Source organism: Castor canadensis, chromosome 5 (genome assembly GCF_047511655.1).
Source record: "Castor canadensis chromosome 5, mCasCan1.hap1v2, whole genome shotgun sequence".
Classification (NCBI taxonomy): domain Eukaryota; kingdom Metazoa; phylum Chordata; class Mammalia; order Rodentia; family Castoridae; genus Castor; species Castor canadensis.
In genome coordinates, this window is record NC_133390.1 from 127059003 (window position 1) to 127131091 (window position 72089).

Sequence of the window (72089 nt, forward strand, 5' to 3'; positions counted from 1 at the left end):
GTTGCTGATGATGGCTATTCTAACAGGGATGAGGTGGAATCTTAGCGTGGTTTTAATTTGCATTTCCTTTATTGCTAGAGATGGTGAGCATTTTTTCATGTGTTTTCTGGCCATTTGAATTTGTTCTTTTGAGAAAGTTCTGTTTAGTTCACGTGCCCATTTCTTTATTGGTTCATTAGTTTTGGGAGAATTTAGTTTTTTACGTTCCCTGTATATTCTGGTTATCAGTCCTTTGTCTGATGTATAGTTGGCAAATATTTTCTCCCACTCTGTGGGTGTTCTCTTCAGTTTAGAGACCATTTCTTTTGAGGAACAGAAGCTTTTTAGTTTTATGAGGTCCCATTTATCTATGCTATCTCTTAGTTGCTGTGCTGCTGGGGTTTCATTGAGAAAGTTCTTACCTATACCTACTAACTCCAGAGTATTTCCTACTCTTTCTTGTATCAACTTTAAAGTTTGGGGTCTGATATTAAGATCCTTGATCCATTTTGAGTTAATCTTGGTATAGGGTGATATACATGGATCTAGTTTCAGTTTTTTGCAGACTGCTAACCAGTTTTCCCAGCAGTTTTTGTTGAAGAGGCTGCTATTTCTCCATCGTATATTTTTAGCTCCTTTGTCAAAGATAAGTTGCTTATAGTTGTGTGGCTTCATATCTGGATCCTCTATTCTGTTCCACTGGTCTTCATGTCTGTTTTTGTGCCAGTACCATGCTGTTTTTGTTGTTATTGCTTTGTAATATAGTTTGAAGTCAGGTATTGTGATACCTCCTGCATTGTTCTTTTGACTGAGTATTGCCTTGGCTATTCGTGGCCTCTTGTGTTTCCATATAAATTTCACGGTAGATTGTTCAATCTCTTTAATGAATGTCATTGGAATTTTGATGGGAATTGCATTAAACATGTAGATTACTTTGGGGAGTATCGACATTTTTACTATGTTGATTCTACCAATCCATGAGCATTGGAGATCTCTCCACTTTCTATAGTCTTCCTCAATCTCTTTCTTTGGAAGTTTATAGTTTTCCTTGTAAATGTCGTTCACATCCTTTGTTAGGTTTACACCTAGGTACTTGATTTTTTTGAGGCTATTGTAAGTGGAATTGTTTTCATATATTCTTTTTCAGTTTGTTCATTATTAGTGTATAGAAATGCTAATGATTTTTCTATGCTGATTTTATATCCTGCTACCTTGCTATAGCTATTGATGATGTCTAGAAGCTTCTGAGTAGAGTTTTTTGGGTCTTTAAGGTATAGGATCATGTCGTCTGCAAATAGGGATATTTTGACAGTTTCTTTACCTATTTGTATTCCTTTATTCCTTCTTCTTGCCTAATTGGTCTGGCTAGGAATTCCAGTACTATGTTGAATAGGAGTGGAGATAGTGGGCATCCTTGTCTAGTTCCTGATTTTAGAGGGAATGGTTTCAGTTTTTCTCCATTAAGTATAATGCTGGCTGTAGGTTTGTCATGTATAGCTTTTATAATGTTGAGGAACTTTCCTTCTATTCCTAGTTTTCTTGGAGCATTTATCATGAAATGGTGTTGGATCTTATCAAAGGCTTTTTCTGCATCTATTGAGATGATCAAGTGGTTTTTGTCTTTGCCTCTGTTAATGTGGTTTATTACATTTATTGATTTTCATATGTTGAACCACCCCTGCATCCCTGGGATGAAGCCTACTTGGTCGTGGTGAATAATCTTTTTGATGTGTTGTTGAATTTGGTTTGCCATTATTTTCTTGAGGATTTTTGCATCAATGTTCATTAAGGAGATTGGCCTATAGTTCCCCTTTTTGGAGGTGTCTTTGCCTGGTTTTGGGATAAGTATAATACTGGCTTCATAAAATGTGTTAGGCAGTTTTCCTTCCCTTTCTATTTTGTGGAACAGTTTAAGGAGTGTTGGTGTCAGTTCTTCTTTAAAGGACTGATAGAATTCAGCAGAGACTCCATCAAGTCCTGGACTTTTCTTTTTGGGGAGACTCTTGATTGCAGCTTCAATTTCATTTTGTGTTTTAGGTCTATTCAGGTGATTAATTTCCTCTTGGTTCAGTTTTGGATGATCATATGTATCTAGAAATCTGTCCATTTCTTTAAGATTTTCAAATTTCTTTGAATATAGGTTCTCGAAGTAGTCTCTGATGATTTCCTAGACTTCCATGGTGTTTGTTGTTATTTCCACTTTTGCATTCCTGATTGTATTAATTTGGGTTTTTTCTCTCCTCATTTTAGTCAGGTTTGCCAGGGGTCTATCGATCTTGTTTTTTTTTTCAAAGAGCTAACTTTTTGTTTCATTAATTCTTTGTATGGTTTTTTTGGTTTCTATTTCATTGATTTCAGCGTATTTTTCTCCTTCTATTTGTTTTGGGATTTGCTTGTTCTTGTTTTTCTAGGAGCTTGAGATGTATCATTAGGTCATTGATTTGGGATCTTTCAGTCTTTTTAATATATGCACTCATGGCTATAAACGTTCCTCTCAGGACTGCCTTTGCTGTGTCCCATAGGTTCCGGTAGGTTCATTTTCATTGACTTCCAGGAACTTTTTAATTTCCTCTTTTATTTCATCAATGACCCATTGTTCATTAAGCAATGAATAGGGAGAGACAGTGTACTAATCAACCATAAGCTGAAAAGGCATTAGAGAGACAGAGAGAGGATAGAAAATAATAATTAATAAATAAATAAAAATAAAAATAAATAAATGAAAAAAAAATATATATATAGAAAAATCTCCAAGTTCAAATGCAATAAAGTTTCAGTCTTAATAATTTTGGTGTTCATCCCTCAGCCTCCAATCCTGGAGATGGTGCCTCAGATGTTGTTCTGTAGTTGTCTCATCAAAGGGGAAAAATAAAATAAAACAAAACTTCACAAAACAAAAAAAACCCCACAAAGTGTCCCAAGTTCAAATGCAGTAAGTTTTTCAGCATGCAGGTGTAATTCGGTTGTTCTCTCATCAAAGGTAGGGAGAAAAAGAGAGAAAAAAAAAAGAGTCTGGAGACAGTTCTGAGAATGGTATCTGCAGCTGTGGCTTGCCTGCCCGCTGCTGTCAGCCTGCTGTTGCTGGTGGTTTTATTTATGCAGATCTCTGGGGTGAGCTTAACACTCACCTGGCCCAGCAGGCTTTGCTTACTCAGAGTTCTCCTGTGCGGGAGCTGCTGCTACAAGCTTTCCCCTTTCCAAGCACACTGGGGGAAGTAACACTGCACCCACTTTCTCTGGCCTGCTCACGTGGGAAGTGGGTCTTCCCCCCTCTCCTGTGGAGTTTTCCTCCCACCCCTGCTTTTACAAGCTTTCCCGCTCCTGATTGCTGGGTGTGTGCTGCTGCTCCTGCGTTCTCTGGCCCGGCTTGTTTATTTACAGTTCTGTGAGGGATTTCTCCTCCCCCTCTTCAGTGCTCAGGGCACCCCGCCCTCTTTGCTACGTGTCTTTATTGTTATTATTGCTTATTACTCAGTTTTTCTTTTATCCCTGGGTGGGGGTCGGTCTGTCCAGGGGGCTATGCTGATCTGGCCCAGGGTTGTCTGTGGGAGAACCATGTGCCACTTAGCTCACCTTGTGGTCTGCGTCTTCCCAAGCCGTCTGGTGCTGCCATCTGGCGGTGGCGTAGGACCCTCCTGATTTCTCCATTTAATGTGAAGTGGAGATGCTCTGCGCAGGCTGGAGGTGTGGAATGGTCAAAGTTTTGCCTCTTCTCGGTGGTTTTGCCTGTAAGGTGTATCTCCAGCGTCTCTCCACGATTTTACTTTAGAAGGCACACTTTCTGCTTCCTCCCTCTAGCCGCCATCTTGGAATCTCTTATCGCCTGTTATTTTCATGTGGTCATTGCTGGTCCCCAGGATTCCCCATTTGAGGGAGGGAGTTTTAAACTTGAACTATGAAGGATTCCAAGATGGCGGCTGGAGGTAGGAAGCAGAAAGCAACCCTCCTATAGTGAAATCTATTTGCTCTCCTGGCCAAGGCACCATGCAGTTGGGATGATGGACCTGCAACCTCAGCCTCTTATGAGCACAGGCTGGAAAAACCAACAACAGAATTTTAATTTTCTATCTAAAATGCCCCATGTATTTAAAATTAAAATCTCAGTTTTCTAGGTTATGGCATAAACTAAAAGACAAAAGGGCAGCCTTCCTGAATTCTGCTACAGATTCAATAAGGCATTTGGATTTTTTTCATTAGGCCCCTTACCTAAATTTTAACTTTTGAGGGGCTAATTCATTCTACCTTTTCCATGCTTACTATCACCAGTTTCAATGGAGATGTAATCCTTTTTCCTTGTACTCTGCCCTTTTCCCAGGCTGTCATACAAATTCTAATTTAAAAACAAATTTTTTAGTATAAAATAAGAGGATGGACTTGTACATCCCCTCGTGCCCCCTGTATCCTTTGTCCTGACAAGGATATGGGATGCCACCACTATACCAAGACTAGGCTCCCTAAATTTATTTTAAAGATTTGGCTTATAAATTACTATAGCCCAAGGTAAACTATTATTAAAATTTTTTTAAATACCCTCTAGAGGTAAATCTAAAGCCTTCAATATCTAAGAGTGCACTTGAAATTAATGTAATTGTTTTGTGTTTCATTGTGTAAATTTTGTGTATGGCTATTGTATGATTAGCTTATTAGAGATAAAAATCTTATAGGAGACTGAGATGACTCAAAACACTTTCCTATAATTAACTCTTGCCTCAGCTGTTAAGCTGCCCAAAATGAGTCCTAAAAGAATTGAATGGGACACTTCTCAATCTGCTCCTAAAAATTTTAAAAAGTAACTAATCAATGCAGTTGTGGCCACTTAGTTAATTTTTACATCTTCTTTAGGTCTTAAATCTATGCACGCCTAAATTGACATTTATGACATGCCTAATTTAAACCTTTTTTACATATGCATGTAAAAAATCTTTAGGATGATTCTTATTATAGAGTTAATGTAAAAAAATAAAAGGCTTGTGTTCTCTTCTCTCCCCTACCTCTTCTTCTTCTACTTTGAAGAAAAACCAGTTTTCCAAGGGTTATGTCAACCAGGTCTAACTAAATTATAGGCATTGTTATGGACAGTAACCTTCATTTATTTCATTTTGTCATAAGTAATTTGCATTCAATTCTTTTATTATTAGATTATTGAATGATCTGCTCTGGAAGCCATTCATTGTCCTTCCAGTCCGCTATCTGTAGGGCATCTCTCTTTTTCCTGTTTCCCCTTTCCTTATATATGGAGACCCCTAATTTTTCACCTTGTCTGAGGGAGGAGCAAGAAGAAAGAAGGCCTGATGGTGCCCAAAAAAAGGATCTGAACCAGTCATTGGGAAGGATTCTGTAAGCTCGTTTCCCACAGATCCAATATAGCTCCTTAGGCACCTGCCGCTCTATGCCTACCTTAGATTATTCCAGGCTATTGTAAGTTTAGGGAAGTTAGCCAGAGGGTGCGGCTGGGGCTGTGTGTGATTGGGAGCCCTGCCTCCACTAAGTCTCCTGAGCAGTATTATTGTAAAACTTTTGTCCCAAGCAGATCATGTCCCCTACTGGGGTGAATTGGCCTTTTGGATGGGAGATAACAGTAATTCCCAATGATAGAGGTTTTTAGGAGCCAAATACTGTTTCTGAGGCTAGGGAAGGTGGCTTCATTAAAGGACTCTTGTAAATTTAGCTCTTTTGCCTCCCATGGCCAATGGTCTCCCATAGCCATTCCCCCAAAAACATAACATGAGGTTACATTCAGAGTTTGTGTTATGGACTCAGCTAGTAAGAGGAATAGGAGAGATGGGAAACTCACTTTGTATCTCCTTTAGTGCAAGACCTGGTATGAAGAGCTCTCATGGGTGGCAGTTACTAATTTGAGGTGCAGTATAGTCCCAGGGTCAAGCCCTTTCTACTTATCATTATACCAGTCTTAAGTCCCCATTCCCAATCTGAGGGTTTAAGTATAGTAAAATTTATGGGGTCACAGGTGCCAAGGGAGCAGTTAGAGGCTGCTACTCCTTTTTGAAGGAGGGCAGAGGGTTCTGCCTTTTGCCAGGTAGCCCATGAAACACAACTCCAGTATGGGCAGTAGTTTCAGCTTGTTACAGAACACGGCCAAGAGTTGTCTCCCTGGTATACATACTTATCATTTGATATATAAGTTCTCTCCCAGGCGAGGCCTTCCCAGGTGTTACCAATACCATGAGGTCGATAGACAGTGTTTTTAGCTATTACAGCACACACATCAAAGTATTCAGATACTGGCCTTTTGAGGTTGTAAACCTGTGTCTGGCTAATGATCTCCCCATTGCTGATGAAGTTTCGAACCTCTAGTTATTGCTCCCGAGGGTGATAGATGGGATTAAAACAGATATACTGACCATCCTGAGAGCACACTGAGTAGGTGACATGGTTGTGGGTGCATGACCCAACAACTGTGCCTGCACAAGAATAGTAAGTATGGAAAACCAGACTTTTGGTAACAGCACTCCCTGCTTGGGTAGCGCACATACATGAGTCACAGTGCAAAGCCTGGGAGTCCCCAGGTAGAGAGCTGACCAAGATTAGCAAGAAGAATACACAGAATGGACTCATCCTCAAAGGTGAGATAGGCGATTCCTAAATCTTCCACTGTGCATCGATTAGTCAGCTTCCAGAGTGACTAGAGCGGGGCTGACGTCTCATTTTCCATGGTCTCCTGTTGTCTCTGGGAAGTGGGGTTCTGCTGGGGAAGGGTGTGAGCATTCCAGAGGGTGATCTTGCCCAGTGAAGCTGGGTCATGGATGCACTCCCACTTGAGAGAAGCTGGCTTCATTCAGCTGTGGTGGATCCAGGGAACAACCTCTGCTACTTTAACTGTGGTGGGGGAGGATAAAACAACAACAAAAGGGCCCTTCCAGTGGGGCATTAACGGTTTAACCTTCCATTCTTTTATCCAAACAGCATCCCCTGGTTTATAAGGGTGTGTGGTAGTTGTCAGGCTAACAGGGAGTCTCTTTCTTACCTAGTCATTGATTTTTGAGAGAGTCAACCCGAGGGCCTGCATCTGCTGTCTCAGGGTGAGGTTACCTATTTCCTTAAGGTCCCCTTGCAGGCCCTTGATTAAAGGGGATGGATGCCCAAAAAGAATTTCAAAAAGAGAGAGGCCTGTCCATTTGGCGAGGCCAGACCTAATCCTGAGCAAGGCTACGGATAGTAACTGACCCCACTGTAGGTGGGTCTCCTGGCATAGTTTTCCCAATTGCAACTTTAGAGTCCTGTTCATGTGTTCTTTCTTTGGGGGGCAGTAGGTTGTGTGCAGCTTCCAGATTATTCCTAAGGCCTTAGCCACACTGCACCACCTCAGCCACAAAGGCCAGCCCATTGTCCTATCCAATAGACACAGGTATTCTGAACTGAGGGATGATTTCCCTTAACAGACACCTGGCCACTTCCCAGGCTATGTCAGTCCAAGTAGGGAAGGCTTTCACCCATCCTGAGAAGTTACAGAAAAACACCAGCAAATATTTACATCCTCTGCCCTGTGGCATCTCAGTAAAGTCCACAATCAGGTTTTCAAAAGGAGCTCCTCCAACACTTTGCGCTTGGGGTGGTGCTCTTGGCCCTTTTCGGGGATTGTTTTTGGCACAAAAAGTGGACCTCTCACATATGCTGGAGATTTGAGACATAAAACACTGGGTCATGGTGGTCTTGAGAGCTATCTGCTCTGAGTGAGTTCCTTCATGGAACTGTTTGACAAATGTGGGAGCTAGTGATTCTCGAATTGCAATACAATCATCAGCAAGCTTCCACCATTCTTTTGGTAGAAAATTTCCTCCTTCAGTCTCAAAGCAAGCCTGTTCTTGTGAAGTATACCATGGGTCCCATTGAGATAAAGAGTATGGAAACAAGACGGCTGTCAGTGAAGTTGAAATTTGTCCTCCTGTGAGAACTGCTTGTTTGACTTCCCTATCAGCTTTTCAGTTTCCCCAAACAGATGTTGTCTCCCCTTCTGGTGGCCTCAGCAGTGTATGACTGCTACTCATTAGGGGCCATACAGCTTCTAGCAAATCCAGAATTTCTTGTTCATACTTCAAAACAGAGTAGTAAACTCAGACTGTGAGTTCTTGTCCCAACGTAAGTTTGCCTGCTTCAGCCACCAAGACGTCAGTGGCCACCAGGGCACTCAGGCAGGGGATCCAGTCCCACAAAACTGCATCGAGTTGCTTTGATAAATAGGCAACCAGGCAGTGCCAGGAACCTAGTAGCAGGGTCAAGACTCCCACAGCTGTCCCCAGTCTCTTACATATAGTAAGAAGGCCTTCATCACATCTGGCAGGCATAGAGTAGGGGTGTTTGTGAGTTCCCTTTTAATTTCTGAAAAGGCCTTTTCTTGCTCCTCTCCTGATATCATGGGTTCTTGTCCTCCCCACTTTGTGGCTTCATAAAGGGGTTTTGTCAAGAGAGAGTAATTGGGGATCCAGATCCAGCAGAAAACTGCAGTCCCTTGATATTCTCTAATCAGTTGATAGGTCTTGGGGGCTGGAATGGAACAGTAGGCCTGTTTCCTCTCAGGGACCAGTCTATGTTGTCCTTGTGACAGGTGAAACCCGAGGTATTTGACAATATCCTAGCAAATCTGGGCTTTCTTTCAGGAAATCTTACACCCTGTCTTCCACAAAAGGGAGAGGAGGAGGCGAGTTCCTTCCATACAGTCCTCCTGAGTTGGTCCAGCCAACAGAAGGTCATCTACATACTGCAGGAGTATGTAGCCATGCTGGTCAGCTGGAAAAACCTTTAGGTCAGATGCCAGGGCAGTCCCAAAGATAGTGGAAGTTTTGAAGTCTTGTGGAAACTGAGTCCAAGTCAATTGTCCCTATTTTCCAGTACTAGGACTTTCTCATTGGTAGGCAAAGATGGGTTGGCTCTGTGGGGCCAGGCAGATGCAGAAAAACGCATCCTTAAGGTCCAAGCAGGTAAAGAAGTTTGCCTCAGCTGGGATAAAAGGCCCAAAAGTGTGTGGGTTTGGGACCACAGGGTGTAAAGTGACAGTTGCTGAGTTGACTGCATGGAGGTAGATGCTTTTGGATCCCAATTTGGGCCTTGAAAGGAATGTAGTATTGCTTCTGGCTAACAGGAATAGCTCCTGGTTTTAATTGTATCACCACCGGAGGTATTTGTCCTCAGCCCATACTCCTGGAATCTTAAAGGGAAGCTCAGGAATCTCTTTTTTAGAGGAACAGAGTTGCCATTCCTCTTCCTGTGCAACCGTGAAAGTTGGGTCTTGGCTTCAGGTCTTCTCAGCTTTAAGGCTGCCATGCTGTCAAAAGTTATCTGTGCCCTTAGTTTGCACAACAAGTCTCTGCCCATCAAGGCCACAGGGCAATCAGGAAGGTAGAGATCTCATGCCTTACTTCATGATTTCCAAGACTGCATTTTCTAGATACAAGGAAGGGACACCAAGTCTGATCCCCATGACCCCAACAATGGTTGCATGTCTCTGTGAGAGAGGGCCCACTGGTTGGGTTATAACTAAATGGTTAGTGCCAGTGTCCACCATTAGAGGTCAACAGGACAGCACCCTACCTTCATTCAGACCATAGACTTCTAGGGACCCAGTAGAATGGAGTTGGTCTGTCCTAATCCTCCTCACAATCCTCAAAAGTGGCCAGTCCAATGATGACTTCCTCCCAGCGGCCACTTCTCCCCTAAGCAGGTCAATACTTTCCTTCAATAACCTGGCCTCTGCCTCTGGTCTGGGGAAGCCTTCTGGGGTTCCCTGGGCCATTGGGGACATTCATTTTTCCAGTGTCCTTTCTGACAATTGTAGGCACACTGTCTCACCTTAGTTCACTCTAGGTGAGCCCATTCAGGGGGTGCTGACCACCACCCACAGGGATTGCCTTTCCTCTGCCACAGCTGGCCTGTCCAGCTAGAGCTGTAGCAAGGAGGTCCATCTTCCTTTTCATCTTTATATTGGCCTCTCGTTTGGCCTCCTGATCTCGATTGACAAAGACTTTTGTGGCAACTCCAGAAGCTGGCTGGCATTCATACCCACAAACCCCTCAAGCTTTTGCAATTTTTGCCTTACATCCATCCCCCAGGCCTGGCTGACAAAAGTTGCATTAATCATCCTCTGGTTTTTGGCCGCCTCTGGGTTGAAAGGGGTGTACAGGTGGAAGGCCTCACATAGTCACTTATAAAACTGGCTAGGGCTTCATCTGGCCCTTGGTGGACTTCTGTTGTCTTACTCATGTTCATAGCCTTTTCCCCTCTTTCCTTCATACTCCTAATAATGCCTCCTGACACCGCTCAAGCCACTGGTAATCTTGGTCATCATTAGGGTCCCAGTGGGGGTCCTCCTTGGGGAACTGGCCCTGAGCATAGGTTTGGACATTTAGAATGTCCACAGGGGCATGACTTTCCAGCCACTTTAGAGCCACCAAGGTGGCTCCTCAGCATTGCTCCTCAGTATTGGAGTCAGAAGAAGCTGTCAGCAGTCTGTCCAGGTGGGCTTATGAGTTTGGATGATGGGCTGCATTAGATCAATCGGGGTCTGAGGCTTCTCCATGAAGGAGGGGGTGTGGTGCTTCCAGTTAAGGAGGTCTGTGGTGGTGAAGGGCTGGTAGACGAATGTTCACCTTCCTCCTTGTATCTGACCATGATGGTCATAATATATTGGGCCCTGGACCTCTCTCAGGGGCATCTGCAGAGTGGTGGGTCCTGGGGGAAAGGCTAGGCCCATAGTGGGACTGTTCAAGTGTTCCTGGTTGAACCTAGCAATCAATCTTACAGGGAGCTGTGGAGTGAGAACAGTGGGCTTGGAGTGAGCATGAGGTTCCTGGGGCCTGAGGAAGGCGGGGTTGCTGCAATCTCAAGGACTCCTGGGCCTAGCCTTGTAGGCATAATTGCTGCTGGGGCTTTGCCATTGGATGCTGCTTCCCCTTTGAAGGGTGGAGGCAAAGGGGCGGAAGGCAGTGGCAAAGGGGGTACAGTGGCACATAAGTGGGTGGGGTCTCCTCAGGGACCCCACTAATATGGGTTTCTGTGCCTTTTACATTTTTCCCTGCTCTTGAAAATTGTGGCCACTCTGGCTACCATGACCCTACATGCTTCCTCTAGGTGGAGCTTTAGCCATGTGGGCCAACTGAGGACTGCATCCTGCCAGCAATCAAAATAAGGGAATTGATCTGGGTGTCCAGGTTCCCCTACAACCACTTCAAAAACTCTATTGACTAGGACCTTATCTAATGACCCCTCCGAGGGCCATTGTACACCAGAAGTAGGCCAGTATATTTCACAGAAGGCCCTATATCTGCCAGGAGTCAGCTTGACCCTGTAATCTCCATTAAATCCCCTTAAAGTTCTTGAGCATTGTTACTCTGACCTCCTCCCATTCCTCCCATCTGTCAGACATCAAGACAGAGACAGAGATGAAAGGGATAAGGGCTGTAGAGAGGAGGTAAGGGGTCCTCCTCTCTGGCACACAGGAAAACAAATAATACCACTCACTTTGTTTGTCTCTGGCTGCTCCCCTCACAGGGATTTAGGTGTCTCTTGGCCATAGTGAGTTAACATAAGCCCTGGACTAAAGGCCCTGTCAGGGCTATCAGTGGACCATATGAGTTTGCAATGGCCCTGCAGATCAGGACTCCACATTCACTTCGCAGGTGGACTGCATCTCAGGCTCACACTTTTACACTCTCACACAGCAGAGGACTTCCACCCTGTTCCCTGAACCCAAGAGACACAGTTTCACCACAAAAGGCAGTTACTTAAGTGTCTCTGTTTCTGGGAGTTGATCAGAGTCCCCTGCTGCCTCCTGAGACAGGTCTGAATTTGAACCTGGTTTCTTACCAGTCTGATGAGCAGGTTTCCCAGTTTGGTTCCCAAGCCTTTCTGGGTTCCTTTGTGCAAATGAAACTCACCTCCTTGGTTCACTGGGAGAAAGGCTTCCTAAGATCAAGGCTTCTGGTGGCACCTGGTAAGGTTGGCCTCTTGGCAGGCTGGAGATGCTGAGCTGGCAACAAGGTGAAAACACTGCCCTCCAAATCCCAGACGAGTGCCCCAGAAATGTAGCAGGATGGCTCAGACAGAGACAGGGCACTAAAGCTTTTGGGAAGCAAGTTTATTAAGCATGCCAGCAGCAACTCAGTGTACTCAAGTCCAAAGGCTGAGCCCCAAGAACAAAAGGGGTTTTCCTTATACCATTTAGAGCAATTTACAGAAATGGGAGGTAAAAGCTTGTTCCATACATGGTCACATATTATTTCATTGGCTATTTTAACCTCTGGGGTGAGGTGATCCTTCTCTAGTGTTGCCCCAGGTGACATACTCAAATCTGTTTTTTGTTTCACTGTAGCACTCATTATTCTCTCATTATCACCCATCCTTGCCTTCCTGCTACAGGAAACTGATACACAGCCACTGGTAGTGTAAAGGACAAATTATAGCATATTTGTACAATTGAAGTATTATGCTATAATGAGAATAATGATCACTGCATGCAACAAAATGAAAGAACCATCCATGTGATAGCAGAAGATGCCTGGTGCAGAAGAATATGAAGCCTAAGTAAGATTCCACTGATAGAAGGCTTAAAAGTAAGCAAAACCTACCTCTGGGTTTTGAGATTAGGCATGGTTTCTTGGCAGTGGGAGTAACTGAAGGGCACTGGAAGTTTCTGAGGATGCTGGAAATACTTTCTTATCTTGGTGCTTGGTTATGAGATTACTTTGTGATATTTCAAATCATACATTCATAATTTTTCTGTATTTGTGCACTCCAATAAAAAGTATGCTTAATAACAAAAAAGTTAGTTAAAAAACACAAATACCCAGCTGGGCGCCTGAGGCTCACATCTGTAATACTATTTGGGAGACTGAGATAGGCAGGATTGTAGTTTGAAGCCATCCCAGGCAAATAATTTTGTGAGCCCCATGTCCAAAAGGAGCACAGCAAAATGGGCTAGAGGTGTGACTCAAGCAGTAGGGCACCTGCTTTGCAAGCACAAAGCCCTGAGTTCAAACTCCAGTCCAAAAAAGAAAATTCCCTTGCAAAAATAGGCTTAAGGTATAGATACAGTAAATGCAAGGCTCTACATCCCACACAGAGCAATTTCTGAGGATTTTACAGTAAAGTCCAATGTCACATGTACACAAAAGTGAACTGGTGTGTGCATGACCACAACAGAAAGAGATACATCAAAGTACACCATGATGTACACTTGGTATCTTTTTTCATGAGTGCCACTTATTTCATTAAGTGCTACTTTAGAAAAAACTACATTACCAAAACTGCAGAATGCTTTTTGAACTAGATCTCTCAAAAGGCATTTTTTTTTCATGGTACTGGAGACTGAACTCAGATACTGAACACATGCTCAGCAAGCACTCTACCACTGAACAGACTCCCAGATCCTTTTATCTTGAGGCAGGATTACTACATTACCCAGGCTGGCCTCAATCATCAAATCCTCCTTCCTTAGCCTCCAGAGAAGTTGGGATTACAGTTGAGTTTTGGTTTTTTTTTTGCAGTACTGGGGTTTGAACTTAAGACCTTACACTTGCTAGGAAGGTACTCAACTGCTTGAGACACACACCAGCCCTTCCTTCAATGGCATGTTTTTCTCATTTTATGAGATTAACATGTCTTCATAAGGGCTGGAAGTGTGACTTTGAGGCAGGCTAGAAGGGAAAGCTTGAGACTCATATGTAGGTTGCCCAGGGATGGCCCAGGACTCCGTCACCTAGCTGGGTACCACCCATGCCCCTCCCCAATCCTTGATTATTGGATGAGAATCACCTGGTTCCTCCCTTCCCATAGATCAGGTTCCTTCCTTCTGATATATCAGCTTAAGTTTTAAAAGCACCTGAAAAAGAAAAGCAGGCTCTCTGCCTGCAGACTCCACCTGTGCCTCACCATGCTCTCCTCCTCCCCCCAACATTTAATAAACCTTATTTACATCCACGTTTTGCTTGGATTCTTCCACGCCAGAATGCAAGAACCAAGAGCCCTGAGTTCAAGCTCAGTACCACCAAAACCAAGTGTTTTCAAAAATTAATTTTCCATGCCCAGGCAGGAATATAACCACATGGAAATACATCATTACCCTTGTGTATTTTTAGCATTTTTATTCAATTATAAGGTGCAAATTCCAAATGTTATTGTAAAACTAAACAGATTTTAAAGTATTTTTCTGTTTTTGAGACAGGGTCTCACTATGTAGCCCAGGCTGGTCTCAAAATCCCAAGTGTTAGAATTAAGACACACACCACGCCTGTCCAGTTTTAGTGAAAAGATTATTGCTAGGTAACAGAGGTACTGTCTTCTAACATTCTATTGAAAATAAATCTTTGGAATCTATATTTCAAAGTAGGAAAAATCTAGGGTTATTTTGTTTAACAAACAACAACAAAAGACTGTTAGTCACTTTCTATTGCTGACAAAATACCTGAAAAAGGAGTGAGGTTTAGAAGGACTTATTTTGGCTCACTTACATGCTCTGCTGTTTCTGGACCCATGCATGGTGAGGAAGATTGTTATGGTGGAGAAAAGTGGCTCACCTCATGGAAAACAGGAGTCAGAGAGGACAAGAGCAGAAAGGGGACCAGGGATAAAGTATGCCCTTCAAAATCCCACCCCAGTGACCTATGCCTCCAAGGGACCACCTCCTAGATTCCACCACTTCTCAATATAGCCATCAAATTATGAGTCCATTAGGTCAGAATCCTCATGGTCCAGTAACTTCCTCAAAGCCTCGCCTCTGGGCATTGCGCTGGGGACCAAGCCTTCAATCCCAGGGTTTTTGGGGGGACACTTTATTGCAAACCCTAACACTTATTTAAGCCAGTCACCATTTTCCTCTGTCTGAAATGATACATTAGGTCAAATGTGGATGTGTTCTTTAGCAGAACTTTAATAAAAAGATTAACTGGTTCTTAAGAATGTTCTAAAAGAAGCACTGAAAACTAAACTAGTAGTAGGCACTGTCAGCCTGTAAGAGAGTAGCTGGATGTGAGAGCCTTCACCAAGCTTCTGAACAGCTTTTTCCCATTAAATGATGACTGCATCTTTATCTACTGAAAATGCTGGACTAAAAGTCTTTAGTTTGTCTTTGAGAAAGATCAGGATGCTGAGTAATCCTATTATTATGTCAAACTTTTCAAATTACTAACAAATCACATTCCTTAGCCAACAAATACATACTCAGATATGTATATAGAAAATGCAACAAGTTATTTGAACCTGAATGCAGAGAATAAATACTTTATTAACTGATTATAGTTGAAAGTCACAAACAAAAAAGAGTATATTAAGGCAGAGCCATATATATATATGTGTGTATATATATACACACACACACACACACACATACACATAGATATGTATGTGTGTGTGTGTATATATATATATATATAGAGAGAGAGAGAGAGAGAGAGAGAAAGACAAATTCAAAGACTGTTATGTCTTTACATTTTTATAACCTCTGCATTTTTCTTTTATACATTTAGGTAGTGTGCTTTCTTTCCTTCTCAGTTAAAGAAACATCTTGGCCAATAATTCCAAATCATATTTTGATGACAACTTACAGGATCACTGATTGAGACAATGCTAACTGATGGTTTTCTCAGCATATCCAGTATGTGTTGGTACATTTATGTCAATTGACAATTGATCACTTTTTCAGCAAAAGACACATTTTAAAAAAATGATTTTAATAGTCTTAACTAAAACAAGTGTAGACTTGCAAGTCAGTCAAATGCCCAAATTTCATGTTTTCAGTCCTTCCTGAAACATGGTTTACATAACCTATAGATATGAATGATCACATGGTTCTATTACTGACCTATAAATTTTGAGATTTTCAAAGTCCAAAATTACCCTTATGTAAAATGGCAATGCAAATAGCTATTCTACATAATGTAGAATAAATTTTCTTCTGCATATCTCCTCTTATAAAAATGGGCAGCCACCAAAAAAAGTAAAATAAAATAAAAAAGGACATAAACTTAGTTATCTGTAAAAGCACTCCAGCTCCCTAATTCCACCTTCGAAGGAAAAGGCAGAGGCAAGTTTACATTATCCCAGAAAACTGAAAAAAATGGCTTTATTTGGTATCTTCAAGAAGCTTCTCCTTCTGTAGGAGACGTAGGTGTTGTAGGAGAAACCGAAACTGGTTTTCGTGTAATTCTGTCTAGCTCTGCGTGAACGTCTGACAGGACAGGCTTCTGGCCTACAATGAAGGAAAAGAAAGATTTAGATAATAGCCAAAGAATCCTTTTCACCAATGTTTCTTCACTTAAAAATTTCCAAAGCTTTCATTAACTTTGTCTAGCATACAAGGTTATATAAACATTCGTAATTTAAAAATAAATGCTCTCATTTTAAATTGAGGAGCCTGTTATCAAATAGAGGAAAACTGGTACCTACCAGTCAGGCATGGTGGTACATGCCTCTAATTCCAGCTATATGGGAGGCATAGGCAGGTGGATCAAAGTCTGAGGCTAGCCCCATGCAAAAAGAAAGACCCTATCCGAAAAATAACTAAAGAAAAAAAAAGGACTGGTAGAGCACCTACTTAGCAAGCCTAAGACCCTGAGTTCAAACCCTAGTACTGCAAAACAAAACAAAGCAAAACAAAACAACCCTGGTACCTATCTTTAATCTTATAAGATTTTTGTTGCTTTGTTTCTAAAGGCAAAGGATAATAAGAACAGTAAAACAGAAAACAGACACAGAACTTTGGAATCTGGAGAAAAGATGAATGATAAATGAACAACCAGTGCTGGGAAGGATATAAAAAACCAGAACTCAGGGGTTGGCAGAGTGGCTCAAGAGGTATAGCATCTGCCTAGCAAGTGTGAGGCCCTGAGTTCAAACCCCAGTACCACAAAACAAAAACAAAACAAAACTAAAGAATGTTTATAGAAGTCCCAAAATGGAAATAACATAACTACCACCCAATGGACAAATAAAAGTTGGCTTGTGTACACATGGAATATTACTCAGCAATAAGAAGAAATGAAGTACTGATACATGTTATAACATGAATGAACCTCAAAAATATGGTAAATAAGACATACTATACGATTCCACTTACATCAAATGTCCAGACAGGCAAATCCATAGAATGGTATGCAGATTACTAATTGCCTACAACTGGGGGTGCTAGAGAGAGAGGAAAGGTTTGAGGTTTCTTTTTGGGGAGATGAAAATGTCCTAAATTAGATTATGGTTATAGTTTTCAGAACTCTGTGAAGATCCTAAAACCACAGAATTGTACTCTTTAAATAAGTGAACTTCATGGGGTATAAAGCTGTGTTCAAAATGACCTGCTCCAAGTAATGATACCTGACTTTTTGGCAGATGATGGTAAACCACTGCTTCCGCCTCCAGCCCCACCTCCGGGGCTACCACCACCAACACCAGGGCCTCCAGGAGAGCCAGTCTTTTTGCTCAACAAACTATTAAAGAAATTTGCCAGGACACCTTCACTTGTAGCTCCAGCTGTTAAAAAAAAAGAGTTATTCAAAATACTGATTTTTCTGTAAGTTATCATTATAGCAATCACACATAGGAAAAGACTAATAGACTTAAAAATTAAGAGTTGTATGTCCCAAATTCAAGTGTACTTTGATCTCTGAAGCTGAGTACTCATACTTTCTCATCTATAGTAAGCCGGCCTTATTTGCAAATTTATTACAAAGGGATTTGACCATGTGTGGTTTAAATGATAAATAAAAAAAAATTAAAAGGAATTCCAAAACAAAGAATTTAAATTCCCACATACACATTACAAAGCTCAGTTCATGTGACGAAGCTCTCAATCAGTCCTGCGTTATCGTAGGTTGTGTTTAAATCATTGTGCGATCTGCTGAATGTTTCCCTGCCTTTAATTCTGAGAAAGTCTGCCTCCCCAAAGAGCAAAGTAAAATTTAGGAAAATCCTCCCAAGCCAAAAGGAGTACATGATTCACTTAATTTAAGTAATAAAGTGAAAATTTTAGATTTGTTAAGCAGTGCAGAAGTTGGGCAGTGTTATGGGGAAAAAGAATCAAGCACCTACACTATGGTATTAAACTCTATGCACACTGAACATTCATAATTTTTCCTCAACAGAGGTCTCCTTGGACCCACACACCCAGGGATACCAAGGGTCTACTGTACTCACACATAAAACAAACAGCAAATTTTACAAGTGCAAAATAATTTTTAAAATCAGAATCTTATGTTTTTTAGGCCAAAAGCATTTTAAACAAACATGTTAGATGCTACTGTATCCCTTTTGAAAGGGATTCTTTAAATCTACAACTGCTGAGAAATATTTGCCTTAAATATTTAAAAAGTTACCCAATCCTATTTGATAACCAGTAGAAATTCCAAGAGATAAACAGGCACAGCACAGCAATATACGATTCACATAAGAGAAATACAAATAGAAGGGAAATACTAGGGAAAAGGCTCATAAGAACTCTAATTGGGTTGTAGTAAAACTACAATAGCTGGGTATGGTGGCTCATGCATATAATCCCAGCACTTGGGAAGCTAATGCAAGAAAAAGATCTAGAATTTGAGGCCAATCTAGGGTATGTAGTCAGGTCAAGACCAGCCTGGGCTACATAGTCAGACCCTGTCTCAAAACTGAATAAATCCATTTGTAAGACATCAAAAGGCATAAAAACGGGGTGGGTGGACTGGCTCAAGCTGTACAGCACCTGTCTAGTAAGGGTGAGGCTGAGTTCAATCCCCAATACCTCAGGAAAAAAAGGCACAAAAGTGTACGAAGTTTTTTACCTACTAATCCCACTTATAGCAATTATTCCTACAGAAATAACTTACACATGTTTTTATGTTAATTGCAGATTTCCTATTCTAGTATAAAAATAAATTTCTCCAGTGACTACCATAGGAGAAAGATTAAATATAACAAAACTTTCACCAAGGACATAGTAATAAATTAAGAAGACACTGCAAAAGGGTTTATCATCTGGTTAACTATATCTATAGAGACAAGGCTTTGAAGGTATTATACATGAATGAAAAGCTATATTTAGGTTGGAGTTTTCATAGATTCTTTTTTTTCTTTTTAAAATGTATTGTGTTCTTTTCTTCCAGAGACATATACCTTTCATGTTCGGATCAATTTTTTTTGACCCAGCAGGGATGGGTGACACACTGGCAACATTGGATGACACAGATCTGTTTGGTGTTCGAGGGGAGCCTCCAGGGACTCTAGGTGATGCATCCTCAGTAAAAACAAGAAAGCCACAAATATTAAAATCTAGAACTTTCTAATTCACATGAAAAAAAATTACTTTGCAACTATCCCCCATCTATTCCACCAAGCCTAACAAAAGTTACCAATCTTGTTTTCATTCTTAGAGGCCACCAAAGGTTCATCACATTTCAAATACTAAATTTCCCACCAGACAAGGTGGCTCACATCAGTAATTTCAGCTACTCAAGAGTTGAAGATTGGAAGACAGAAGTTTGAGGCCAGCCCAGGCAAAAAGCTGATGAGACCCCATCTCAACCAATAAAATGTTGGGCATGGTGGCCCATGCCTGTCACCTGGCATAAACAGAAAAATTGCAGTTCAGGTCAGCCTGGGCATAAATGTGAGATTCTATCTCAAAAATAACCAAATAACAAAAGGGCTAGAGGCATGGCTCAAGTGGTAGAGCACCTGCCTGGCAAGCATAATGCTCTGAGTTCAAACCCTAGTAACAGTAAAAAACAAACAAAATAAAACAAAACCAAAATACTAATTTTCCCTTCAGTAGAAAAGGAAAAATATATTAAGCAATGAGTATGGTTATGAGCATATGCATGTCAGTCAGAGCTGGGTTTTGATCTGGACTTATGTCTCCCAAGTAGAACCAGTGGCAAGCTTCAGTCTTCTATGGACTTTTTTTGGGGGGTGGCCAGTACTGGGGTTTGAACTCAGGGCCTCATGTTTGCTAGGCCAGCACTCTAGCACTTGAGCCACTCCACCAGCCATTCAAAGTCTTCTAAGTCTCCATTGCCCCATCTACAAAATGGGGCCAAAGCAGTACCTCCTTTGAAGGCTGTTGTGAGGATTTGTAAAAGAACACATATAAATGGCTCAGAACAGTAACTAATACATAGTAAAACACTGCGAAATTGGTCCTTACATGATTTAAATGTTCTAAAAAGCATAGTTTCTTTAAGAAAATCTCACAATTCCAGAAGAGTTCTAAATTCACGGTTATATTGAAGCATACCCATGTGAGATATATATGATTAAGAAAAGTGGCCTAAAACAATATGTACTGAATTCTAATAATTTTGTTAAAATTTCTAATACTGACCACAGGCCTTCCAGCTGCAGTTGGTGGCTGCTTTGCTAAAAGGGACTGAAAGAAAAAGCAAAAGAATTCAAGTTTACATATTCATAGCATGTACTCCTGCATTTTAAAAGAAAACACATACACAACTTTTACATCTATCTGCACATTAGTTTAAAAAATAATTTCCAAACATATATAATATAGTTAGTTATCAAGAATTTCAAAAGTATAAAATAAAAGAATCATTACCAAATCAATTCAACTACACTAAGTCTACTTCTGATGTAATTTCATACCTGTAACTTCATAAGAAACACTTGGTCATCTTCTGCCATGATTTCCTTCTCATGCACAAACTGAAATGAACAATGAATAAATGGGCAAGCTTGACATATTTTTCTAACACCATTAATAATTTATGTGCTGGGTTAGACTAATTAAAACCAGTTCAAGTACATAAATGTTACCCACGATTGTATTTTTAGTTAGATGAGTGAGGTGCCAACCCAAGCACTGACAGCAGAGCTGTCCACTAAGTATCTGCAATGACATAAATGTTCTATGACCATGTAGCTTAGTACAGTAATCACTAGTCGCCAGCAGCTACTCAGCACTTGAAATGTGGCTAGTGTGATTCAAGAAGGGAAGTAATTTGATTTATTTTACTACACATTTAAAAGGCATATGTGACTAGTACGTACTGTATTTAAAAGCTCACCCGGAGAAACACAGGCATAGTAATTACACTGTACAATTTGCTTCATAAGAGTTTTCTCTTTTAACAGTCAGTAGTACCTCAGTCAAGTGAATAGCAATTTATCCCTGGTTCCCTTGATTAAAAAAATATAGTGGCTCTTCTATCAGCTGAGGAATTAGTAAAAGGATCTGTAAAAGCCTCCTGCTTCCACTCTTGCTATACAACTCGTGCTTGGCCTATTTTCTTCCCAGGAGTCAGACTGTGTCACTGCCCTGCTCAGCCCCTCTAATCAGGCTAATGATAAAGCCCCACAAGATCTTAACTCTGCCTCTTATTTCGTACTATGTTCACCTACCTCACAGCTCTTTCTACCTGTCTTCATACATTCCTGCACTGGGGCAAGCACACTTTCAGATCTCTCTGCTTTCAACTTTCTCCCCTTTTTTTGGCTTTGCCGGGGAATGAACCCAGGATCTCACACATGGTAGGCAAGTGCTCAACCACTAAGCTATACTCTCAGACCTAACATTCTCCCTTCTTATCACAGAGGTTCCCTAGCCATTCCTCCAGGCCCATTCCTCTATCTCTCCAGGCCCAGTCTTCTTACTCACTCTCCGCATCCTGTTTTATCTCCATAACCCTTATCACCTGATGGATGGCCTGTGTACTTACAGCTTATTATTTGCATTCTCCTCCTTCCTAGTTAGCACCTTGCTCCTAAACAGTACCTGATTTGGTGCTCAATAAGTATTTGAAGGATGAGTAAAAAGACAACCTAAAGAAAGCATTTTGTTGGTAAAAGAATGGGAATCATTTTGGGGTCTCTTAATAGAGATCCAAGCCAAATAACATGTCAACTAAATCTTCATGGACCTCACTAATAACCCACAAAAAGATAAGATGGTCTATAATGTGTTTGGATTCTTAAATAAGGTCTTAGTATATGTTGGATTGAAATGATTTTTTCCTGAAGTCTGTTTAAATTAGAAGTTGTTCTTATACAACTTTTCAGAAACTTCAATATCTAACTATAGAGCATCATGTATTGCTTAACATGAAATCAAGAAGAACCTGACTTAATAGTCATAGAATAACATCTAAGTCAAGACTCAACCTGAACAAAAGTGTAAACTCTTGGACAGTTGTGGATTAATGTGAGTAACTAATAATGTGGAACACATTCAAGATCTGCCTCAGTGGGCAGAAATTAAAAAAAATTATTATAGCAATGATTTCATGGTTCTTGGCTGTGCTGTAGATTGGAAAGCTCAGTTTCTAGGCAGAAACGATTCAAAGTGTTCAAGATCCATATATTCACTCATGTTAAGGTATGATTTCCAAAGAAGTACATTACAATACACACTTAGCACTAACATTTGCTAATATAAATATACCAAAGGCTGAGACTAGTGATTGAACAGTTGACCTACAGTTTACTAGGATAAATCCTTATGTGAACTACATACATTAGAAACATCTAAATTGCTGATCACAGTGGCTCATGCCTATAATCCTAGCTATTTAGAAGCCAGAGATTAGGAAGATCATGGTTCAAAGCCAGCCCTGGGCAAACAGTTTTCGAGACCTCATCTTGAAAGTATCACCACAAAAAAGGGCTGGACTACCTAGAAGGCATGAGGCCCTGAGTTCAAACCCCAGTGTAGCCAAAAGAGAGGAAACACCTAAATTATACTTAAAAACTCCTGTAAGTTCTGAGCATCAGTGACTCATGCCTGTAATTCTAGCTACTTGGGAGGCTGAGACCAGGAGGATCACAGTTCGGGGTCAGAATGGGCAAATAGCTCAGGAGACCCCCACCTCCAAAATAATCAGACCAAAATGGACTGGAAGTGTGGCTAAAGTGGTAGAGTGCCTGCTTTACAATCATAAAGTCCTGAGTTCACTCCATGTGAACCAAAACAAAACAAAACAAAACAAAAAAACCCAAAACTATGAACTTCTAGTTTTGGACTACCCCCTTAGTTTAAGAGCCTAAATATAGTACTATTTACAAAACTGTTACCTTTCGGACAGGTGGTTTAGTTATGATGTCTTCAAAATTATCTTCTACTTTCAATGTTTGAAAATTTTCATGTAATATTCCTATTTTCTTATCGTTATCCCACCCTGCTGGACTGGAAAGAAATGCACACCATAAATTCTCAAGCACGTATATCATCATTTTTTCATTCAATCCATGACCATGTAAAGTGAACATTTTAATGAAGTTAATTTGACCAATTATGGAAAATGAGTTGGCTTTTTATTATAATGTCCAATTTATTTTACTAGCTTCTACTTAAAATGAATAATCAATCTTTTGTTCTTAAATGTCATTATAGTCTTTTCTAGGAGGAGGGCAGCAATTATCATCTCCCAATTTTATTTAGGTAACTTTTTTTTTTCGGTGCTGGGGATGGAACCCAGGGCTTCATGCATGCTAGGCAAGCATTCTGCCACTGAGCTACACCCTGAGCCCATTGGGATAGTTTCTAAAAGCATGTCTAGATTACATATTTGTTCATTATATATCATAGCCAATTAGAGAATAGGTTGATATACTAATATAGGCACTCAACAGACAATTCAGCTAAAATGCAAAGATCTTTCAAAAAGACCAGCAATAAAACTAAAAGGTAATGATAAACACAACAAGATAGGTTATAAATAACTAATCTAATCACCAAGATGGTGGCATGGAAAAAAAATAAATGATCTAAGAAAAGATGCTCACCCACTCACCATGACAAGTTTACTGTGTCATCTCAAAACTGAACATGACGACTCATGACCTAGTAGTAGCAATAAACTGTGGTAAAATGTATTTAGGAGAACACTCACATAAATACTGCATCCTTTTCCACAACAGCAGCAGGAATCTTATAGGGAAATCCATATAGTTTTTGAACGATGTATTTATATACTAAATCTATATTTTTGTTTTCTTTTACTGAAGTATAAATAAGTGCTGCACCATCTGAATAAAATCGTTAAAGAAAATTTTGGACAAATTCCATAAACAAGTACCATAAAACTGTGTTTACTCAGCTTAATCTTTTCATCTATAGGCACATTAATTTAAAAAACTTATAAGCATATATAATAGTTACCAATAATTTAAAAAGTACAAAAATACATATGAGTTACAAGGCAAGTAAAATAATCCATACATAATTTAATTTAGGAGGGTAGATATTTCATTAAGCTAAAAAACAAAGGTAAATTTGTACTACTGACACAACTACCATACTTAAAGCACTGAGAAGGTTGAGATAGGAAGGTGAGTTCAAAGCCAGCCAGAACTACATAGTGAGATCCTGTCTTAAAGGACTATTTTTTAAAATTATTTTTAACCTTCCTAAACTCCATAAAAGAGGGGATATTGTTGACCAAAAACTTTGACACTTATTCAACAAAAATGGTTTGCACTACTATCTGTAGTTTTTATGAATCCCAGGAATTAAGACTTACAGAACAGGCCCAGGCATAGTGATGCATACCTATAATCCCAGCTATGAAAACATAGACAGGAGGATTACAACGTGAGGCCAGCTCCAGACAAAAACACAAGACCCTGCATGAAAAATAACTAAAGCAAAAAAGGGCTAGGGTGTGAGTCAAGTAGTACAGTGCCTGCCTAGTAAGTGTGAGATCCTGAGTTCCATGGAGACCCTGGTGGAGGATGCGTAGAATTCAGTACTGTATGGCGAGTATTAGATTCATTTTTCCCGTAACGCTGCCTGACTACCACTGAAGACATGCACCTTTCAACAGATTCCAAATTCTCACTTGGTTTTTGGGCGCCATTTGCTTTTGGGGAGGCAGATTTTCACAAAATGAAGGGCAGGGAAACACTCAGCAGCTCACACAATGATTTAAACACAACTGACCATAAGGCAGGGCTGGTGGAGTGTCTCTGTGTCTCCTGAGCTTGGTAATGTATGTGTGCAGGAATTTAAAATTTTTGGTTTTGAAGTTTCTTTTCATTTTTATTTATTTTTTTGGTGGCACTGGGGTTTTGAACTCAGGGCCTGCACCTTGAGCCACTCCGCCAGCCCTTTTTTTTGTAATAGGTTTTTCAAGACAGGGTCTCACAAATTATTTGCCTGGCCTGATCTCTGCCTCCTGAGTAGCTAGGATTACAGGCATCTGTCACCAGGGCCCAGCCCTCTTTTTATTTTTAAAATTTATTACTTGTAGAATATGAGCGATTTTGCCCAACTGCAGTGAAAAGATAAAATCAATAGAAGCTAGGTACTGGTGTACTATCTGCAAAATGCACTATGAGAGTTCACTTCTCTGTGTTCACTGGCTCACTGGGCTCAGTTTTTATGTTGTGATATATAACAGAAAATGTTCTTACGATATACATACTCTAATATTGCAAATTCATATATACACAAATGTTACATGTTAGTGAGTCTCTGATAGATGCAACATGGTGAAAATGTCATTAGAAATTTTTGTCCACTTTTCTTCAGATTTTCACAAGTTTATATACAAATACACACAGTTCTTTGTATGACAGAAAATATCTTTATGTTGTCAAATAGCATTGGTTAAAAAAGATCTGAAGACAAAACACTTAGGCTAAAAAAAAAAAAAAACACTTAGGCTTTTTATAACCAAAATATGCTTTTAATAAATAAGCAATGTATCTAATCTATAAATGGTACCTAGTTTAGAGAATAAATATAAGTCCATATATTAATTGGTTATACACTAAGTTTATACATAAACAGAATTCTAAAGAATTTGTAATTAAGTGTTGTTTAAGATATGATAATTCTTAATCTCAAGAAATCTAATTTTATTTGGTTTTTCTTTACCTTATCCCAGGCCTGTCCATTAAAAAAAAAAAAAAAAAAAAAAACTGGGAAAGAAATAAATGATGATTTTTAAAAAGTACTAATATCATATATATGTTTTCTGATTTCATCTTATAACAATCTAAGGATTATGTTTCATTCTAAGTTAAAGAGCTAAGAGTTACAAAAGTTTCACACCATTATAGCAGGCTTATAAAAGACAAATCTTTTAAGAGAAGATTTATATGTAATTAAGGTGGCTATAACCAAAAGGTTATTTATAGGGCTTTTTAGTTCTTTGTTTATAACTAGGCTTTCTTAAAATATTGATCTGTTCTTATTAAGTTTTATAAAAGAACTTTAAAGAACAAGGATTTTGGAGGCAGATAGGGAGGATCATGGTTCAAGGTCAGGCCTAGCAGCAAAATCTCATCTCAACAAAGCAAGCTGGGTATGGTGGTTCATACCTGTAATCCCAGCTACACTGGAGGCTAGGTCGGAGGATCTCAGTCTGAGAATGGTCCCAGGCCAAAAAAAAAAAAAAGCCCCCATCTAAAAAATAACTAAAGTAAAAAAGGGCTGGGAGGACATAGCTCAAGTAGGATAGTGCCTGCCTAGCAAGGGTGAGGTCCTAAGTTCAAATGTCAGTACCACTAAAAAAAAGAAACACAAAGATATTTGTGTTATCAAGATAACTTCTTGTGTTTTCTGCTGTTGAGGTTTTAGTTGCTTAAGAAAATTAATAAAAATTAATAAATTAAAATTTATTTAAGTACCTGCTTTTTAAACTCTGGTTTAAATGAGTTACTATTGTTTATGTTTTATTGGTTAAAAAAAAAGTTGTATAAATTTTAAAAACCTAATGATTCTAATACAATGCTCTCTATCATGACTGTCTTAATATCCTATAAAAATAGCTAAAACTGGACTGCTAAGTTACTAAACATTCTCTACCTATCTACCTACCTACCTACCATGTTGTTATAGTCATTTTACATTAAATAACCCATGTCTATAAGTCAGTAAGGGGCAATCTTGTTTTATTCATCTTCATTTTAAAATTAAGATTTAATGTAAGAAATATGAGTTTTCTAGACTATACTGCTTGTAACACCTAAAAATTAAGTCATATTGCAAAGTGCTTTTAAAATATGATAATGTACATGTGTTCTTGAAAGTCCTGGGGTTTTAACTCAGGGCTTTATGTTTGCTAGGCAGGTACTCTACCACTTGCGCCACACTCCCAACCTATGCGTGTTCTTAATTGGTAAACAAGTAATAATTCTCTTTTTTTTTTTTTTTTTCAGTATTGGGGCTTGAACTCAGGACCTCATGCTTGCTAACGAGTGCTATACCACTTGAACCACTCTACCAAGAACTTTTTGCATTATTTTTGAGATAGGGTTTACTTTATGCCCAAGGTTGGCCTGGACCTTGATTCTCCACACAGCTGAGGTAACAGGCACATACCACAGTGGTTACAATGGGGTCTCACAAACTTTTTCCCAGACTGGCCTTGAACTATAATCCTTTTGGTCTCTGCCTCTCAAATAGCTAGGATTCTGTAATCTTAGCTTGAGTCACCACACTTGGCAATAAGTAATAATTGTTATAGCCTGTATTCAAAGTCTGCAGTTATGTGGCATGTGCCTAAGAGCCACTCTTTCTAAACCTCTTTTGTTGCTCAAATTTGGCAAAAAAGAAAAATTTTACAATGACTCCAGCCACCTATCACCTTCTCCAACACATGATCAGACTGACTACCAAAACACTAGCCATGAGGGCCAGAACACAGAATGATTAATCACCATGCCTTTGAAGAAAAAGTTTACTCAGAGGTAAGAAGGGAGGTATGTCAAGATCAAAATGGAACATATTATCAGCCCTCCCTCCCAAAACAGACATCATTTAATAGAGGGGTCTTACACATATTACCTATCTTTCTACTAGGGGGAGCTATTAAATTATCTTCTGACCTTGGTTCCTACTTGCATTTTACTTTTTATTTATTTTTTGAGTAGTACTGGGGTTGGAACTCAGGTCCTTGTGCTTGCTAGGCAGTTGCTCTACAACTTGAGCCACACCTCCAGTCCTCATGGTATTTCTTTCAAAAACAGTATGTGGCGCCTTTTTAAAAACCTGTGTGCTTCAGGTGCCTTTGCTAGAATGTACACATATACAGTACAGCACCACAAATTCAAGGTTGAGGGGGTGGGGCTGGTGGAGTGGCTCAAGCAGGTGTGAGGCCCTGATTTCAAACCCCAGTATTGCCCCCAAAAAAGTTTGTGTGGGGGATTTTAATGGGAGTAAAAGGCCTAAAATTAGGATTTCTCTAGGAAAATTTTATGCCGGTAGTGAAGATGGGTCACTCATAGGAGCCCTGATGTCAGAAAAAGACACATCTCCCAGGAGAAAGACTATCTCCATATTCGTATTTCCTGGCTTTGTTTCACCTTTTCCATAAGCTCTAGCAGTGCTATGAACAAGGTGAGAATTTCTCCCTAGTTTTAGCCAGAACTGGAAATCAATTCATTTTCTACTTCTGTATATTGTGTCATTTTTCTCTTCACTGGGGGAGCATTTGGATTCATGCCAGGCCTTGTGGCCAGGGGCTCAGTAACACAACTCTCATGTCCTCCCTTTTAGTTGTACATGTTACTCATTGGCTCACCCAATCTTTGCAACCTAGATTAAAGATTAAAAAGACTCCCTGTAACAGGTTCCAATCTTGTGGTCATAAATATAACCAAGGAAGTTTTTAAAAATGGATTCTCCATCTTCACCTTGGAATGTTGCAATCTAATAGGTCCAAAATAAACACAACTAGGTTTTGAAACTACTAAATTAAGCTATATGTGAAGAAGATAACATACCAAAATTAAAAATGAAAATACACAAACCTGAAGATTATTCTTGCCCTACCACCCAATAGTTATTAATCAGGTATAACCATAATATCTTTGCATTAGAATTTTCCAACTACAACTGATAATTACTTTTCTTAAACACAGTACTTTATTTGCCTTCATTCTATAACAAAGCAGATGAAGTCATTACTTTTGCCTCTATTCTAATTTTTCCCTAATTTAATCACCTATCCCTTTCACATGGTTTTCTAAACTCTGAGGAGAGGCCTTGGTAATGTGCCCTCCTCTCCTCAGGTCATATGAATAGATTTGCAGAAAACGTGTCTGTCTAAAAAGAGCTCGAAGTCCTTACAGTCTTCCAAGATGATGCCAGTTTTGGAGAAAAGGACTCCCCTCCGGTGTGTGGGGTGTGACTATAACCCCAGCACTGGGGAAGACAAAGGAGAAGAATCCTGAGTTTGAGGCCAGCCTGGGCTACATAGGAAACCCTGTCTCAAAAAAACAAAAAACAAACAAAAAAATTAAAACCCTGCCCAGCACAAGGGTTTTCTGCCTATTAATCCCCTTTGTGTCCCCCGCAAAAACCCTTAGCATACCTGAGACACTCGGCCCCATGGAGATGAGACAAAAAAAAATCTTCTCTATTTTTTCCAGGGTTTTGGTAGAGCAGTGAGCAGTACAAATCTATGTTCCAGTAACATACCTCAAAATACTCAAATATAAGTAACTTGGGAACTAAACAAAATTTCCAGTCAGGGACCGAAGAAGAGTAACATTTATAGAATTCCTAAAGTCTATCATAATTCCTTTAGTTTAAAAACCAAACCAGGGAACCTTGCATCAATAAATGTATTAAAAGGATACACTGTAAACAAAACTTCCGGATATGTGACTGGATAAAATCAAAATGTTCATCTCTGTAGTCATGTTCTTTCTCCAATACACTAATGGCATCACACTGTTGAGTTAAAATAATTTAAAATGTTATAATAACATTATAATAATAAAAATTAAATATAATAATCAGTTCCATTTTAGATGAGGGAACATCACAAAACTACACTACGCTATGGTGACTGAGCAGCAGGACCTGGAATAACTGAGACTTCTAGTTGAAAGACTTAAGTCTTAGTCCTGATAGGCAGCTCACACTACTCAGGAGGCAGAGATTGGAGACTGGGAGGATCATGATTCAAAGGCCAACCTAGCAAAAAGATAGTGAGACCCCCATCTCAATAAAATCACTGAGCATGGTGGTGCATATCTGTTATCCCAGCTATGCAGGAGGCCTACCTAAGTAAGAAGATCAAGGTCTAGACCAGCCCAGACAAAAAAATGTGAGATCCCACATGAAAAATTACTAAAACAAAAAGAGCTGGAGGCATAGATCAAGTGGTAGAGCACCTGCCTAAGAAGCACAAAGCCCTGAGTTCAAACCCCAGTACTGCAAAAAAAAAAAAAAACCCAAAAGTCTGAGTAACTTTAAAAAAGTTCTGACTTCTAAGTCATCGAATCTGATCAAAACATCACAAAGTTAGTTTGAGTACAAGAAGAAATAATAAGTCAGACTTATACTAAGTCATACTCAGAACTCAACTAATCACATCCTAAAATAACTCTATTCCAGTTCTGTAGAACACATTCACGTATCGTGTAGTCCCCTCTTGCTGTCCTCTCTGCTCCTGTCTATCTGTGATCCTCAATAACCTGGAGCTTCCTTCACTCAATACAGTCTATCTCAAAATGGGGCTGTGTGTGGGAAAATATTAAGGAAAATACAAAGAAGTCAGTTAAACAATCATGACATCCAAACCCTTCAGAATTGAAGGTGTGAAATACAAAAATAAGCCCTTAATAATGCTCATTGTACCTTATATTAGTTTAGGGTTTTGTCACACATACGTACATTATAGAACAGTCTTTTTTGCAGTACTAGGGCTTGAACTCAGGGCTTCCTAGCAAGCACTCTGTCACTTGAGCCATGTCCCAATCCTAGAACAATCTTCTTGTGTAATCATGACAAATGCTTGTTTGCCCATTTTATAAAATATTGAGAATTGTATTTCAAGTAACTAAAGATACTTCAGTTATTATACTGTTGATATTTAATGATATTTTTGGTGAAGCATGGTAGATTTTAACTGAAACAAGGACCTGAGGATGCAGCTCAGTGGCAGTGTTTACGTAGTATGTGCAAGGACCTGGATTTGATCCCCAGCACCACCACCAATTTAAAAAAAAAAATTTAGCTGAGATCAGAGGGTCTGGACCTAAGGCAAGAAACTTTAAGTCTCCCTGAACATCCAATTGCAGTCTTTAAACTGATGAAGTTGAACCACCACTCTTTCATCTATTCGAGGACATACATGTTCTTGTTCCTTGACACATTTTAAAAGCTTATAAACTGATGTACATCTGTTAGTGTCTTAAGATTTTATAAAATGCAGTAGATATCTTCTGGTTTGATTTTTTTTTTTTTTTTTTTTTTTGGTGGTACTGGAGTTTGAACTCAGGGCCTCTTACTTGCTAGGCAGCACTCTACCGCTTGAGCCATACTCACAGACATTTTTGCTTTATTTATTTTTCAGTTAAGGTCTCATGCTTTTCCTGCCAAGCAAGCCTGGACCTTGATCATCCTACTCATGATTTGCTGGGATGAAAAACACATGCCACCACGCCCAGCTTTTTTATTGAGGTATAATCTTACTAACATTTTGCCCATACTGGTCTCAAACTGGAGATCCTCCTGCGTCTGCCTCCCAAGTGCTAGGGTTACAGGCATGTGAGGTTACATGCCCAGCAAATTAACAATATTGATAATAAAGATCTTGTTGGCACCTTTTAATAAATCAGAAACCCTTGATAAATGCATATTAACTATACATAATAGGTGCTCCAAGTTGTTTTAAGTCGAATTTAGCTTGGGAATTTAGTTTCCTAGCATGTGCAAAGACCTGCAAAAAAAACAAAAGTCCATTTTAAGTACATACTCTTCTGATACTAGGGGCTTAATAAAGTGTAATGTTGAAAAATAACCACTTTATCAATTTCTGTTAAATTGATTTATACCATGAATTTTAATTGAAATTATGGAAAATGAAATTCAATCACAAACAGAATATTTGAAGTTAACACTTTCTACTATGATGCAGACCACAAAAAATTCACCAGGTGTGGTGGCACACATCTATAATCTCAGCACTCAGGAGGCTGAGCAGGACAACCTTGAGTATGAGGCTAACATGAGCTATATAGCAAGACTCACCAGAAAACAAACAAAAAACACCCAAAAGAAGGCTGAAGAAATTTATCCTCTCCCCAAAAAAGGAGTCTTCTGAGCAGGCAGAAAGTCAGACATCAGGAAACAATCCTTCATTCATCACAGACAAAAGACATCAGCAGGCCTGCAGTTTAATTATTCAGACACAAGCATCTGATGTGGAAAACTAGTAGTTTCATAATGTGATGGAGGAATCAGAAGCAGCATAGCATAACCATAACAATGCTTCGGGTAAGTGGCACCAGAAGCAACATCAACCGTCCTTCCCTGAACACTGTCATTTGCTGCACCAGAATTTTCTGGGGTATGGAAATCAGAACTGAAAGCTATACCTCTTGCTCTGCCCACTTCCCGCTATGCTCGTGAGAGCTGGACTCTAGACTCATCTTCTATAGATACAAGCAATTTATATTAATTCTAGGGCAATATTTTATAGGTGATATTTAAATAAATGACTGATTTTTTATAGATGATTTTATAAATGACTGTGAACAGGAAAAAAAGTCACAAAAGCAACATGAGAGCATCATTCTGTATTCTACACTATGTCTACTGGATTAAAAAAAAATTATCCCAGCACTCAAGAGGCTGAGGCAGGAGAATGAACCCTGCCTCAAAGAAAAAAAAAAGTTATCTAGGAAAACTAATACTATACAATACTATACTATACAATGCAGTACTATACTGATGGCTCCAAAGAGTGGGGCTCTGTGTAGGCCTGGCTTAGTCTGTGCAAAAGTCTTTGGGCAAGTCACAATCTAGCTCTGACTTTCTACGTTGAAAGGAAAGGCACCACAAGGATAAAAGAAAAATAGATATGAGAGGAAAAAAAAAAAAAATAAAACCTGGAAAACAAAACAGTTGTTCAGCCTTGGTGAGTATCTCCAGGAAGCAAACTAACCTTTGTGCAAACTACTAGTACCGGAATGCCCAGGTTATGTGTAAGTGTATCCGCACCCAGAGGTAAAACGACACTGTCGTCTCTGTCCTCCTGTGCTGCAGTGTTTCTTCTCTGAGGAGAAGCTGGGAAATCTTCTCCTGGCTCTACGTATTCTTGGAAGTCTCTAATCACTGAAAATCAAAGTAAATAGATTTAGAAATTGCTTTATTTCAGCAGGTAGCTATTTCTGCCATAACTTAAATATGTATTTTACTAGGGTTTATACTTAATGTCATGTAAGAAAAGCAAAAAAAGGATTTGAGAAATATATTTCAAGGAAGAGCATACAAGCAACAGATCCACATCAATGATACTAGAGCACAATACTATACTTTTGGCTCCAAAGAGTGGGGCTCTGTGTAGGCCTGGCTTAGTCTGTGCAAAAGTCTTTGGGCAAGTCACAATCTAGCTCTGACTTTCTACGTTGAAAGGAAAGGCACCACAAGGATAAAAGAAAAATAGATATGAGAGGAAAAAAAAAATTCCCTAACTTAATAATACATTGCTAGGGTGGGGGGCATAGTTCAAGTAGTAGAGCGACTACCTAAAAAGCACATGCTAGGTGACTTTCTAGTATTAGCTTCCTTTCTGTAAGCCCTTTATTCAGGCTCAATCTTGGGCCACATTCATTCTTAAACCCTGGTAAAAATTAGTAAAAGTTTACTAATGCTGATAAACTTTTAGAATTTGTGACATTATCAAAATCATCACTTAAAAAGAAAATGTGAATGTATCAAGAGCTTTACTTTGACTTAGAAATTACCTTTTCTAAGAATTCTCAAGGACACAATCAGTGATGCATACACACAGGAATTTCATGTTTAAGAGTAAAACAACATATCTGAAAAATTATCCACTGCATAGGACTAAAACAGTGTAAGAGGGCTAGCAGAGTGGCTCAAGTAGTAGAGTGCCTGCCTAGCAAGTATGAGGCCCTGAGTTCAAACCTCAGAATGTACAAAAAAACAGTGTAGAAAGAAATGTTACAGAGAGATATAAAATAGCAAATTTTCAAAGAATATTTAACACAATAGGAAAAGAATCCTATTAAGAGTAAGAGAGTGGGGCATCAGTGGCTCACGCCTGTAATCCTAGCTACTCAGGAGGCAAAAATCAGGATTTTGGTTTGAAGCCAGTCAGGGCAAACAGTTTGCGAGAACCTCTCTTGGAAAACCTACACAAAAAAAGGGCTGGTGGAGTGGCTCAAGGTGTAGGTCCTGAGGTCAAACCCCAGTACCGCAAAAAGAAAAAGAAAAGAAGAAAACCAAAGTATGACTCCAACTTAGAAATAAAAGAAAATACCAGGAAAAATACACTAACATATATTTTATGTATATTACTTACATAACTTGGAAAAAGGTTACTTTTTTTTAAACAAAAGTAATTCTGAGCCAGATCATTTTTGGATTATGAATACTGACTCCCAGAGGAAAACTTTTGAATTTACCTAAGGTCAAGGAAGAGGGAATCTTGAACAGTTGAGTATGATTCCTCCAGGAACACAGACACATATACCATTAGCAGCTCTGTGGGCTCTTACCTTTAATAGAGGTCAGAATTTGAGATTCAACAGTGGCTTCCAAATTGTACTATGCATCAGAATCACCCAAAGCAGTCATTAAATTAGATTACTGGCTCTACCTCAACAGTTGGTATTTTGTTTTTGTTTTTTTCTTTCTTTCTTTTTGAGACAAGGTATTACTTTCTTTATAGCCCCAGCTGGCCTACAGCTCCCAAGTGCTGGGGCTATAGGGGGTTAAGATTATACTCTTAACCATGCCTGGTTAAGAGTTTCTGACTGAATAGTCTGGGGTGAGAAGAATCTGTGTTTCTAACAAATTACCAATTTCCCAGTACTGATAATGATGCTACTGGTCCAGGGACCAGAGATTGAGAACTGTTCTAGTATAAACTTGGATTGGGCAGGGAATATGGGGATGAAAACATAAACACCAGCAGTGGTCATCTGTGAAGGAAAACTACAGATTAAAAGCATTTAGAAACAGCTGGCCATAATCTCAGCACTCAGGAGGCTGAGTCAGGAAGCTTGGGAGAGTGAGATCCTGTCTCAAAAAGAGATTTCTTTTTTTAAGATATATTTTTCAATGGCTTAGGACATACATTCTCTTAACTTAGTATTGTTTCCTTACATTTAAATTCTAGTAAGCTATCAATTTCCCCCTAAAACTTATTAATAGCTAACAGTAACAAAGCATTTAATCTAAGTATTTTCTTTTCTTTTTTTTTTGAGCTCTACTGGAGGTTGAAGTCAGGGCCTCACACTTCCTAGGCAAGCACTCTAGACTTGAGTCACGCCACCAAGTCCTTTTGCTTTGATTTTCTTTTGACACAGGGTTTCACTTTATGCCCAGGTTGACCTGGATGGTAATCCTCCTATTTATGTTTCCCTGCTTACCTGGGATGACAGGCACATGCCACCATGTCCAGCCACTGGTTGCGATGAGGTCTTGTGAACTTTTTGCCACGAATGGCCTCAAAACAGTCTTCCTGATCTCTACCTCCTGACTAGCTAGGTTTACAGGCTTAAGTCACTGCACCTGGTTTAAATATTTTCTTAGAGAAAGTGCAATACTGGCAAGTGAAGAACTCCCAGTGAAATAAAAAATGTTACTGGTTTACAATGCTAGAAATGATCCTGTAAGTTCCATGAAAATCACCAATTCACATGAGCAAATACAACGTATATTATGTTAGCAGGGCACAGCGGCTCAGACTCGTAATCCCAACACTTGGGAGGAGGAAGCAGGAGGATTGCCCAGCTCAACACTGGGATACATAATGAAACCCTGCCTCAAAAAAATTAATGATAATAACAACAACAATAATAATGTACTTATAAATAATAAAACCAGCTTAATATCTTTTTATATATGTTCGTAACAACTTTTCAGGCATATTTCATTTAGACAAAGTTGATACGATTACTAAGGAACTGTTAAAAACGAGCAACTGAGAAAAATTAAAAATTTTTCACCCTTAAAAAGCTATTTTCAAAATGAACACACATAGCCTTTTGGCAAGAAGAAAAAGCACCTATACTAAGGAATTTTATCATTATTATGTTTCCAATTTACAACTATATTAAAACCTAGTACTCAAAACTGAATTTCAAAAACATTAAACCTTGTTCATAGTAAAAAAATGATTATTATAGTCAGCTAAGATGTATTTGATATCTGAAATACCTATCTAGACTTACTCACATTTTTGTTCCATTTCTTTCATCTCTTCAGGAGGAATTTTCAATTTGTCAATATGTTCTCTAATAACACTTGCCCATTTCTGTAAAGAATCCAGAGCAGTCCAAGGCTTCGACATATCAACAACCAGCATAACTAGAGTGTCCTTCAGAGAAATGGCATCCAGTGAAAATTTAAGGAGCCCTTTGTGATATAAGTCTCCGTCTAAGATCCATACATTACACCTTGTTTGATCTACAAAACACAAAAGATCCAAGGCAAAACTATTAAGCCATTTTACCATCGCACTAACAACTTGGTATATTTTAGGGCATCTCCATAAGATGACTTTTAGTTCACATCTACCAATTCAGTAAAGGCCTAAAATGATTTAATGGACAACCCAAGCATCCTCTACTTCGTATTTCTTAATCCAAATCCAAGATACCAAATAACATGATTATATTTTATCATCAGCAGATACAGCCATGCATACTCAAGTAATCTTATATAAAAATAAGAAGGCTAGGGATCTATCTAGAAGGAAAAATGGCTGAGCAGATGAAAACAGCTGGGGAAAAGATTACATTATTATCAGAAAATGAGAAGAAGGTAAAAAGAGAGTGAGAAAAACAACCATTATCTGAGGGAGAATGAACTAAAAAAAAAATTGAGATTCTTTAAGGACAGCAAGAAGACTAACACTGATCAACACACCAGAACTCCCTAATATGCTTAACTGTATCACTATATGAATCCCAACTCTAGAGCAATAAAAGTATGCCCAAACATAACTACTTACTGACCTGCACAGCATTGCAGAACTCCTAGTAAAACATGACAAACCAGAGACTAAGGTGAGCAGCAGTGCCTCTCAAGAGATTTCAGGAAGCTTATGTTACAAATAAGTGACACTTACCATCCCTGTCTTCATCATGCACATTAAAGTACAAATATTCCAATCCTCTTCCTTTCTTGTATTCCTCTATTCCCTGAATTTTTCTTATCAAGCTTGTTTTTCCAGCTCCATCTTCACCTACATAAATAAAAAAGGATAACTTGCTTTCTTGCACCATGTGGAAAGCCCAGATAGAATCAGTTTCAAGCAGAAAGGAAATTTGGTGATTACTGGGTAGCTACAGACTCCACTGCCACCAGGACTTTCTCCCAGGATTGCTGCTCCTTTTATTAGATGCTGTTCTATCCTGTTACAAATGGCTTCCACTGTGGGTAAATCACCCAGGGCATAGGGATTCAGGATGTGCCATGTGAATACCATCCCTGTTAAATCTTTGAGGAACAAAAGACTTCCCCACTTGGTTTTCAGTCTTGAGACTCTAAATGAAGATTTTGTTTTGTTTTTCTGAGACAGGGTCTCACTATGTAGCTCACACTGTCCTTGAACTCAACAATACTCCTGTATCGGCCTCCCAAGTGCCACCATGCCAAGTGTGGTAAAGACTTTTTTTTTTTTCTTGGTAGTACTGGGGTTTGAAACTCAGGGCTTCATACTTGCTATGCAGGTGTGCTATTCCACTTGAGCCACTCTGTCAAGCGGTGGTGAAGACTTTTGATTGGCCACATTTGAGTCATGCACACATCATGGAGGATGGACGTTATGTATATAAAGACTGATCAGGACAGGAAATTCTGACTGTCACCAGAACCATTAAGACACAAGAAAAGCAAGGCAGAGGAGAGGGAACAGTATGTTGGGCAGGAAAAGGTAGAAAACCACATAATTTAAACTTGGCACAGGTATGAAGTTTAAAACTGCTAAGCTGTTAGATGTTTTGATTAGAGATTTGTTGATAATATGAATATTGAAGGCTATATGTTACTGTTTCATGGACTTAATACACTTCCTGAACAGATGGTATTAGAAGTGTGCACTATCATGACAAGCTTCTGGATGACCATCTTTATATCTGAATGCTGTTGCAAGATTATAATGCCCACCTATGCACTGGTGTTTATAATCTGGGCCACGTGGAGGCACAAGTCATGCAGGCAGAACAGAGAAGAGAGCAGACCCACAGGCACACCAAACTCAAAAGAAAGTGTTCCAGAAGACAGGCACAGTGGTGCACAATTGTAACCCCAGCACTTGGGAGGCTGGGGCAGGAGGACTGTGAGTGTGAGGCAAGCCTGGGCTACCAAAGAGGAAGGAAGGAAGAAAGGAAGGAAGGAGGAAGGCAAAATCCCAGAGCGTTTACTACATATGCAATTGCATAGACATATGCAATTGTCTTGGGAAAACTGGTTCTTTTCATAAGCCATTTTCCAACACTTCAGGTAAATATTATTTCCAGTAAATATAACCTTAAACAGGCAATCAAAAACTTGACATTAATATATAAGTTCAAGAGCCCTACTGTACAATATAGTGACTGGAGTTAAAAATATAATGAAGAAAGTAGATGTTAAGTATTATCATCACAAAAATGACAATTATGTGAGGTGATTAACTTGCTAATTAGCTTGATTTAGACATTTCACAATGGAGCTTTCAAAACATGTTGTACACAATATATATAATTTTATCTAATTTAAAAGAATGTAACATTAAATGAATATTCAGTACTATTTAACAGTGCATATTAAACTGGTCCATCAAAATAACAGATAAGGTTTAAAACAGTACTATGTGGGATAATGACGATTATTCTCAAGATGATCTATCATGCTTAAGAGGGAAATAGTTAACCAGTGAAAAATGAAATACATAAAATACTAAACCCAATGCAGACACTAAGTTTCAGCAGAACGTTATCTGATATACGGATGTTGCTTATTTGAATTCTATCAATTCTATTGTTTTGTAGCATTTAATTTATAATTTGTTTTTCTATGAGAAGTATAAGTAAAAAGAAAAAAATTCACATCTAGTCATCACATGAGGAGATCCATGAAAATGTTTAAAGGAGTCTGAGCTTGTCCTAGAAGAAGAAAAGAATTAAAATTTTTTATAGTCTTTACCCTTATGACAGACAGGCTGCTTTCCTGAAAGAAGTCATTCTTTCAGATATCATTTTAAGTTAAAATGATACCAACTGAATTCTGGCAATACCTCAGAAACAATGTTATAGTATATAAAACCTAGTGCCCAGCCTTATAACAGAACCTTAAGTCAACCAAAAAATGTTATTTTATAAAGGTAATATCTATGAAAACAGGCAGTACCTAATCATATAAAAACGTATTTCATATGACCTACAATTTATCTTATTTCTTTAATTCCTATTTATTTATTTATTTATTTATTTGACAAGATCTCTACTATGTAGCCCAAGTTGATCTGGAACTTGCCATGTGGCCCAGGCTGGCCTCCAATTCAGGATCCTCCAGCCTCAGCCTCCCAGAATGCTGGGATTACAGGTATTTAATTCTTACTGCAAATGTTACAAAGTAAAAAAGATACTAGCTTGACTAAGCCATTCCACAATGTATACATTTTTCAAAATAATATGTTGTACACAATAAATATATGCAATTTATGTGTCAATTAAAAAAAGAATGTGAAAAGATACCTTCATAAGAACTAAAAAATTCAAACAAGTTTCTTTTTTTGGGGTGAGACTGAGGTTTGAGTTCAGGGCTTCATGCTTGCAAAGCAGATGCTCTAACACTTGAGCTACACCTCCACTACTTATTTCTTAATATTCAAATTACTTAAACGTGAACATTTCTGAATGAAATATATGTAGGTATAAAAAAAAACTCAAGTATGAGCAAAAGAACAAAAAACATAGTACCACCTAGAAATAATCATTGATAATGTGGCTATCTCTGACAGTGACAGTATGGCCAATTTTGTGTGTTTGTGTGTGGCACTGGGATTTGAACTCAGGACTTTGCACTTGCTAGACAGGCACTCTACCTCTTGAGTCATGCCTCCAGCTAGGCAATTTTGAAAATACATTTGTCTTCCTTTTAGTTGCTTAAATTTCTAACCATAAAGGTTTATGTAAGTAGACACAGAACAAATTTTGATTCTGAATTCAGGCATCAAAAATACCGTCAATCTTACCTCATGTGCTCACTACTTCACCTTCTCAAAACCATGAGTAGAGTATGGTCATTTCCTTTTTCTAAGGACTGAATACAGAAGTTCTCCCCACTTAGGATGAGGCCAGACTTTGCTCTTCTCAGTGAATGTTGTCATTCATTTTTCTAGACTAATTGATAGTTCTCAAACATATATCAAAGTCACTTGGGGATGTGTTAAAAACACAGACTGCTGAGTTTCTGATTCATTAAGGATGGAGTGGGACTGAAGAGCTGCATGATCCTAATAGTGCTAATGCTAAGTGTGGTTCCAGGGATGACACACTTTGAGAACTACTCTAATTGGTATTTATTACTCTAAGCCAACACAAGAAAACCATATGTCAAAGTTACTGTCCTCTAAAGTTGGTGTCCTTTAGCTCATAAAAGGCAAAATAAACAACAGATAAGTACAAGGTATTGTCACTAGGACCACACTAGAGATGTGCAAGCTAGCCCAGAAAGAAGAGCCTGGTTTTGCTTGAAAAGTCAGAAGGGCTTTGCAGAGAAGGTAATACGTTAACTAAATCTTATAGAGTTAGTGAACTGGGGAGTTAATCATTCCAGGAAGTAAGGAAAGCATGTACAGAGACCTGGAGACAGTGTCCTAAAAAAGGACAAACAGGTATCAGGCTATTACCAGCAGGTGGACCTTGAAGTCAAGGTCAGTCTGGGCTACACTGCAAAGTTCAAAATCAGCCTGAGCTATATAGCAAGACTTTATCTCAAAAAAAACCCAAGGGTTTGAGGAGACAGTTCAATAACGGGCACTTACCTAGCATGAGCAAGGGTTGGGTTCCATCCCCTCTACCAAAAAGATAGATACATAAATGAAAAGGACAGACAATTTGAATGCATGACATTTAGGATGTGAGAGAAAATAAGGCAGAGGCAAGATGCCAGGCTGAGAAGGTTAGACTTTATACTGAAGATGATGGGGAGCCACTGGTAGAGTTTAGATACTTTACACACTGCCATGGCAAAAGTGTAGAAGTCTGACCAGCAAAAATAGGTTTAAGCAGTAAGGAGACTAGACAATAGACTATTATCAGAATCATAGTCCTAGCAAAAAATGAGGTAGGTCTGAACTAAAACATGTGGGCAGAGGGGAAGATGACTGTATTCAAGGGCTTTGGTTGGGAGCTGGCAGAGAAGAGGAAGACACAGAAGTCAGACTCTGCCTTGCCCCAGCTTCAATAGCCCTACCCTCCCCAGCACCTACAGGTAGGGAGTGTCTAATCCTAAATCTTCTTTGCAGGCTGTTCTTCTATCTCTACACAACATTTGTCCTAACCAGGGCCCCTTCCTCAGTTCTCTACTCACCTCATTTCATACACGATTCCCAGAGAATCTCCACACCCACAACTCCAGTTCTACCAGTGATGGGGTGGCCCTAAGACTTCTTTCCAGTCTCACTCAGCCTATCCTGAACTGCTTACTGGTCATCACTCCATGGAAGTTCCGTAAGTACCTCAAATTTCAATATGCACAACACAGTATCACTATTTTGCTACTCTCTCCAAAACACTCACTTATCTAATTACTACTGCAAGAATCCAATCTCAAGGTATATACATACACCATTCCCTCTACCTAAAATAAAACACTCTCTTCGGAAACCTTTATGTTACCCCACTATCTTCTCTTAAGTATCACCTCCTCAGGTAGGCCTTCCCTGACTATCTCTTTTAATAATTATAACCTCCTGGGCTGGGAGGGTACAGCTCAGTGGTAGAGTACTTGCTTAACATGCACCAGGCCCTAGAATCCATTATAAGAACTTCAGAAAAAAGCTAAAATTACAACCTCCCAACATTTCTTACTCCATCTTGTTTTCTCTCCATTGAACTCACTAGTGTAATATGTATTTTACTTAGTCTCTCTCTACTCCAAAAGCATGCTCAAGGACAGGTATTTTTTGGTCTATTTTGTTGACTGCTAAGTGCTTGTGATAAAGTGCCTATTAACTCTGCTCCTTTCATAGCAAAACATATATTCCTTAGCTTTCTACAGAGTAGCCACTGGCAGATCTTATCTCAAACAAAAAGTCCCATCAACTCAGTTGTACCCCAAATTATCTAAGTTTAACAAATCTCTGAATGAAAGACACAAATTTTGTCCCTTTACCTACTTTGAAAGTATTTTAAAACTTCATTGCACATTAATAAGTCTAAAAAACAAAGTCCTAAGAAGCTAGGACAGAAAAAATATGAAATTTCAAACATATTAACATGTTTCCAAATAATACAAATTGATGACTACAATTTCTCTCCCTTTTCCCATACCCTAGTAAATGATACCATCAGTGGCTTCTACTTCCAGCTCTCCTGGAGCACCCAAAGCAGGCAACACTTCCAGAGTGCTTATCCTGTGCACCCTACCAGTAACTCTAACACAGCTACAACCGGAAGGGGATGATTATCTTCCATTAGGCAGATGAAGACACTGGGGCTAAGAGCTTTAAAGTTAAGTACTTTATCCAACATCACACAGATAGGCAACAGCAGGGCCAGGATCTGAATTCATATGAATTTAAGAATGCTCTTCCTAATACACAGCAGTGTTTCTGTCTTTAGAGCCATTAAAACAATACTGGTTATTTACTGATTTTTTTCCATTATGACTCACTGAAGAAAGAAAATACTTCTACTTTCAGGGGTCACTGCTATTTTCAGAAGAGAAAGAAAAATGATTGAATGCATTCTGCTTTAAGGACTTCCTCTGAATATTAGGTGAATATGTTACTGTGCTCCTGATTCTATCTCAAAGTACTGGGAATATAGTTTATTGTACTATACTGATAAATTTTCCTCTTTTGAAAATTTAAAGGATGATAGTTAGGTCTCTTAATATTCAGCACCTTTTGATCCATTTTAAGTAAACTTCACAAAACAAAACTTGAAAAACATTTATTCACATATGGTCACACAGTATTTTGAAATTTTTTTTCCCACACTATGATTTTTAAAATCTCTCACTTCTGGTAACAAATCAGAAGTGGTCAGACAAAAAATAAAGATGATTTTGTAAACACAGCATCTTGGGGCTATAAGGGACTGCAATGAAATCTCTTCTTATAGATGAGAAAACTGAAGCCAATGACACAGTCACAAAGAATGGTACCATGGCAAGCCTCTCAAGGGAATCCAAGCCAATCTCTTCAAGAATGTAACACCCTTTGCTCTCAGATGCAAATGGAATGAGGTAAAAACAGAAGAGTAACTTATTCCAAAGAACATCCTAACCACCTAACACCATGCTTAGGTCCTTAACATGTCTAAACAAGCACATTGTTTTACAAAAACAAGATCTTTCTGAGAGCAAAATTTCTATCAATTACTCTTATGCCATCTATCATGTCAATTTTAATAATTGATAAACAGTTCAATTAGATGAAAATCGACATTCATTTTTTACACACATTTTAAGCCTATTCCTTTAAGACTTTTTTTCTTTTTGGTGGTACTAGGGTTTGAACACAGGGCTTCTCACTAGCTAGGGCAGGCACTCCACCACTTGAACCACACCTCCAACTCTCTTTTCAAAAGTCTTAAGCCACAATTACAATGACTATTTTCTACAGCTTTCACATTACACCTAAGGCGCTCTGCCATGATTTACCTTGATGGCAAATGTGGACGTATGAAAACAGACCTATTTCATGAAAGATCTAGAAGGCCAGTGAAGACAAGATTGTGTAAACAAACTTTTTGTTTTGTTTTGAGACAGGCTCTCACTAGATAGACAGGCCAGGCTGGACTCAAACTCTCGAATCTCCTGTCTCAGTCACCTCAGTGCTCAGATTAGTTACGTGCCACCAAGCTCAACCAAAGTCTACAAAGTCTAGTTTTTCCTATAATTTCTAGGACTCTTATCTCAGTTATTTGCACAAATGTCTTGGTCTAAGATTATATACATCTTCCAGTTTAGTAAAACTGTTTTATCTCTTTTTATGTCTTTAGGCAAAAAAGCTTGTTACCCATGGCTTCCTCCCATTTTGTCTTCTTATTCTATAAATAAACCACTTGAAAGTGAGCGCTGCTCTCTAGGGTGCCAGGGGCTCACACCTGTAATTCTAGCTACTTGAGAGGCTGAGATTGAGAGGATTATAGTTCATGGCCAGCCCAGGCAAAAAAGTTCATGAGACCTCCATCTCAATGGAAAAAAGCTGGGTGTGGTACACAACTGTCATCCCAGTGGGAAGCATAAAATAAGATGATTGTGGTCCAGGCTAGCCTGGGCAAAAAGTGAGGCACTATCTCCAAAATAACCAGAGCAAGAAATGACTAGAGGCATAGCTCAAACAGCAGAGTGCCAACCTACAAAGTGTGAAGCCCTGAGTTCAAACCTAATACCACCAAAGAAAAGACAAAACAAGAAAAGAGCACGTTAAGGAAGTGTATGCCACACTCCAGGCCGTTCTCTATCCTGTAGCTGTGACATCTTCCTAAAGCAATCTCATCATGCCACGCTCTTGCTTAAGATCCTGCAGGAGAAATGACCCAAGCCCTGTATGCACATATGAATAATAAAATAATAATAAAAAAATAAGATCTTGCAGGAGTTCTGATTAATGTTATGTATGCAGAAGTACTTTAGAGTACTTCAAAATGCATAAAAAAGTGGGCACAGAGTAGGACACCTTTGATAAAGCAAGTGTAGTTAAATCTTAATGGTAAAATCTAGGTTGGGATACATGAGTATTAACTGCAAAATTCCTTCAATTTTTCTGTATGCTTGGAATTTTCCTAAGACCTGAGAAAACTCTTCAGGGTCTTCCTACTGCTCTTTTAGGTAAAGAACAAAACATAAAGGTCAACACTTTACGAAGGTCTGCTTACCTTTTCTGCCCATCTCTTATCATGTCCCACCTGGTTCTAGACATCCACAGTTTCTCCCAGCAACTTCTTGCAGTGCAGCAGAAATGCCGTTTCCATCGTCACTTCTCTCTGGAATATCCTTCCTTCCCTCCCCCTCTCCTGGGAGAACCCTAGCTTATCCTTCAGATCTTAGAAGCTTTCTATGCCTCTGTAAGTTTGGTTAAGTGCCCTCCCTTATGCTCCCATTAGCACACTGCACACTTAGGACATAACACTGCAGAAGGGCATGTTATTTTGTATGTTACCACCAGCAGACTTGTCAAGTCTACTCTAGAATAGAATAGTGGCTCATACCTGTAATCCCAGCTAACTGAGAAACAGAGATCAAAAGGATGGCAATTTGAGGCCAGCCCAGGAAAAAAGTTAGTGAGACCCCCATCTCAACAAAAAAGTCAGGTGTGGTGGCATGCATCTGTCACCCTAGCTACCTGGGAAAATCAAGGTCCAGGCTGGATCAGGCAAAAATCACCAGAACCCTACCTGAAAAAAAAAAAATAACTAAAGCAAAAAGGACTGGGGGTATGAGTAAAGAGGTAGGGCACTTGCCTATCAAGCTCGAGGCCCTGAGTTCAAACCCCAGTACTACTCAAAACCAAACAAACAAGCTCTTTGGGCAGGTTCTCTGGACTTTAAGCAAGATATAATGGCTTTGCTTTGGAGAAATTACACACAAGAAATTGCCCTAGTCTTCTCTAACAGACAGGGTTCCTCCTTACTTACCAAAAACAGAAACTATGTCTTAAACACAGAAGATCCTTTACCAATGTTCATTTCTCCTAATCACAATCATCTCTATTCATAATATACCTCATTTATAACTGCTTGTCCTGTGTCTTTACCACATCTATTAAAATCATTCATTACTCATACCTATAAAATTGGAGTGGCTACCACTTATCAGCAACAGATCAATTAATAGTATAAGCTCATAATACAGTCCTCCTTCATTAAACTTCAGCAAACTTTCTCTACTATACAACTACAGCATAAAAAGAAAAAATGTTTAATTAAGGGCTGGGGAAGTAGCTCATTGGTAAAGCACTTGCCTAACATGGATTTCATTCCCAGCACCACAAGAAAACAGCCACCAAAACAAAAAACTTCATATGTACCTGGATGAAGTAGCCCAGCACTCGGGAGGCTGAGGCAGGAGAATAGCCAGTTCAAACTCAGATTTGACTACAATAGTGAGAACCTGTCTTAAAACAAAAAGTTAAAATTTAGGATGTCTGTTCTTTGGCATCTATAGACACTTAAAAAGCATCTTTATAGGTAGGCACAGTGTTGTAGACCTGTAATTACAACAGAAGGCAGGAGGATGGGGAATTCAAAACAAGTTCCGGGTTATACAGTGAGACACTGTCTCAAACAAATTAATTGACAAATATTAAAAATTAATTAATTTAAGAACAAAAGCCACTAAATTACAAGATCTTTTTGGAAAACAAAATAGAACCTAACAGTTTGAGGAGTACAATAAAATAAAGTAGAAATAATTATATACATAGTTTATTCTGCACAAGGAATACACTTTTAAAGTGGCAAGTACAGCAAGGGGGCCTGTGTGGCTTCAAACAATGCTGAAAGATCTCATCTACCTATCTTCAGTTTGTTAGCCTACAGATGGTAGTGAAACAGAGACATCAGCTTTAAGTCTGTCATCTAAACAGTTAATGATCTATAAACATACAATTATACAAGTAGAGAGTTCCTATTTGAGCTGACCAAAGTGAGAGCCTTTCCAAAAAGAACCTTTTAGGTGATGATGCTAAAATTATTCTCTGAATATTTTATCTAAATTTGCCTTTTCATTTATTTAATTTTTTTGGTGGGACTGGGGTTTGAACTCAGGGCTTAACAGTTGTAAAGCAGGTGCTCTACTTCTTGAGCCATGTGTTCCGTCCATTTTGCTCTGACTGTTCTGGAGATGGGAGTCTCAAGAACTATATGCCCAGGCTGGCTTCAGACCACGATCCTCCTGATCTTAGCCTCCTAAGTAGCTAGGATTATAAGTGTGAACCACTGACACCAGGCCCTTTTTATAAACTACATTTTCTTAAAGAGGGCGAATTTTAAAGGTGTTTTTAAAACAAACCAAAGTTGAGCATGGTGGTACACACCTGCAATCTCAGCACATAGAAGGCTGAGATAGGAGGATCACAAGTTCAAAGCCAATCTGTACATAGCAAGACCTTGTCTCAAAAAGCAATCTTTTAACAGATCAAAAGTATTATAATACAGCAATTTTCATGTCCACATGCAGGTGCTAGGAAGTTTTTGTGTAAAGAACTAGACAATAAATATTTTAAGTTTCATAGGCCATATAGTTCTCCGTCACATTTTTTAAAAAAAAAAAAAAAAAAAAAAACCCTAACTCTATAAAAACGAAACAAAAAGCCATTCTTGGCTTGCTGGCCATTTGAAAAAAGACCACGGGCCAAAAACCCTGGCCTAGTGGGTGAACCAAAGGAGGAAAAGTTTATTGATCAGACTACAGTGAAATTCTTCACAACAAATAAGCCTGTATTCCAAATTTGTCAATATCCTATACAAACAAGTCACCCTCTCTAAGTATAAAATCTAAGCACTTAACAGAACTTTAGCTTTACCATAAAGCAACCATGGCCATCAATTCTCATTCCTCACCCCAAATTTGAAAACCAAGCCAATCACAACAGAAAACCTCAAAATCCACACAAGATCACAAAGGCATGCTTGTGATCCATGATCCTGTTTTATTACCCCAACAGAGCTCTAATTCAATAAGGAGATACAATATCCAGAAACTTTGTAGTGACAATTTAATTAATAGATTAAAATGTTAAGATTTATATGATGTGATTTTTCTTTTTGTGGTTCTGGGATTTGAACTCAGGGCCTATATACTGAGCCACTCCACCAGCCCTTTTTTGTGATGGGTATTTTCAAGATAGGATCTCCTGAACTATTCGCCTGGGTGGGCTTCAAACCAGGATCTTCCTGACCTCTGCCTCCTGGGTAGCTAGGATTACAGGTGTGAGGCAAGCCTCCAGGCTGTGAGATGTGATTTCTAGCTCCATCATTAGCTATGTGAACCTGGGCAAGTCAAATAACCTCATTTGCTCTGCAATTTCTAAATGATGGAATAAAACCAGACCATTCCTATGGTGATAAACAATTATCATTCATTACTTCTTTTTTAAAAAATGGTGGTGCTGGGGTTTAAACCCAGAACTTCATACTTACTAGGCAGGTGCCCGACTTGCTTGAGTCACACCTCCACTCCCATGCATTACCTCTTGATTGGTGACTCACTAGAAATAAACTCCTTTGTAGGACACCAGCAGTGCTTTAAAAAGATAACAGGAGGCCGGGTGCCTGGCTCACACTTATAAACCTAGTTACTTGGGAGACTAAGACTGAGAGAATATTAAGTTCAGACCAGTCTGGGCAAATAGTTCTTGAGATACACCCCCACTCCCAATCTCCAAAATTTCCTGGATGCTTCCAAAGTATGGTGTTTGTTAGTGTTTTACAAACATTGTACATAATCCTCACACCGACCCTAAATGTAAGCAGTGCTACCTAAAAGTTAAAGCAATTTGCTAAAGGGTCAGAATTTGAATCCAGTCAGAATCTCTACAACTGTACCACAGTGCCACACTCCTATTGCTGGAGTGGCTTCCTGTCATTCTCCTCCAGTTCAAGTACAGATGACAACAGGTAAAAGCAAACTGTACTCTGCCTCTTCTTTCTCTGAGTTTCTTCTAAGCTGCACTCTTCCTGCTCTGCACAGGTTTGTATGCCACATACCCGCTTTCTCTGCAGAGCTTTAATTCACATTCCCATGCCTCTGCTGGATACATTATGAGCATCATGATAATCAGGAGAGAAGGAATTCCAACCTGTTATACATATTGCTTGTCATATAAAAGTGAACATCAACATTGTAAAGTTGACATTCTGTATTTGGCCTTGCATGATGTAAAATCCTATCTTATCCAAAAGCTCTGGTAACAAGAGCCATGCAGGACCCTTTACTGAACTACTTGTTTCTCAGATCTTCTACATGACCTTCCATAGGTTATTTGGATGACCCAGAGCATTGGGGGGGCTTTTGGTCTGTGCCACATCTCATAGAGGTCATTTTCTCCCTCACCTCAGGAGGTCAAAACAGGAACAAGCAGTTAACCAGTTGCAAGACCTGATTATCATAAGTACACGTTTATATACCCATGTTCAACACTGCATCCCTCAAAAATTTCAAGGAATGTCTGCATAGCAAAAATACAAACCCAAATTGGAATCTTAGTTAAGCTGTGAAATCTGACGCTCAAACTCTCTTCATAAAATGGCAAACATACTATGTAAGAAATCACTTAGCAGAACCCCAAATACAAGTAACAGAAACAATACAAAAATCCCCACTGTTAAATGTGGATTCAGCAATCCACATTACATTAGAAAAACAGAACTTAACCTTATTTCCCTTAAGTCTCACAGACTGACTAGATATGAATTAAAAATTATTTCATTTAATTTAATAAACATTTACCAAGGCAAATAAGTGCTAATCCCAATGGTCACCAACAGTTCTATGCTCCAGGAGGTCAAAGTCCTACTAAACCAATGGTTCTTTATCAACAAATATCATATATATTCTATGATTAAATTATCTTTATCTAGTTTTTAGTCTAACAGATAGGCCAATACTAAAATAAGCAATAGTGTTGAAAACTATGCTAGACAAACAACTACTTTCATACACTGATGGTGGAAATGAAAAATGGCATAACTTTCCTAAAAGACTGGTAATATATAGAAAGATTTAAAATATATATACTTTAGAACTTGCAATTCCACTTGTAGCAATCTATCCCAAAGATAATACTGGGCAATGGGAAATAAGGTATAACAATAATGACCTGTCTAACCAACTAGTTATAATTATGTTATAGCCATTCATACTGTTCAGCCAATAAAAGGGATAAAGCAGTATCTATTAACATGTAAAAAAAAATCCCATGTTACATGAAGTAAACATCACAGTACATGAAGTAAAAGGAAAAATCAAGATTACAAAATGCAAAATTTATAATTTTTATAACATAAAATTATAAGGTCTGAGTCTACTTTTAAGAAACAAATATACACAGAAAAAATGAATACTGATTATCTCCAGGTGGTAGGGTCATGCATTATTTTCATTTTCTTACCTTCTATTTTTCTCTTTCTCTGATAAGAAACATGCATTACTTTTATAATTTAAAATAATGACTTGCAATTTTGGAAGAGTATTTCAGACATGTTTTTTGGTTCTTTTACACCCATGAAGTATGAATTAATCTCAGGTAACAGGTCAGGAGGTTGTAAATTGTCCATAATGTCACAGCTTTCAAAGACAGAATGGGCTGACTCCCAGATCATGTCCTTCTAGGTAAGGACTCCTTCAACCACACCTGAAGTGCCCTCGGCTCTTTTCAGCAGGTATTAGGCCCTTTTCAACTGTTCCCTCAACCCATTCTACTCTCCACCCTATTTACCAAAATTTTACTCAGATACTTAACGTTTTCCACAAAATCTTTCATATGCATTATTTCATACTGACCTACTTGATTTTGCTACTTTGAGCCTTTTTCCCCACAGGCATTTAAAAAATTCTGGAGATTAGGGACCAAATCTTAGTCAGCCCTGTTTTTCTTTGATGACTCAGTAAAATGTTTTTTGCAGAGCACAATTCTAATAAATATTTCATAGACAAATGAATAAAAAGGTAACCTGTAAGGTCTTTCTAACAGTCACTGCCCAAAAGAAAAGAGGTTATCCCATGTTCACTCACTTATTAGCAACAGGGTTCCATGCTGAATTTTGGACTTCTATTTTCCAATCCAAGGTTCCTGTCTGTTTTGCATTTTCAAAGTGCTTTCGCTGACATTCTCGCTCACATGGACTTTACACCAGCTGAATAACAATTTTACCAGTCCACATCTGTGATTCTTCTAACTCTGTTTTCTGTTTTTGATAATAGCACTGGGAGAAATATATGAATTCTTATTTCTTAAACCTGTATTCAACTGCACTTTCACCTGAAGCAACAAAGATACTTTAAGCAGAAGCTGCTCATCATTCATCTAACACATACTGTCTGAGCACCAAAAATGTGCCAAAACACTGGATCCCATAGTCCAATGGGATTAATTGGCATCTCTGCTTATTGATAACATTCATGACCCTAGTAGTACAGGGATTACAAAAAATAGGGATTCATTAACTTCAGGTCATAGACCACAACTGGCCTGCTGCCAATTCTTGTAAATAATGTTTTGGTGAAACACTAACATGCTCAATTCATTTACGTATTGTCTGTGGCTGTTTTAGGACTCTAAGAGCAGAAGTGAGGAGTTACAACAGAGACTATTACATTATTTATTATCTGGCCCTATACAGAAGTTTGCTGACTCCAACTATTAGAAGATACCAATATGCCATCTAACTCTCAAATATTTTATATATTATCTTAGTTGTAATAATGCATGATAAACATGCAATTTTATGCTAAATCTTGGAAAATCACCATTTAGTATAATATGTGCAGTATTCTATCCCTTGCATATTTCCATAACCAATCATACCAGAAAACAACATTAACACAATTCAACTAACAAACTATGTTTCCCACAAGTCATGGAATCTTAGGGATCTTTAATCCCAGCTCCTCACAAGATCAATAGTTTTAGACTGATCTTCACTATTTTTAAAATTAACCCTAATCTGAGTATGGTGGCACACCTACAATCTAGCTACTTGAGAGGCTAAGTCAGGAGGATGGAGGTTCAAGGACAGCCTGGGCAAAAGTAAATGAGACCCTATCTCAAAACAAGTTGGGCATAGTGGTATATGCCTGTGGACCCAACTACTCTGGAGGAGGAGATAGGAGGATCCAGTCCTCAGGCCTGCCCAGGCAAAAGCACAAGACCCTAGCTCAAAAACAAACTAAAAAAAAAAGGTCTGAGGTCAAGGCCTAAGTGGTAGAGCACTGGCCTGGCAAGTGCAAGGCCAAGTTTGATCCCCAGTATTGCCTAAATAAATCAATAAATAAAGTAATATTAACCCTCCCCCATAGAAAACCATGCACTCTCTTAAGAGTTACAAGTTACTTCTGAGCGATTTCTCTAGTTTCACTGTGTATATCCTGAGGTTTCCTACTTGCATAACTCAAGCGTAACAAAGGCTAGTTTTATTCCTGAGGTTTGTTTTTGTTTTTTAAACTGTTTCAAATATACTTCATGAAGATCTCAACATTTTGTAGAACTTAATTGGCTGCATACTACCCTGGACTGGTGGCTTCAGGGCACAAAGAAAGAAGAGATTACAGATTTCTTCCTTGGGTGAAATTAAATAGCCTAATCTAAAGGAAATACTTTATTAATATAAACTTAGTTGTCATATACCTCATAATACTTTTAAACATATTTAAACACAGATTTAGAATTTAAAAATACAGAATGTCATATCAGACTAAGATTTTGGAGCTCACTAAATCCTAAATAGTTCAATTTACAGATGAAACTTAAATGGCTTGACAAAGGGCTTTCAGTGATTGACACTGCCTGCAATCAGAAAGTTACTGTATTGTCCTGTCTAATGCTAGACACTATGTTGTGGGCCAGGATTACATAAGTATCTTAGTTGACAACTCAATTAACTTAAATCAATGAAATAGATACACGCAGGAATAAAAGATACAATTCCTTAATAACTGCTAAACTCCTCTAAGTCTTCCTATATAGAAAGTTCTTTCCCTCTGGGATCCAGGATAGAGATTAAGGTTGTTACTGTGGATCCAGGCTTCACAATTTTGAATTCTGATTTTGCCTCTTTCTGTCTGTGTAATCCTACAGCAATTTACTTAACAGCTTTGTGTCTGCTTCCTGATCTTTCTGGTGATAGAGTATGTAAACAATCCCTACATGACTAGTACATGTAAATGCTCTATGTTAGGCAGCACTATAATTTTCCTCAGGGAGTTTTCTTACCAAAACATGGGAAAGTAATCAAGATATGGAGAGACTGCACTTAAAGGTAGGTTTATATAATTACAATCAATTGCAGCAAAAACTTATTAAATAGAAAGAGTAAGGAGAAAAAAAGTTCTTAATAGAATAGTTTATGAAAACACACTACTGAAAACATATACATAAGAAATCTTACCTTTAATATTAAAAACAAACTTTACTGAAACCTACACACAAAGTCTTTCAAGAAAAATTGATTTCCTAGCATTCACAAGGTCCTGGGTTCAACCCCTAGAGCACCATCAAAAAAGTAAAAAAAAAAAAAAAAAAAAGAACAAGAAAAAAGGAAGAAAGAAAGCAAATGGGGGGGGGGGAAGAAAGATGGTTAAGCACTAAAAGTCTTTCTGGATTTCACTAAAAGTCAAGCCTAAATAGACTAAATGACTGCTTAAACACAAGCATCGGGGCCACAACTATGTCCCTCAATAAGCTACATCCCAGACTCCAATAAATATTTGTTTTTTCTTTTGTTTTGTTTTTTGAGACAGGGTCTCACTATAGCTACATAGTCCAGGTTGCCCTGGAACTCATGACCATCCAGCCTCAGCCTTCCAAATGCTGGGATTTCAGTGGATTACCCAGTAAAGTAATTACTGGTACTTTGGTCAAAGATAGTCAGTGGGTAGGAAAAGTTTGACACCTTGCACTCACTCCTTTGCAGAGATTTCTATCATGTTTTATGACATGCCATAGTAACAGAACACAGGGCTCTTAAAGCAGTATGACCTTGAAGAACCCACTTAAAAGGTCTCTAAAATTCATTACCTCCTCTATAAATTGTGCTACCATCTACCTACCAGATCAGTGAGGGAAGAGAAAGTAAATAATGGCTCATGCACATACATATATTCCTAGGGTAAATCTGTGTGTGTGTGTGTGTGTGTGTGTAAATCTGTGTGTGTGTGTAAATCTGTGTGTGTGTGTGTGTAAGACCAGGTTTGGTTTTCTGAATATGGGACCCCAAAGACCACCATCATTCATGAAAGACTTACTAGCGTCAAGTATCTCCCTGCCTAACACCCTCAAACTCATGACAAAGAAAATCACAACTCCTATTTGTATGTTTCTTTCCTCTACCACCACAGACTGAATGGTGCCATAATATGTGACAGTAAATGTCTCTAAGAAATCTTTAGAAGAATCTTAGAAAACTAATTTATGTAATCAGTATTACATAAAAAAATTACATAAAAAATCAGTTATTAGCTTCCTCTAAAGCTGAAAAAGACTTTATGAAAATCCCACTAGCACTGAAAGAAAAGTATTAAATTCCAAGCTTATATAACTTGATACCAGATGGAGCTTTCTGAACTATTAAGTTCATAAAACAGAAAATTTAATCTAGTCTGTGTACAAAGGAGTGAAGGAGTCTGGGACCTCTAAGTACACTCAGTCTTTATGAATTCACTCAGTGTCATCAATGAGTATTTAAAAAAAAAAAAAAATGAAAGAAACACAGGCAACCTCAGTGCAAGTTAGGCACATCAAGAAATGAACAAAACTGCCACTTTTGTTTCAACAGAAATAGAAACACCCTAACCATGCATGTATACTTAATGCACAAGAATAACTAGAAGAAATTTACAAAATGAGAACAAAATTCAGGATTATTTTTACAATTGCACTATTTGAAGTCTTATTAAAATAATTAAAATACAATCCATTTCAACAAGATTATACAGTGTTAAGTCCATTTTAGTTTAGTGATTAGTAGTCATACGAATTAGTAATTAAAAACATTTTCCGGAATTTTTTGCTTTTGGATCCTAGTTTATCTCTACCCTATCAATACCACTTATGTAGACACTAATTCCAATTTTAAAAAGAGTTTTTGACAAATGTTTTCTAATTCAGTTAAGATTAAACCCACCACAAAGTCATTATGCTGTCTTCACCTTACAAACATTATCTCATTTACTCCTCCCCACAATCCCAAGAGACAGGCATTATTATTTCTACAGCATTTATTTGAAAGATGAAGAACTGAGGTTTATACACATCAAGATACTTGCCTACCATCATAGGACTTGAATATGAGAGGTCTTTACTCAATCCAGACTAATCTTAACCACATTAAGAATAAAGGAACAAAGGCAATTTTCAACTAGCTCCATGTAGCTTTAAACAACTTATGTATTCTCTATTGACAGCAGTTCACGGAAAACAAGTAATTCCTTTCTATCTGATCACTCATACTAAACTGTGGACCCTATCAAGTGGCTTTTGTTTCCTTTCTTAGATGTACATAACAAAAAGTCTTGAGATACAATACCAAAGTTTTAAGATGTAACCATCATCTTATAAGCCAAACTTCAATCATCTTTACACGTTTTTGTTTTGTTTAAAAAAAAAAAAAAAAAAAAGGAAGAAATCTCTCCTGTAAATGATTCGGAGGCTGAACCCGCAAAAATGTGAACCTGGAATTGTTCTCCCTGAATTCTCTACCAAACCTCCCAATCAACAGGGATAAAAACACGTAAGAAAAAGGACATAAAAGAACCACCAGGAAAATTAAGACATTAAGCCCTTTCTCTTTAATATATCTATTTGGCAGAAGGGACTAAACTGGAAAAGTGCTCTTCCTCCCTTTACAAATTTCAGAATCAAGTGACAGCTAAAAAGGCAAGGGCAACACCAGCACATTGCAGCCTGAATCAAATAAGAGCATTTATTTATCACGACTGCCAGGTCTCATTCTACCTTCTCTGTGAATTACACAGTGGGCTATCAAATATTAATGGCATGCCAGTTGCACTAGAGCTCTCATGAGAGCCTCCTGCTACCAGTTTCTTTCATGAAAGAAAAACTGCCCCCGTTTTCTAGGCAAACCCCGGACCACTAGAACCCCTGGGATGGGTGTCCATTCTGTCGCTCCCAGCGAAGGCTCACAGAGCCACCCCACATCCCAGAGAGGAAGGACCTGAGGGCGGTCGGTCCAGGGGGTCCGGGCTGAGCAGCGGCTCCGGTTCTCCCCCAGGTGTCGGCGGTGGATGGGAGGCGCGGCCGGGCCGGGCCGGGCCGGGCCGGGCGGTCCGCACAAAGGACGGGGAACACTTACCCAGCAGCAACACGTTCTTCCCCGCCGGGAGCTTGGAGCGCGAGCGCGTGGAGACCTCGCTGAGAATGCAGGACCTAACGGGGAGCAAAGAGCAGGCTGAGGCCAGGGCCGGGGCCGGGGCGCGGCGGCCGGCCTGGCGCCGAGCTCCAGCGGGCGCGGCATCCCGAGACGTCCGCCGGGCGGGGTAGAGCCCACGGGGACCCGGGAGGGGTGGGGTTGTTACCAAAGGTTCTGCCCGTCCTCATCGTCGCCTGCCGGGGCGCCGCCACTGCCCGATGCCACATCGTTAGCCAGGGGACCGCCCGCGTAAGCCGAGGTGAGTCCCGGCGGAGAAGTACCGAACGAACCGACCCGCCCCACAGCCGCCATCTTAATAGGGAATCACACCACTCCCGGCAGAGCTGAATGAGCAAGGCAGAAGCGGCTGCGGCGGGAACCCGGATATGGCCGTTCAGCTCACGGGAGGAGGCGGGGCCGGGCTGCGGGGGCGGAGCCGGGGAAACGGGAGAGGAGGATTTGCGCATGCGCCACGTGCGGCGCCTGGTGGAGTTGCGCATGCGCGGACCGTGGACTGGTTCTGTGCCACGCCCTCAGTTCTGTAGGTCTCAGCCCTGAAACGCTTCCCGCGGTGCACCCGGAGCCCCGGTTGCAGTGGGGTCGGGCTGGGTGTGTCAGATGAGCGGAGTTCCCTCCCATCCTTCAGCCGGTCTCTCATCCCCGCTCCGGCGCGAAATTCCTGCGCTGTCATTGCGGGTCATCTGCCATTCGCTCTGGGTGAGCGCGCCAAGGTAGAAATGGGCTGCCCCGCTGTCACTGCAGTCCGGTGTCCGAGTGTTCCCAGGGTCCTGCACTTCTGGACGTTCCTTTTTGTGTTCTCAAACTGGGCTTACATCAAGGGTAGGTTCTCCCAGCCTCTAAGCAGCTGCGTGACAGAAAAATGTTGACAGCTTGCTTTAATGGTCTGAGATGCTCCGCGTGGGACTCGGAAAGACCCACTCCACTAGTCATCTCTCCATTCGCCGCACCTTTATTGCACACTTGCTACCTCGGGCACAGAGAACCTGACCTAGTCCTTTGATGACTCCCTTTCTGTTGGAACTGCACTGCTAGGTGCATTTGAACGTCCGAGCCCCACTTCCACAGAGTGGATGGCCTTAAGGCTGTACACCTCCAACACCTTGTAAGAGCAGTTGTTTAAAATAGTCTGCCTTTGTATGCTTTCTTTATCATTTCATATTTGAAGATCACTTGTTGACATATTTCCTGAACAATGCTGTTGTGCTGGTGAGAAAATACACAGCTAAACACTGTATTTGTTGTATATTAATATTGCAATTAGAAGTCTGGAAGGCTTTGGAGTTCAGGCCTAGCTCAACCAGTTTACTGGCTCTGTAACCTTAGGCAATTTACTTAGGTTTTTATCTGTAAGATGGGTAAAAAGGAAGATTAAATGGGATGATTCATGTAAAAAGCTCAGAAGGATGACTAGAAAATCAAGTGCTCAAAGCATTTTATTATTTACTGCTTTTCCTTTACCTTTCAAGCGTAATATCTGACCAACCCCTACAATTGGCGGACCTAATAAGCTCCTACAGCTAAGATTCCTCATTTCCTTATGATTAGGGAAGGAACCAGAACCCTATTTTGCAGTCCTAGGCTTTTCTGTAGTGCCAAGCAGGCTGGGGCATCCAGGTAACTGTTCCAATAGGATAGCCAAATGCAGCTCTGGCCTGAGAGTCCATTCACTCTCTGTACTTTATTCCCTCAGTCAAGATTTATTGTCAAGATTTTGTCTTCTCACTGTCAAATGGCCTGGGTCAAATCATGTTAAATATTCTATGGGAAGGGGAAGGATGAATGAAGGAGATTAAGGTGAGAGTATATGGTTGATGGATTTCATATATTTATATGAAATAGAACAAAGAAACCTCTTGCAATTGCTTTAAATGGGATGGGGAGAAAGTTGAGAGAGAGAGGGGTTGGGGGTGATGTAACCAATGTACAATATAAGCCTAATCAGATTTGTCACTGTGAATTCCCTCTGTATAATGAATATATCATAATAAAAATTTTATAATAAAAAATAAATATTCTGACAATTTTAGATGCTATTATAGAAAATATCTTCTGGGAAAGTCTCTACATTATAAAAATAGGGAACTTATACATTGTAAGGAAGTCTATAAAAGAAAAGATTCAGCATTCCCTTGGAATTTTTGTTGCATAAATACTATTGGTAATTAAGCTACTTCTTACACTATGATTATTTTTTCCTTGTCTACTTTTTATATCTAAAATTAACAACTGTCTTGTTTTTCATTTGCTTAGATTGCTAGGTCATTCACTATAATTAGGTCTTGTGAAAGTTGTATAAAATTCCTTATCAAGTATTCTAACAATTTCATCAGGCCAGCCTTCTGGTCTGCCCTAATCCAAATAGATTGATTGCTCTATGTATAAATTTTCATCTTGTGATCTTCTTTCACCATTGTATTGGGGATTCCCTTTGCCTCAATCCCGTCTCTCTTACTTCCTTATTTTAGAACTTCCTCCAACAGCTTTATGAGAAAAGTTGCATGAGTAAATTTTTAGAGATCTGCCCAGTTAGGGTTCAGCCAAGACAAAGATCAAAAGGGATTGCTAGAACAGTGTTAAGAGATGGGACTAGAAACAGCAGGAAACTTTGGGCTTGAAACGGGGAGAGAAAGGCATATTCAGTAGAATCCAGAGAGAGAGCTGCAGCCATAGGAAAGTGTTGCCCAACAAGATCTATAGTCATTAGTAAAATAACACAGCACTGACTTCTTTCTACTCCGTGGCCTCCTACTCAAAACCCTACAGTGGCTCCTCATTTTAATCAAAGTAAAAGCCAAAGTCCTTACAATGACACTTAGAGCCATACAGGATCTGGCCACCATTGCTTTGACAGACTGTTTGGTCTCCCCCTCTATTTCCCCTCTCTAGCTACTTTGCCCTGTTTCTGTTCCTTGAGCATGCTATGTGTCCTTTGCTTTGAGGCCTTTGTTCTAAATGTTTCATCTGCTTTAAAGATGCTTAGGAGTTGTCCAAGCTAGTATCTTCCCCCAGAATGCCAGTTGGCTAACGCCCTCCCTTCCTGATGTGTTTGCTCAGATCTCAATGAGGTCTGCCCTCACCACTACATGCAATATTGCAACCTGACCCTTCACCCCTGAATTCCAGATTCTCCTTACCTTGCTTGCTTTTTTTTTTTAATAGCTCTCATTGTCTTATCAGATAGCATGGAATTTACTTACTTATTGAGCTCAAGCTCTGTGATTACAGGGATCTTTGTATTCTTTAGGAATATACCCCCCAAACACTTAATGCCTGGAACACAGCAGGCAATCCAGAAAGGTTTGTGGAAGGTAGGAAAAGGGGAAAGAATCTAATTCTTGTCAGCAAAGTTCTAAAATTTCAGAATGGTGAGTGTGTGTGTGTGTGTGTGTGTGTGTGTGTGTGTGTGTGTGTGTTTTAAGAGAAGGGTGTAGATTCCAACACCTGAAAGCAGGAGCTCTCTTTTATAATATTTTAACCATTTTAAAAATACAAATGTAATAATACTCCACTCCCTTGCTATTTCAAGTTATGTGAATAGAGATGTAACTTTTCTTAATGGCACTGGACTTCCGTAGCTCATCAATAGTAGTATTGTTACACTGGGGACATGCTCAGATCCTCCTGGGATATCCTGGGTGTACCCCAGATGACTCTGCTTTTTGGTTTTATTTCTAATTCAACTGAACTGCACAGCCTGGGAAGTAAGAAATGGAATACTAGCCAGAAGAGAGACAGCTCCTCCTCCCTCTAGCCCTCCCCAGGAGCTACGTTCTCTCTCCTCCTCTGTCTGTTACTCAGCATCCTCTGCTTACTCATCTGCTTCCTTGAGGCCACAGTGGGTATTTTGCTATCCTAAGAAAAGGAATTGTTTGGCAGGCAAAAAAAAAAAAAAATAGACAAGAAAGAACCTTCTGTAGGTCTGCAGTGGGGGATACAGAAACACTTCCTCTCTTCATTGGGGATGCCTCCCTCTATGTTTGGGAACTGGGACAAGACAACCACCACTGAGCTACTTCCTGTTGTGCCAGCTCTCACAGGCTGCCACCAGCAGGTTTTCAGATAGGACTGCCTCACCTGCATTGCCAAATGCTGGCAGGCACAGTTGATAGAAATGAATATAGAAGAGCCAAACTCAAAAGAAAAAAGGAAGCAAGAGGAGTGGAATCAAAGTTTGATTCCATGAGCAAGTCCAATAATACTGTTGGAAAGGATCTCAGAATTTAAATAATCTTATCCCCTACACAATCTATGAATCCTTCCCTGTGATATCTTTGACATTTGAGACACATGGTTGATACTAGAGTTGGAAGAGTGCCTTGCTTGCATTCTGCCCCAGAAGATCAACCAGTCACCCGATTATAGGGAAAAACCACAAAGTGCTTATTTTTGTTTTCCTCTGAGTCATGCTTATCTTTTTCAGAATGAATGAAATGATGAGTATCTAATTAATTTTTTCTATCCTCTAATTATAGAACTATACCTCTCCTACTACCCACCTAGGATTTTTATTAGGGAAGCTTAACACAACTTTAGATCTGAACACAAAGAAGCAGGGAAATACTTGACAAGAAAAAGTAGAATAGACTTTCTTGGTGGATTTTTTTTCCCTGAGAAAGCACCAGAAAGAGAATTTCCATTTCTTATATATTTAAAGTAAAATTCCACCAGGCGCTGGTGGCTCATGCCTATAACCCTAGCTACTCAGGAGGCAGAGATCAGGAGGATCGAGCCAGCTCAGGCAAATAGTTGGCAAGACCCTATCTTGAAAAAAACATCACAAAAAAGGGCTGGTGGAGTGGCTCAAGATGTAGGCCCCGAGTTCAACCCCAGGATTCCCCGAAAATGAAAAAAAAAAAATGTATGGCCTACCTGGCCTTCCTATATAGTGAGATCCTGTCTCAAAACAGTTTACAGAATCTTTTGTCTTCATTGGCCTTCTAGATCTTTCATGAAATAGATATGTTTTCAAATGTCCACATTTGCCATCAAGGCAAATCATGGCAGAGTACTTTAGCTGTAATGTGAAAGGTACAGAAAACAGTCATTGTAATTGAGGCTTAAGACTTGTGAAAAGAATGATAGAGTACCTACCTAGTGGTAGAGTACATACCTAGCTATTGGGAAGCCCTGAGTTCAAACCCTAGTACCGCCAAAAAGAAAAAAAATCTTTATGAAACGAAGTGGGCTAGCTGGGTGCTGGTGTCTCATGCCTGCAATCCTTGTTACTCAGGACAGAGATCAGGAGGATTGAGGTTCAATGCCAGCCCAGGCAAACAGTTCTCGAGACGCCATCTGGAAAAATAAATAAATAATTAATTAAAAGAAAGGGCTGGTGGAGTGACTCGAGGTGTAGGCCCTAAGTTCAAACCCAGTACTAATAAATAAATAAATAGATAAATAAATAAATAAATGAAGTAAAATTTCCCCACCTGTCTTTAAGTGTGTGTGTGTGTGTGTGTGTGTGTGTGTGTAATATATCACAGAAATGTGAAAAGTAGTTCCCTTGAATTTTCTTTTCTTTTTTGTGGTGGTAGGGATCAAACCCAGAGCCATCTACCAGGGGCTATGGGCTATACCCCTGGCCCCTGAATTTTTTGTTTAAAGTTCAGGTTAAGGTAGTAATTGGAATTGCCTTTTGCTTGCTTCTAATTGAGCTCTCATTCAACATCCATATCCATTCCTGGAAAGTGGAGGGTAAATAGAAGGGCAACACTGACAGAATTGATTCACATTCACAGCAGCTTGAATGGACAGTCTTGAAATGCCAGGGAAGGCAGACAGACAGCACTGAGGAAGAAGAGTGCTTGTTCCTCTGCATGTTTTAATCATTTCCTTACGCATCTTTCAATAAGGAACAGATAGGATTTTTAGGGTGCTTAGTCATTGTTGTTGTTTTAACCTATTTTTTAATCACCACAAAGAAGTAAGAAAAAGATTCACTGATTGATGTATTGTTAGCTGAATATATTTTTGGAAGATCTTATTGCTTTGTAATCAAATACTCTGAAGATCATTTTTTAAAGATGATTTCTTCCTCTTCTTCTCCTTCTCCTTCTCCTTCTTCTCCTTCAGGCAGTACAGGGGGTTTGGACTCAGGTGCTCTACTACTTGAGGCACACTCCCATTCCTTTTTGCTGGATCAGGGTGCAATATTCCTACTTACACTTAACGTGCAGCTGGGATGACAGGCACATGCCAGATTTTTATTGGTTGAGATGGGGGATCTCAAACTTTTTTGCCTGGTTTGGCCTAGAATCTTGATCCTCTGGATCTCTGTCTCCTGAGTAGCTAGGAGTACAGGCGTGAGCCACACATCTGGCTAGATGGTGATTTTTGTGCCACTTAACTTCTTAGATTTGCAGTATTAACATTCTGCTACCCTTTTTGCTTCCTAGAAGGGAAGATATTTAGTAACTAATTTTATAGATAGACATTTGCTAACAGTAGTTCACAAAGGTAATTAAGTTTTTCTACGTTGGAGAGGGGTCCACATTATAATACTATAATATATAAAATTATTATGATACTATAATAACTACTATAATTTTCCACTCTGATATATTCTAATTTGGATACACTGGCTCTAGTTTCAGTAGTATATTAAGCCATTTGCGCTCCTAGTTTAAAAATGTTTTCATAGAAAAAAACATGAAATTCTGTAGTAGAAATGTGCTTTTTTATAGCTGTAGGTGATTTCATATTCATACCACTTTAGTCTAGAGCTAATTATGGTTTCTCTTTGCTCTTACTAAAAGTAAGCCTAAACTTACAATCTATTAAACATGTTTCTTTTCCCCCTACATGGGAAGAGGATAAGAGAGTTTCCCAGTGGAAAGTTTTTGTATGCAAAATTAATCTGTTACTTCATCCCATAGAAGAAAGAATTGCTTATTTGAAGATATTTAAGGAAAGCTTAATGGGCCTAAACTTTTTACTACTGGATACATAAATTAACAGTTCCCTAGTAATGTGAAAGTGGAATCAAGAAGCAGAATGTCCTTTCTGATCCTTCCTCAACAAAGCCCAGTGTTGTTCTGAAGCGTCAGCTTCATCTTTTATTTCAGCTCACCTATTAGTAAATGCAGAATGACCAGATAAACTGCTATCATTTCCACTCTGATATATTCTAATTTGGATACACTAGCTCTAGTTTCAGAAGTATATTAAGCCATTTGATCTCATAGTTTAAAAATCTGTTTTAAATAATGAGCAACATGATACTGAGTCTGACATTTTAGACTGTCCACACCATCAATCCTAGGTATTGGGCCAAACAGTGTTAATGATAGCATCAACAACATGGCAACTAGTTTACATCGTTAAGATCAAACAATGTGCAGAGTGAAGTGCATGGAACAATAGTTTGTAGTCCAGATTACAGAATCAGACTGATTAAAGTTCAACTGCACTTATGGGCTTTGTGACCTTGCAGTTATTTAAACTCTGAAGCCTGTTTCCTCAGCTCTAATAGGGTTATGGTGAGGAATAAAAAACAAATAATTCTGGCACATTTTGAGTGCTCAATAAATGTTAGCTGAAATGTTTGTGGTTCTTCTTCTTTGAAATCAACTTAAAAGACTGTTTTGTAGAGCAGTTTCTTAATATTTGAGTGGTTTAAATGTACACATGAATACTCCTGGAACCTCATTAAAATGAAGATTCTGACTCAGTAGGACTGGATTAGGGCTTGCAATTGATTCTTCATGTCTACCAAACTTCTTGGTAGATTGGATCACAAAGCCAAAATTATGCACAGAAAGAAACAGGCTGGCACCCTCTCTCCAAACCTGCTCACTATTTGACCTTGGCAAAGCCAAAGACCTCATCTCTAAGCTGGAGATAGTAATATGGGTGTCCAATTAAATCAGGTCTCATTAAATGAAAAATAGTATGCTAAAACAGTCCCAGGTATATTGTAGGTACTTAAATCTAAGTTCAGGTTTTCTATGGGAAATGCTTATTGGTCTGTCCAGTAAAGGGGTGGGGGGCTGTGATAGTTTCCGTTCCTGAAAAAGCTGAGAATTCCCATTTTTTTGGAAAACTTTTGTCATGATGAAATCAACTTCAACATTGGGTTTTTTTGTTGTTGTTTTGTTTTTATTTTAACACAAAGATAACCTTTTATATAAAGCAAAAGAATAAGTATAATCACATTGGTTTACAAGTCTATCATTGCATGGCAAGCAAATCAATTCATAGCAGAGGTGAAGGTAGGTTGGGAAAATGCCCCAGGCAAGTGGTGGGGTCTGGGATCAGTAGGTACAATTTCTGCAAACATGGATAACTCAACAAAAAAGCTAGCTCACATAGCATTTATTTTAATTTTTCTTCTTTCTTTTTTATTTTTATTTTTATTTATTTTAATTTTTATTTTATTCATATGTGCATACAATGTTTGGGTCATCTCTCCCCCTTCCTCCTGCCCCTCCCTTACCCTACCCCTTAACCTTTTTTATTATGGAAAATTTTAAACTTGTGTCCAGAGAGAATGGCATAATGAATCTCATATACCCAGCACACAGCTGATCTCATTTTATTTTGACTCACATCCCTTCCCTCCATCTCTGAATTATTTTAAAGCCAACCCAAGACATTGTATTTCATCCATAAATATTTAAATATCTTTAGAAAGGACTCTTTTCCTAAAAACCCAACCATAATACCATTATAATAGTTCATTTCAAACACAAATAACTTGAATTTACGGTATGTATTTTAATTATCATCCAATTTTTACTGTAGGCAATGAGATACATGTTTTAAAATAGAATTCAAAATAACCTAACACTTAAGAAAGGAGTAGATGCACTTCTTCTCTAGGCATTGCTATTATCAAAGAAAGTAGACTTGACCTCTGCCTTCCTCCTCTCACTACTCCAGTTGGTTCTTTGTTGGTCTGCCAGCTGGAGGTGTTGATTACATCCTCCACATTGTCCTCTGCATTCCAAGCCTTCTCTGTCAAGTTATCTCTAACAGGACGGAAAGAAAACTGCTTTTGATTTTTGCCAGCAGCAGGTCAGTCCCGGCAGGCTGGTCTGAGTGCTAAGCTCTCACAGAGAGCTTAGAGGTCTAGCATCTCATAACCATTAGAGCTGGAAGAGACGTCAGAGCCACCAGATGTGAAAACGGAGGGGTGGGAGGGTAAGTGATTACTTAAAGCCTCTCGACACAAACACAGATTATTGTGAGTCCTGAGCTGACTTTTCTGTGTGGTAAAATTCCTTGCTTCCTTCCTTCCTTCCTTCCTTTTTGAAGTTCAGTTACCTTGGAACTTAGTTAAACTAAAAGGAAAAGATCATGTCTTCATGCAGTATATTCTTGGTTCTTTAAGTAACAATTGTAACAAACAGCAAAAAATAATTTTAAAGAACACCACGCTTGTGATCCATGCAAAATACCAGCATTTTGGGTTGTGCATAATTGAAGAAATAACTCACTTTTCAGAATACTGCAATAGCCAATACATAGAGGCATGCCTTAGGTGGGCATAGGAATGCAGTTTAGAAAGGAAAAAAAACAGTGGAAAACCACCAAGCAAAAAAAAAAAAGCAACATTGAACTTTTTTACACAACTTCTATACAGTACCTTGACTTAAATCCAAGATTCTCCTTCTCTATTTTGGTAAACAACTGCATGATAAACTTAGAAAATTTTCCCTGGGGGTGGTCTTTTTAATATTTTATTTAAAAGAGGGCAGGTTTGGCATTCTTATGCTAATGTCATCAATGTTAATATTTCTTGGGATCTCAGGAAGATTCATATACATTATATTACATTATTTATTATATTACATATATTAACAGTACTGGAGTTCGAACTCAGGGCTTGCTACGGAGGTGCTCCGCCACTTGAGCCATACCTCCAGCCCTTTTTGCTTTACTTATTTTTCCAACAGGCTCTCGGGAGCTCTTTGCCTGGGTTGGCCTAGAACTGGCTTCTCTTGATCTCTACTTGCTGAGTAGCTAGGAACACAGGCATTAGCCACCATGCCTAGCTAAGATTCACATTCTTACAGCTGATGCAGCATGAACTGGAGCTACCACTAAGCCAGACTCAAATTTCTCCCATTTATTTTGTGCATCAATTTTTGTAACAATCCCACTCATGTTGGTCTCTAATATCATTCCACCCATCACTATTGCCACAAGAATGTTATGAACCTTGTCTATGTGGAATATTAAATCCAGTTCAGAGACATTTTCAAGATATTTGTCTGTTTCCACAAACATTTGAATTAGATATAAAATGCCAAGTTCACTTTCTAAAGAATACACACAGAAGACAAAATACAGCATTGCACAATGTCTATAAATCAGTTCATTGTCAGACCCTCCAACTGATAATCCTTCTAGGAAATTACAAACCTTTTCCTCTCTCTTCAGTACCAAATGGGATATCCCTGATGATTTTCATTGTGTATCTTCTCTGTAGGGCGGGTAGAACTTGGAGAGCTGCAGCTTTCCTCTATTGTCAAAGATGAGGATTGCCTTGCTCATTGCTGGGCCAGGCTGATTGGATGGGGCACTGGGGCCCAGGGCAAGGGTGGGCACACCACCCTCTTCTGCACTCCCAACCCATGTGGTAAAATTTCAATCAAGGAGTTTCATCTCTTATTTTACAACATTTGGTTTTCCTCACTAATTGCCTGAAAGGACCAATTATTTTTTTCTTTTTCTTCTTGGACATTTAAAAATATACATGAAGCTGGAAGTGGTGGTTTACATCTGTAATCACAGCTACTTGGGAGGTGGAGGTAGGGGGATCCAGGTCAGAGGACAGCCTAGGCAAAAGCAGGAGACCCTGTCTGAAAAACTTAAAGCAAAAGGACCAGATGCATGGCTCAATTGGTAGAGTGCTGAAGCTCAAGGCCCTTAGTTCAATCCCCAGTACCATTTTATATATGTGTATATATACACATATATATATAAATGCATAGCTATAGATACACACATAGCTAATAGAAGAGTGCTTACCTAGGATGCATAAGGCCTGGGTTTGATCACCAACACCACGAGATAGATAGATAGATAAAACATTTAGAGCAAATAGTTATTAAAGAAGATAAATAATTTTTCAGTGTCATCTCATTGAAATCTATCTTGAATCCATGTAAAAATTACTTTTCAATTTTTTTTTGGCAGTACTGGGGTTTGCACTCAGGGCTTCATGCTTGCTAGGCAGGCGCTCTACCATTTAAGCAACTCTGCCAGTCCTTTTTGTGTTGGGTATTTTTGAGATAGGGTCTCATGAACTGTTTGTCCAGGCTGACGTTGAACTGTGATCCTCCTGATCTCTGCTTCCTGAGTAGCTAGGATTACAAGTGTGAGCCACCAGTGCCCAGCTTCTTTTTCAATTTTAATTATAAAATATTTCAAATATTTAAGTACCAAAATAATGTACAAATTATACAAAATGAAGTTAATATTACCACAGAAGAGCTTTCCCTCTTAAGCTTTTTTTTTTATTCATTTATTCACATGTGCATACATTGTTTGGGTCATTTCTCCCCCCTACCCCTGCCCCCACCTCTTAAGCTTTTTTAAAGAAAGTTCACTCTACTGTCATTTTTTCCATTCCTTTCTTCCTTAGAGGAAGGCTTCATCTTAAAAATAAGCGAATATCATTCTCACAAAGATATATATTCATACACACAATTTTTGTGTGTTTTTAATTTTTGTGTGAAAAATATACTGTAGATACATTTTACAAGTTGTTTCTTCACTCAGTGTTGTTTTTAAGATTGAGCCATATGGATATATAGGTAAATCTTGGATCATTTATTTTAACTGCTTTATAGAATTACACTGAAGGGCTGAGGATGCAGATAGTGATAGAGTGCTTACCTAGTGTGCATGAGGCCATGGATTCTATCCACAGGACTGCAAAAAAAACTACTCTTCTTCATAGGAATAGTTAGATTGTACTCTTAGACAATTCTTTTTTTTTTTATTTACAAAGTATTGTCTTTTTATTTATTTTTTTTCTTTTATTATTCATATGTGCATACAAGGCTTGGGTCATTTCTCCCCCCTGCCCCCACCCCCTCCCTTACCACCCACTCCGCCCCCTCCCTCTCCCCCCCACCCCCTCAATACCCAGCAGAAACTATTTTGCTCTTATCTCTAATTTTGTTGTAGAGAGAGTATCAGCAATAATAGGAAGGAACAAGGGTTTTTGCTGGTTGAGATAAGGATAGCTATACAGAGCACTGACTCACATTGATTTCCTGTGCGTGTGTGTTACCTTCTAGGTTAATTCTTTTTGATCTAATCTTTTCTCTAGTTCCTGGTCCCCTTTTCTTATTGGCCTCAGTTGCTTTTAAGGTATCTGCTTTAGTTTCTCTGTGTTAAGGGCAACAAATGCTAGCTAATTTTTTAGGTGTCTTACCTATCCTCACCCCTCCCTTGTGTGCTCTTGCTTTTATCATGTGCTCAAAGTCCAATCCCCTTGTTGTGTTTGCCCTTGATCTAATGTCCACATATGAGGGAGAACATACGATTTTTGGTCTTTTGGGCCAGGCTAACCTCACTCAGAATGATGTTCTCCAATTCCATCCATTTACCAGCAAATGATAACATTTCATTCTTTTTCATGGCTGCATAAAATTCCATTGTGTATAGATACCACATTTTCTTAATCCATTCGTCAGTTCTTAGACAATTCTGTTAGAATTATCACCAGTGCCCCCTGTAGTTTTTGCAGCTAGGCAAAATGCCCCTCCTCCTTGGTTCAGGAGATAGAACCCAGGACCTTCTGCACACTAGGAAAGCACTGATATATACCCACCCCTCCCCCTAACAAAATGACATTTTTGGAACTATCACATTCTTATAATTGTTGGTTTTTGCTGTATCAGCATGCTATTGATGTTTGCATATTGACTTATACTTGTCAGTTTTGCTGAGCTCTTTTGTGTGTGTGTGTGTGGGTTGAAACCATGGCTTCATGCTTACAAAGCAGGTGCATTACCACTTGAGCCACACCTCTAGTCCATTTTGCTTTGGTTATTCTGGAGATGGGGTCTCCCAAACTATTTACACAGACTGACCTTCAACCACGATCCTTCTGATCTCAGCCTCCCAAGTGGCTAGGATTATAGGCATAAGCCACCAGTGTCTGGCTGAATTATTTATTCATTGCAATAGTTCATCTATAAATAGGTTTACTTATGGGGGAAGCTACTGAGTTCACCCTTTTCTTAACTTATTTTTACCATCACAAAATAGAGAAGTTTGGATTTATCCAAATTCTAAGGGAAGAAATGGCGGAAAGCTAGAGTGACAGATGGGCTGGTAGGATTGCACCTCTTTAATGCTGCAGCCAGAGCTGGGGCACTGCTGCCAAAAACTCAGGTATAAGGGCTAGTTGGAGGCTCCAGAATATATATAGCAAATAGATGCATAATATGTGATGTGATTCCCTCCTCTATGTCTTACTACATCTTAGTAAAAATGGAAAACAATTGCATGCTTTTTTTCCAGGAACCATGAAGACATGCAGCTTTGAATGGGTCTCACATGATTCTGGGACCATAAAACTGAAGCAGCTTATGGCCCCTGGGGCCAGGATCCAAGCAAGCATAAGGAAGTAAGAGTCTGAAGCCCAGGAAATGTGCTGGAGCTGCCCAGGCTTAGGAAGTGTGACTTAACAGATTCCTAAACTTTACCAGCCCAAAAGCTCCCATGTGATGTTGTAGCTTTCATCCACACCCATCTGATTTGTATGTTTCTCACATGGAGTGCCTGCTGTAAAAGACACACTTCCCTAACTTTTTCCTAAAGTTTATTTTTTCAAGATTTGACTGCTCATTCTTTGACCTTGAAATTAGAGTTTGTAATATGAGGAGCATAAAAAAAAAGATCACTTTTAAATTATCTCCTTGGGTGCCAGGTGCTGGTGCCTCACGCCTGTAATCCTAGCTACTCAGGAGGCAGAGATCAGGAGGATCACAGTTCAAGGCCAGCCTGGGCAAATAGTTTTTGAGACCCTATCTTGAAAACACCCATCATAAAAAAAGGCTGATGGAGAAGCTCAATGTGTAGGCCGAGTTCAAACCCCAGTACTGCAAAAAATAAATAAATAAAAATTATATCCTTTGTAGTTTGTCATAAGAGCAAATTCTGTAATGAGATTTATTTCCTGTGAGTCCCAGCACATATAATGAATTATGGCCTCATGTTATATGAGGAAACAATGAACTAGCATTGGATAATTAATGTTAATGTAGATTCATTTAACCCAATTAACCTACTGCTATCAAGGAGAGATAACAGGGAGAGTTTGGAGTCTAGGGCCCATTATACTTGGGCTGAATCTCCATTTTGCGACTTACTAACCTGGTGTTATTTGAGGTCATTACTTTACCTCTCTGCCTCAACTTCTTGACTGTAAAATGGAGACATTAATGTTACTGAGCACAGAGTAACTGTGGCTGTGAAAATAAATGAACTAAACCTTGTCAAGCACTTAAGACACTGCCTGCTAGAGTATTAGCCTTAATTGTTATCATTAAAGAGGAAGCAAAATCCTAGAGGAGTGACCCAAAGGACAGGTCACTTTGAGGGAATAATGAAAAATCTATACACAGAGTGTGGCTGAAACCCAACAATGGGGGGGAAGGAGGGAGAAATGACCCAAACATTGTATGCACATTTGAATAAAAGAAATAAATAACAAATCCAGCAATGGAAGCAATGGAGAGAAGGGACAGATGAATAAGAATGGGGTCTTTAACAAAGAGGTGCTGTATATAAATGTTTCCACCATTGAAGTCTTACCTAGAATGATGTCTAGATGCCTGGTCCTGCCATTTGGAGAAACAGAGAAGTTCTTCATGCAACTTTCATAGCTCTTGCTGCAATAATGCTGTGTAACAAAGCACCCCACAGGCAGTGTCATACAACACTAAGCACACATGTCCACAGGTCAGCTGAGATTGGCTGCAGACTATGGATTGCTCTACAGGGTTCCTTCTGTGCTGTAGACCGAGGCCCAGTGATTACCTGAGGCCCAGAAACCTTGGCTCAAAACTGACACTGTCAGTCCCATCCACATTCATTAGCTACAGCAACCACATGACCAGGTCGACTGTCTATGAAACAGGGAAGTACAATTCTCCTGTGGAGGTTGAGTGGGGAAGGGAAGGGTATACACTGAGCAAAAATTTCACTTTCCATAACATATGTAAGATTTCAAAGTTTTAATCATGTCTTCTCTCAACAGTTATTTTTTTTTTAGACTGAAGAATTCTATTCTCCTCCTACTTCCTACTTGGCTTTTCTGCCTGACTTCGCCTTGCTGGATGTGATCCTTTTGGTAGCGGTGTTATTGAACTGTCGGACTTCAGGGTGAAGTTGGAGATAGATTTCAATATTCTTTTCTAGTATCAAGATGAATAAGCAAAATGGAAGGAAATTAACATTTGGAGTAAACCAGATCCCAGGCACCATAATATGAAATTCATTCTACTGAGTGAGACACTTTTCATGTGTTATCTCTTTCAGCCCTCACAAACTCAAATGCCTCTGAGAACTAGACAAGCATATGAGTGAAGTAAGTGGGACATAATGTTCTCATTTCATTAGATAACTACGTTTCACAGCAATACCAGTTATTCACGATGAAAAGGAACCTTGTTGAAACTTAAGCCTCATTTTTTGGTTAATAAGTTTGGCAGCAGGTATCTTTTCTTTAAACCATCATAGCTTTGCCTATGGGCCATTTCACCAGCATACTACATTTTCTTCTTTTGACATAGACACACTTTGCTCATTAAACACTGAGAACTATTCTTTGCCACGAAGAACTCTATTTTCTTATCTTTTTCTTTAAATATGTTGCCTTCATCTTTATTTAGCTTTCTTACTTTTGGTAGAGATGTGCATATGGGGACATTTCACTTTCCCCACGATTATGGAGCGCTTGCCTA

At 39.1% G+C, this 72089-nt stretch overlaps 2 protein-coding genes across 3 annotated transcripts; both read right to left on the bottom strand.

Moving 5' to 3' along the window:
• Positions 1–15191: 15191 nt before the first annotated feature.
• Dync1li1 (dynein cytoplasmic 1 light intermediate chain 1) lies at positions 15192–56547 on the bottom strand. Of its 2 annotated transcripts, XM_020162354.2 has the most exons (13): positions 56306–56547; positions 56083–56156; positions 36963–37079; positions 36068–36298; positions 32805–32974; positions 29488–29581; positions 23790–23925; positions 22972–23083; positions 20548–20607; positions 20273–20317; positions 19066–19186; positions 17293–17448; positions 15192–16174 (listed from the first exon to the last, which is right to left on the bottom strand). In XM_020162354.2, exons 1-13 carry the CDS (start codon positions 56449–56451, stop codon positions 16062–16064), a joined length of 1575 nt encoding a protein of 524 aa, XP_020017943.2. In that variant the 5' UTR covers positions 56452–56547; the 3' UTR covers positions 15192–16061. The 2 variants fall into 2 exon arrangements, with proteins under 2 accessions (XP_020017943.2, XP_073930163.1); XM_074074062.1 differs by lacking the exons at positions 56083–56156; positions 56306–56547 and adding an exon at positions 38927–38972.
• Positions 56548–65840: 9293 nt separating this feature from the next.
• Positions 65841–66657, bottom strand: LOC109685496 (AP-3 complex subunit sigma-1-like). The gene is made up of 3 exons (XM_020162352.1): positions 66589–66657; positions 66168–66390; positions 65841–65923 (listed from the first exon to the last, which is right to left on the bottom strand). Exons 1-3 carry the CDS (start codon positions 66655–66657, stop codon positions 65841–65843), a joined length of 375 nt encoding a protein of 124 aa, XP_020017941.1.
• Positions 66658–72089: the final 5432 nt, after the last annotated feature.

Excerpts from the sequence above, each read along its gene's own strand:
- Dync1li1 (XM_020162354.2), bottom strand. The coding sequence starts at position 56,451 with ATGGCGGCTGTGGGGCGGGTCGGTTCGTTCGGTACTTCTCCGCCGGGA. Across the intron at positions 32,975-36,067 it reads GAAAGAAATGGAACAAAAAT|TGATTAGAGACTTCCAAGAA; the intron begins GTGAGTAAGTCT and ends TTTGATTTTCAG. Across the intron at positions 23,926-29,487 it reads CCGGAAGTTTTGTTTACAGT|ATGGTGCAGCACTTATTTAT; the intron begins GTATCCTTTTAA and ends GATTTTATTCAG.
- LOC109685496 (XM_020162352.1), bottom strand. The coding sequence starts at position 66,657 with ATGAGCAAGGCAATCCTCATCTTTGACAATAGAGGAAAGCTGCAGCTC. Across the intron at positions 66,391-66,588 it reads CCAAGTTCTACCCGCCCTAC|ATGTTTGTGGAAACAGACAA; the intron begins AGAGAAGATACA and ends TATCTAATTCAA. Across the intron at positions 65,924-66,167 it reads TGCTGCATCAGCTGTAAGAA|ATATGAATCTTCCTGAGATC; the intron begins TGTGAATCTTAG and ends GTAATATAATGT.